The following is a 72,089-nucleotide window of genomic DNA, read 5'->3' as shown; positions in this document are numbered from 1 at the left end:
TGTGGTCACATATGCATTATCATAGCAAAATCCAACAGAGAGAACACACAAGACAGACTCGCAACAAAACATCCTAGTTATTGCAATACATACAGGCTTTTCCCTATAAAGTGCTCTGATACCATAAAATGTAACACCCTGTGTTAACCCGGTTTGTTAACATATCATCGTTTTAAGCCACACTTAATTAAAATATATAGAATAAATTTTTACTTTTCAATTATGACATCATTAACTTAGCCAAGTTAATTACTTAATCAATTTCATAAAACATCGCCTGTATGTAAATTGCAAAAGACAGCTAACTGAAAATACCTCATGAATAAATAAGTGAGTATCTAACTCACGGATCTACAACACGTAGTCCGGACATAATCCTGATACAATTATACAACTCGAATCAACTAAAAACATAAAGTCAAGTCAATGTGGCATGGACAATCCCCATGCTCATCAAATAGCAACGTAATCAACAGAGTCTCAGCTCAAAATCCATAACACGAAACTAATAGCATAACAGCAACAAATATCATCCAGCATCCAAACATAAATAGCATAGGCAGAAATATCAACTAAGCCACGGCCTCCTGCCGCTAGAGGTCTCAACCCCTGGGTTATCTGAACCTGAAATAAGCGCCCCAAACGTGGGGTGAGATCTCTAAACAGAAATCTCAATAAGGCAAGGGATCCTCAAGGATCTTCCACCCTAAGCTCACTTACATGTGCAATATAAGTTCCAAAAACAGTTAAACAGCATAAGTTCCAAAATAGTGCAATGCAGCAGATAATCATGTCATGTGTGTCAATACTAATCTACTGGCCAGAGAAATGCAGGAATACGTCTATTACCCACACTAATGCAAGACGCCACTTGCACCCACCCACAGTGTCACCGTCTTGTATAACGCCACATACTCAGGCTAACCGTCAAAGTGGAACAACACACACATATTATAAGCAATTGCACATAAAGCTTAACAGCATTTTCAATTATCAAAGCATGTAAACACAACATGCATATAAACCATTCCCCCATGGGGTATGGTGGAACCACACAATGGCTAAACCGAGGACACGAAAGCTTACCTTGCAAGCTAACAATCCAAGCCAAGAGCCCAACCAATCTCAAAGCCCAAACACAGCAGAATCACAATCTGTTTTGGACCAACAATCATATCAGTAATCATACTCAACAAGTATAAGACACAAGGACAACGTCTTTCATTTACGTTTCATGTCTTAAGGCTTCTAACAAAGCCATAAGCCCTTAATCACTTGATTCTGACTTAGTTCAATTATTACAGAGGTTCAACTTAACCAATCTAGGGTCCACAAATCCCAAACATCATTCTGTATGAACAGTGCAGCTACTATTCTTCGAAAACCCAGAATATTCGGATATTTGTCGGGGTCATATCCGGATATCTCTCTTCCAATATCCGGATATCAATATCTGGATATTCAGATCCCCATATCCGGATATCCATATCCGATATCCATATCCGGATATCCATATGCGGATATCCATATGCGGATATTTCGCGACATAATGCAGTTCTGCATTTCGCGAGATATCCTTCCCAAAGGTGGTTTATTTCATGCATACAGAAGCTCAAACATGTGATTTTAAGTGTGTTTAACCTTACCCAACCCTCAATTATTTACTTTAATTCATTACATGCATCAAGGCTCCACTTTTAAGCATTAAAACTCATGATCATGGTTGGTACAACTTACCCAAGCTTCAAACAGAAACACAAGGTGCTCTTGGAGCTCACTTGAAGCTCCCAAAGTCAGACTTCACAAAGCAAACGAAATGGCACTCCCAAGGTTGGTTCTTTGCACCCAAAGATGGCTCTTTGAAGCTCAAAGAGTCATCACCAAAGGCTCTCACCACTCTAACCACCAAGTCAGAAACTTTCTCACTCACCACAACCCTCACAACTCACTAATGGCTAAGCACTTACCCACCCAAGGCTAGAGCACACTTTAATAAGCAACTTTGGTGAAGACACCAAGTGAAAAAGGTGCTCTCTTGGAGCTACAATGGAGGGGAGAAGGTGGGAGAAGGTGGCTGGTCACAAACTCAGAAATTTCCAACGATGGAGGCACAAGTATAGACCTAGGATCATGTGCCAAGGCTATATATAGTCACTTAAGTCTTAATCGCACTGTATTAGCGCTAATTGCTACGCTTAGCAATTTAATCTCAAACTTAGGATTCTGAACCTACTCATTTTTCTAAGATTTATCATATTTTTATATTATTTTTCGCAACACCATTCCAGTACGCGCTTTTCCATAGCCAGTATTAGTTCTGGCACTAATTCATATTATTTTGACTTGAAACTTTTTTTACAAGTCCTATATATTATTCTAGTAATATTCCCACACTTATTATAATTTTCTGGGACATTTCATCGGTACGCATTTATAACGAGTAGCAGAACCGGTATCAGCATTATTACTCACTTACTATAATTATCTAGGCCTCATAATAATTATTAGGGTCAATTATGGAATTATTTCCTAATTTCTCATAATTAATTAATTAATTTCTTTAATTAACGGTGTGAGTTCTTACATCATACACCTTTTAATTAACTATTATAACTAATCCACAACTTAATTTCTCAATCATACAACAATCCAATTTCACAAAATCTCAAGCTCATCATCAAAATTTCCACTAACTTACAAACTTTTTCACAAGAATTTTTATGAGTTCAATCATCATTCTAAGACACATTTATCTAATGCACAAATTCAATTTAAGATCCCTAACTACATCAATCAAGCTATATATGCTTTAGGTCTTGAAAATTGATCTCACGAATTAATCAACAATAGATGGTGAAACTTACCAAGAATCAAGGTCTAAGACCCCTAAGAACAATACCCAAGCAATGGCTCAACCAACAAGCTTCAAAGTCTCCAAAATTTCATAGCAATGGGTAGGAATTTTCTCAAAATCTAGGGGTTTTCTAGAGTAATAGAGGTGTGGGTTGGATTCAATAGGCAATTTCCTTCAAAGTTCATGTAGAATGTGAGTAATTTTGAGCAAGGATTGAAGGAGCAAACTCAAACCCCCTCTAATGGGGCCTCCACGATTTTAAAGAGAGAGAAGAGGGGAGAAGAAGATGAATAGTGGCTGATGCGGTTGTAGTCTTAGTCACTTAAGTGGGTGGGTCCCACTTGACACCTCACTCAATTCAAATTATTTCAAATCTCCCACTTAAATCACTAATTCCAATTAATTCCTAAACTATTTATAAAATTAAAATTTTAACATTCACTAAAGTCCTTTAATTGCCCTTGAACAAATGAATCTAGAGTTTTCCGGCCATTCGGTGAAATTACTTTTTTTTTGGTACATTGCCAGGAGGTATCCCCATTCAACCTTCTTCGGGCACCATGCCCTCGGGGTACGGCCCGTTTGGGCTAGCCCCTCATTGTAACAGTGGGTGCACTAAGCTTCGCAACCGGAGAAAGGACGAGACTAATCCCCCAACCGAAGATTTTTTGGCTTATCCTCTGGCCCCCAAAGATTTTCCAAGAAACTGCTTGAGGCAGGGTTTGATCCCTGCACCAAGCAATCCCTTGGGAGCTCAGCTGCCAACTGAGCTACCCTTAGGGGTTTTGAAATCACTTTTTTAACCTGATATGTGCACTGTTGGCACGTTTTCCCAAAAATCCTAAATTCCTTCAAATTTCATCAACAATTATATTTCTTAGTCCTAAGTACCTCTTCCAACTTATATTAAAACTTAGAGCTAAAATTTCAGTCGGCACATTTTTCGGTGCAATTGTATCGCTGTATTTTCATCCGATAAAAATATTATTCATCAAATTTTCAAAAACTTGCCTAACCACTCAATTTTTCATTTTGAATCCATTTCCAAGGTTATTTTTTCCATTTGAGACCTTCTACTAGCATTTTATTGTTTAAGGTTACATATTTGTCAATTTTTTGTTTTACCCTTTTTATGTATTTTGACCCAAAACTCAGGATTTTCACTAATCCTATTCTTAAATCCTTATTTTAACCATAATTATGTGTTTTAAATCTATGAGGTGTTATAATATATGGATGTGCTATTGATTACCTACATGTTCTGGCCGTATTCCTGGGTGTAGGGCATAAGGCTGCATCCCTTATGTTTTGGTAGGTTGCAGACGTGCGTAATGCCTACATTGTTCTCTGGCCAGTTGAACTGTATTTGCATATATCACATGATATATACTGCATATATGATTTTATTAGAGTTAAACTGTTTTTCCATGTTTAAACTATTTTATTATTATTATGCTGAGAAGTGAACTTGGGGCAAAGTGATCCTTAGAGAACCCTAATTTGCTGAGATTTGTCAAAATCTCACCTCGTGTGGGGCATATTTTTTAGGTACTGAGATAGTTGATGTTGATGTATCTAGTGGCAAGAGGCCGCTATTGAGATTATCGCCTAACATGAGACTTATATAGCTATCACATATCGTATTACCCTTGGCACGATTAACATGGAAGGTTACTCCATTTGTATGGACCCACGAGTGTGAAGATTGTTTTCCGGATCTAAAAAGAATGTTGACTACAGCTCCGATTTTAATTATTCCTAATTCTAAAGGTGTGTTTGAAATATATTCTGATGCCTCAAAGATGGGTTTGAGTTGTGTTTAGATGCAGAATACACAGGTGGTTGCTTATACTTTTAGACAATTGAAGCCACACGAGAAAAATTATCCTACCCACGACTTAGAGTTAGCAGCCATAGTGTTTGCCTTTAAAATATGGCAACATTTTCTATATGGCGTTAACTTTACAGTTTTCAGTGACAATATAAGAGTTTGAAGTATTTAATTGATCAAAAAGAGCTAAATATGAGGCAGAGAAGGTGAATTGAGTTTCTGAAAGATTATTATTTTGATTTGCAATACCATCTTGGTAAAGCTAATGTGATAGCCAATGCTTTGAGTAAAAAATCTGCAAGTGTGGCTACTATGATGATTTCAGAATATCAGTTGATTGAGGGTTTCAGAAATCTGAATATGGCTATTTGTATAAGTGATGGCAACCTTGAAACAAAGACTCTTGAGGAGCATAATGCATTATTTGATAGAATCAAGGAAGCTCAGTATAACAACCCAAACTTTTAAGAATTGATTTTGTATGATTATTATGTATATAATTACATAATTATAGAAAATTATGGAATTACATAGTTATATTATGTAATTTTACGGTGAATACGCTACAGAAGCTAGAATTAATCCATTAATCATCTGATTGACATGAAATAAATTATGAAAATACAATTTATGCCAAGCAAGTCAATTAAGACCCTTATAGTAATATTTAAAAAGTTTAGGGGTCAAATTTTAATTATGTGAAAGTATAGGGACCATTTTGCAATTAAGTAAAAACTAGGTCTAAACTTTAATTAAATTATATGATTAAATTTTATGGAATTTTTTAAGGGTTTTAAGTAGTCTTAAACCATGTTGATTATGTTTAAAATAATTATAAAAATTAAGACAAGGATTAATAAAATCAACCAATAGAAAATAAGATAACCTAAAGCTTTAAAAAGTCAAATTTTGTGTGCTAGATATTTCCTATACATACAAGGTCGGTTTTGGCTTCATTTAAGGACCAAAATCTGATGCTTCTTCTCCTTAAAACCGTGGAAGCCATGGGAGAAAAAGGAGAGCTCAAGAACTTGGTCATTTAGGCACCAAAATGCATAATTTCTTTGATAGAAAATCTTCCTAGTCATCTTGTGAGTAAAACCCTAGTTTCTAATCTTTAAAAGAAGCTTTGTGTGCGTTGTTTTCTCCTCCTTAAACCTTAAACCAGCAGCTGCAATTGCGGGGAAATTTATGGTTTTGAAGCTTGTTTGAAAGATAATTGAAGATATAGTCTTCTTAAAGTGATTTAAGGTATTAATCCTAACTTTTGATGGTTGTTTCCTTTAATTTTTGAATTAGGGTTTGTGAAAAGAGGGCTGACTTTGTATGATTTTAAATTATGAGTATATGTTGTGTTTTGATGAGTATGGAGTTAATTGGATTAAGTTTGAATCAATGGAAGTTGAATGAAATTCGTGGAACATGTAGACCTCAAATCTGGCCTGTTTTTCAAAAGTTCATATCTGGAGTTATAGACCTCCAAATTGAGTTTGGTTTGTTGAAAATTAAAGTTGAACATGTCTAGTATAACATACTAAAATTTTTGGGAAACAAATAAGAAATAGATTTTTGGTGAATTAAATGGTGCGGACTATCCAGGTTAGAAATTAAGCTACTAATTCGACCATATTGAGTAAAAAGGGCTTGGAAGCTTATTGGCTTATGTTTTAAGAATGTTTAGTTCTAAATGAATGTATTAGAATGAAATGAATTACTTGATTCATTAGTTGAAAGCATAGAATGGTTATTGACTGTAACATCCCGCGAATTTAGGAAATTATATAACTTTTAGTTAAGAACATAGAAGCTTACTTGGAACTCGAATATATATATTTATTTAGGGTGGACTTAATTTAAATCATGGAAATTATGTTAATTATGATTATGGGGGAGTATGTGTTTAGGAATTGAAACTCTAAGTTAAAGAGGATAGGATTAACTTAATCATACTATATAAATTCTAATTATTAATTAGAAGGAATAGGGAATAATAAAATACATGAACTAAGGTGCATTAGGTGATGAAATTGGACCCCCACCTAGCCTTTTAAATTACGGCCCAAAGCATTTGGGAGGAAGCTGAGTCAGCCCAAGTTTAGTTAATCTTTTAGACTTATCACAACGCAATCAGAATGCATGCTCATTCATTGGGTAAAAGGAAATCACACTCATCCTCACCACCGTCCCCTTGTGCGCATATAGGAGTAAAAGAAACTAATGTTTGGTCCTTTGTTCAGCATACAAGCTAGTCCACCATGCTATTATCCTCCACTTCACGTACTAAGAAAACCACCAAATACAAGACTGAAGGTTCCCCTCTTAATCCAGAATAAAACTCAACCCTCTCCCTCAAGGTCGTAGATCATCTAGAGGGAGAATCAAAGCTTGCATGTTAATTCTTATCATCTCATCTCCACCCATAAACCGTGAGCACCTAGGAAGAAAACAAAGCACTTGAACAAACCCTCTCTCCTATTTTCCTAGCTTGGTCGTGCATCTCCACCCAAAGAGGTGAGAGCCTAAGTTTACTTCTGTCCCTTCTTTTCTCATTCGGCCGAACACCACAACGAGGAGTTAGAACCCAAAATTGGAGCATAAGAGGATTTAGGAGAGTTGCTCATCACTTGGTAACTTCCTTCCGTTGGCAGATTTGGGACCGGTTGTGTGCATGCAAGAAGAGGTAAGCCAACCTCAAGCATTCCTTTCACTATCTCTGTTTCGGCATGCTTAAGTCTGTTAGGAAGAAGGTTCCTTTGTTTTGTCATGCTTTCTTCAGTTCTGCTCCTTTGAGCAGCCGTGGTCCTAATGCATGCAAGTCTGAAAACTGGTTTTTGTGAACATGGAGTATGACTCATCTTAAGTCTTGGAACTGTCCTTGAATTAAGAAAATTAATTAAGCCTTGCATGTGTTATGATAAACGAAGACAACATGCTTTTGGGTTATCCTAGCGCTCGTTAGGTCTTGTAGAAAAGGTTAGATGAATGACTAAATTATGAACTCCTAGTGGCTAGCCAAAGCCGAAATTGTATGCTTAAGAAGTGTTAATTTTTGTTAACAATTGGTAAAGCTAAACCTAAGTCAGAAATTGAATCTAAGTTAGAAACCATGAAAACCGAAGGGTGAGCTTGCAAAATAGCTCTCTTGTAAATTTGTTGGGCTGTTTTGTTGGATTATATTGTGTATCTAGCTTTGCATGTTGTAAATTCAATGGGGCAGCATGTCTAAAGACCCTCTTAGCGCAACCATAGGTTTAGAAGAAATGGTTATGTGACAAAAATATCATGAGCACCCTTTTCATCCTAAGAAGCCGAATCTGCATGTGTGGGAACTTAGGATTTTATTACTGTTAATAAGTCAGTAAGTTAATATGAAGTCAGGAATTGGTTAGTATAAGAAGCATTTAAACCAATTAAAATAAAAGAATTTGGAAGGCATGGAAATGGCATATGAATAATAGGATAGTTTGAATAAAATTCTGACTTGTGGTGCCCTTGATTAGGTGCGCATAATTCCTGAAGAGTGGGATGATTTTGATGCTGTTGGTTGATATTTGGACACGCGAGGTAAGTGTTTGGTGGTGAGACCTTTTGTGACTATTAGCTAGTGTATGGAGTTTTGAATTATTGCTCGTATGTGTCTGGTGAATTGTATTATGTTAAATATCATTGGAAATCTGCCCTTGGACTTGACATAATGGAAATTCTGATTTGGAAGTATTTGTTATTTGAGATATTGGTATTAAAAATCCATGAGATATATGGTACCCTGATTCTGATTTGGTCATGCTCATATACATCATAAATTCATCTATTTTTTTGTGCGTGCGAAACATATCATGACATACACGCATTATTTTCATGCTGCTTTGCTGAACTATGAAAAGAAACATTTGTCTAAGCATGCATCATGTAGGAATCCCTCAAGCACCAGGGAACAGAACCGTGGCTCAGTTCGCATAGGTCGCAGTTGGAATTCCCCTCTGATGGGCCAAATGGAATATCCATTGTGTTAGTTAGTAGTACGTGCACTGCAGTGCTATGAACGTACATTATTCTAGCGTTATTTACGCATTCTGATTAGTATTCTGGCGTTATATACGCATTCTGGTTAGTACTCTGGCGTTATATACGCACTCTGGCGTTATATACGCACTCTGATTATATTTTGGCATCCGTTCTGAATTTGATTGTTGATGCGACTGTTTTGGAATTCTATATCTAGTCTAATATTGTTGCATTACTGGTTTTGCTATCACACTACTGGGATTTTTCTCACCCCTCTTGGGGCTCAATTTTTATAAAAATTTCAGGAAGACGATGAAACATATGATGACTTAGTGATTTTGGATATTTGCTGTTGACTGCTGCTGTTTTGGAAATTCTGCTGTCTGTCTGCTATTTCTGTTGGATGTTGGCTGAATAATTTATTCTGTCTGCTATTCCTTGTACTAACTGTAGGTAATAGACATATTCCTGCATTTCTCTGGCCAGTAGAATAGTTTTGACACACATGGCATGAATATCTGTTGCACTGCTTAGTTTTGGAACTTATACTGTTAAATATTTTTGAACTTATATTGCACATGTCAGCGAGCTTGGGGTGGAAGATCCTTGATAACCCCTTTCCTTACTGAGATTTCTTGTTTAGAGATCTCACCCCACGTTTGGGGGCGCTTATTTCAGGTTCAGGTAACCAGGGGGTCGATACCTCTAGTGGCAGGAGGCCAGAGCTTAATTGAAGTCAAATGTAAAAGAATACATTGTGTATTGATCTGTGTCAAGGAGTTACAATATATAGAGACCCTAATGGGCTTAAGTGTAAGGCCCAAACCTAATCCAAACCTAATCCTAATACAGTCAGAATACAGTCAGACTATTTACGGATAAGACAGAATCCAATCATATCTAATCAAATCTAATCATATCATATCTAATATTCTAACACTCCCCCTCAAGCTGGTGCGTATATATTATGAGCACCAAGCTTGTTACAAATGTATTCAACCCGAGGACCTCTAAGAGCTTTAGTGAAAACATCTGCTAGTTGATTAGACGAGTTGACAAAAGCTGTTTTGATTTCTCCTGACTGAATCTTTTCCCGAATGAAGTGACAATCAATCTCTATATGTTTGGTCCTCTCATGAAAAACAAGATTAGAGGATATATGTAGCGCAGCTTGATTATCACAGATGAGTGTCATGGGTTGTTTCTGTTCACAAAGATGAAGCTCCTGAATCAACTGCTTTAACCAGATCAACTCACAGGTAGTATTTGCCATTGCACGATACTCAGCTTCTGCACTAGATCGGGAAACAACAGGTTGTTTCTTACTTTTTCATGAGATTAAGTTTCCTCCGAAGAAGACACAATAACCAGAAGTAGAGCGTCTGTCCGAGGGTGATCCTGCCCAATCAGCATCTGAGTAACCACAAATTTCTGTATTTCCCTGATCCGAATACAACAAACCTTTTCCTGGTGCTCCTTTGATGTATCGGAGGATCCTCACAGCAGCATCCCAATGTGAATCACAAGGGGAATCAAGGAACTGACTGGGCATACTGACAGCGAAAGAAATATCTGGCCTAGTCACAGTAAGATAATTGAGCTTCCCAATTAGCCTCCGATAACGTCCAGGATCATATAACGGCTCCCCCTGTCCGGGTAATAACTTGACATTAGGATCCATAGGTGTATCAACTGGTTTACTCCCCAACATACCAGTTTCTTCTAGGATATCCAAGGCATATTTCCTTTGACAGATAGAAATGCCCTATCTTGATTGCGCCACCTCAATTCCCAAGAAGTAACGCAGCTTCCCAAGGTCCTTTGTTTGAAATGTACTAAACAAATGCTGTTTTAATTGACGAATTCCGTCTTGATCACTTCCGGTGAGAATGATGTTGTCAACATAGACTAACAAATAGATACACTTATCAGGAGATGTAATCCTATAAAACACAGAATGGTCAACTTTACTGCGGATTAAGCCAAACGCCTGAACAGCAGAACTGAAACGACTCAACAGCAGAACTGAAACGACTGAACCATGCTCGAGGAGACTGCTTGAGACCATATAAGGATTTCCGAAGACGACACACCTTTCCAGACTCCCCCTGAGCAACAAAACCAGGTGGTTGCTCCATGTAAACTTCTTCTTGTAAATCACCATGAAGAAAGGCATTTTTGATGTCAAGTTGAAGGAGTGGCCAGTGACGAACAGCAGCAAGGGCAAGAAAGAGGCGGACTGACGCCATCTTAGCGACCGGAGAAAATGTATCGCTATAATCAAGGCCAAAGATTTGAGTAAAACCCTTGGCAACTAAACGTGCCTTGAGACGATCAATATGGCCATCAGGTCCAACTTTCACAGTAAAAACCCAGCGACAACCAACTATAGACTTCTCTGGAGGAGCATAAACAAGGTCCCAAGTGCCATTGGAATGAAGTGCAGTCATCTCATCAAGCATTGCTTGGCGCCACCCTGGATGGGAAAGTGCTTCACCTGTGGTCTTAGGAATAGAAATAGAAGAAAGACTAGAAATAAAGGTGAAATGAGGTGAAGAAAGACGGCCATAACTCAAAAAGGTATAAAGAGGATAAGGGTTACGAGTAGTACGTGTACCTTTTCTTTGAGCAATGGGAAGAGTCTCTGATGAAGGATCCGGAGGGGAAGAAGCAACAACAGTGGGCGATGAGTCAGCAAGAGTCGAGTCGATAGGAGGCACAGTTTTGCGACGCTGATAGGTGAGAAGTGGACGGTCCTCAGGTATAGAAGCAATAGGTTGCTCATATGGAATAGAAGCACCTGCAGCTGGCAAAGACAAGTCAAGAAAAGGGACAGGAAGTACATGATCAACCTGTGACATCTGAGATGGGATAAAATTAAAGGGTTGTTGATCAAGAAAAGTGACATCAGCGGAAACTAAGTAACGCTTAAGGTCGGGAGAATAACAACGATAACCCTTTTGAAGACGAGAATAATCAAGAAAGATACACTGAAAGGCTTTGGATGTTAACTTATCCTTACCAGGAGTGAGATCATGAACAAAACAAGTACAACCAAAGACATGTGGAGTTAGAGGATAAAGAGGAACATCTGGAAGCAATAGATTATGAGGAATGTCATTGTGGAGCACAGATGAAGGCATGCGATTGATGAGAAAACAAGAGATGAGTACAACATCTGCCCAGAAGTGAAGAGGAACCTGCATATGAATAAGAAGGGTATGGGCAGTTTCAATGAGATGTCTGTTTTTACGTTCAGCCACCCCATTTTGTTGTGGAGTGTGAGGACAAGTAGTTTGATGTAAAGTACCTTGTGTGGCTAAGAAATTAGAAAAATCAATAGAAACATATTCCTTAGCATTATCACTACGTAGAATACGAATAGAAACACCAAATTGAGTATGGACCTCAGTAGAAAACTTTTTATAAATGGAAAATAACTCAGAACGATTTTTCATTAAATAGGTCCAAGTGCAACGGGAAAAATCATCAATAAAGGTAACGAAATACCGAAAACCTAAGACAGACAAGGTACGACTTGGACCCCATATCTGAATGAACAAGAGAGAAAGGGGCATCAGCTCGTTTATTGACTCGACTGGCAAAAGAGGAGCGTGTATGCTTCCCTTGTTGACATGACACACAATCTAAAGACTGAAGACCGGACAAAAGAGGAACCATTTTCTGCAACTTTGAAAGACTTGGATGACCAAGGCGACTGTGGATAAGTTGTGGAGATTCTGTGAGAGAGCATGCTACTGAAGGACGAGGCACATCCAGATAATAAAGCCCCCGTGACTCACGACCCACTCCAATCATTTTCCCCGTACCCGGATCCTGCACAGAAATAGAATGGTTAGAGAAAGTAATGGTGCAAGTGAGGGAGTGGATCAACTTACTAATAGAAATTAAGTTATAAGGGATGCCAGGAATGTAATAGACAGATGTCAGGGCCAAGGTAAAGGTCGGAAGAGCTTGTCCAATCCCACAAACTGGGGCTTTGGATCCATCCGCAAGGGTAAAAGACGGTAAATGATCAGAATAAGTAAGAGATGTAAAGAGTTCCATATTACCACAGAGATGATCGGTAGCACCGGAGTCAAATATCCAAGTGCCAAGTGATGTAGAATGAGAAACACAAGCAACGGGATTACCAGTATAAGGCTGAGACTGAGGAGAAGCCTTCCTGAGAGGGGTTTGGAGTGCAGCACAGTCCGAACCTGAACCAAATGATGCTTTGTCTGGCTGAGCTATATTTGCAACAATAGAAGGAGAGTTAACCTCCGAGAGATCAGGAGATGCTGCTGCCATTTAAAGATAAAATATAAAAGCCGTAAACGAAGACAAACGATATCCAATCAAGAAGAACCACGCGTCTAAGGTCAGACCCACAGAGAAACAATCACAGATCCAGAAAGGGGAGGAGAAGGCGAGCTTCTCTGTCCAAGACCGGCCGGAAAAAGCCGCCGGAATAGTGCTCACGCGCCGGCAGAAGGTGGCGCGTGAAGCCCACGCGCAGTGAAGACAGGTGGCGCGTGACGACGCGTGGGAGATGCGTTGCTGACCGGACCACCACAGACCTGGTCGCCGGGAAGAAAGGGTCCTGATCGCGTGAAGTTTGGTCGGAAAAGTCGCCGGAAAAAGTCTCCGGTTGCCTGAACAGTGATTCTGACGGCGGGCGGTGGTTCCGGTGGCCGTCGGAGGTGCTGACGCGTTTGGAAAAATCACTCAGAGGCTGTTTACAGCCCTAGAAGGCTTGCCGGAAGGACGCACGACAAGAAAGAGGACTCCTAAGCAGTGGGCTTAGGTTTTTAAAGCAAAAAACAACGTTTCTGAGCGAAAGCGAGGGTTCTTAGAACGAAAGAGCTCTGATACCAAGTCAAATGTAAAAGAATACATTGTGTATTGATCTGTGTCAATGAGTTACAATATATAGAGACCCTAATGGGCTTAAGTGTAAGGCCCAAACCTAATCCAAACCTAATCCTAATACAATCAGACTATTTACGGATAAGACAGAATCCAATCATATCTAATCAAATCTAATCATATCATATCTAATATTCTAACAGTTGATACCTATTTATGCTGCTTATGCTGATTTGCTGTTATGCATGGATGCTGGATCCTGTTTACTGCTTTGTGATTTTAGCTTCAGTTATGGATTACATTGTTGAGACTCTGTTGTTATGTTGTCTATTTGATGAGTATGGGGTTTGTCCATGCCACATTGACTTGTCTATGTTTTAGTTTGGATTAGAGTTGTAATAATGTATCAGGATTATGTCCGGACTATGTGTTGTAGATCCGTGACTTTAAATACTCACTATTATTTTATGAGGTATTTCAGTTAGTTATCCTTTGCAATTACATACAGTCAATATTTTTATGAAATTGATTAAGTAATCAACTTGGCTAAGATTAATGACGTCATAATTGAACAGAAAAAGATATTCCCCATATGTAATTAAGCGTGGCTTAATACGATGACATGTTAACAAACCGGGTATACACGGGGTGTTACAACATGCAATTAACTTGACATACAAGTAATGATTATAACTTAAAGAAGAATGAAAAAAAGTTTATTCACATTTTTACATGAGTTTAATTAGAGATTAATATGTTTAGCTTTCGCATATATTTAATATAATTAGTTGCGCTTAATACCATTCTGATATTAACAAATCAGGTATACACGGGGCGTTACAACAACCTTCATCACACAGCCTAACATTTAACTTTACTAGATACATTCACACTTGAAGTAGTTAATGCGTTCTCTTAATTAAAAAAAAAAAAAACACTCCCTATTAAACCCGAATAGCGAGTGTGGGGTTGAGGAAATCTTTGTACGCAACCTTACCCTTGCATAATTGCAAAGATGCTGTTTCTGGATCAGAACCCATGACCTTTCAGTCATGAAGGAACAATTTTACCACTGCTTCAGTTCGTCTTCTTTCTAAAAGAAACTAAATGAAAGAGCTAAATATATATAACTTTTACATGAATTACTAGTGTATTTTATTAAAAAATATTCAAACTAACTATATAATTTCAAGAATTTCAGAATTTGAGATACGAGATCATTTAAATTTTTGGTAAAATTCTTTAAATGTTTATATTTTTTCTATTTTTCAATAAAAATATGACATGTGTTTATTATTTATTTTTTTATAAGTTTTATAACTTATGAATAAAAAAGTAGCACTTTATTATGAGAAAAACTATGACATACTATTAAATAAGGGAAATATATTTATCATTTCAAAAAACATAACTTTGTGTAATTTTAAGTGAAATGATCGTGTTTTAGTATATATTTATTCATTTTTTATATTTTTTCTCCTCTACAAAATTAGAATAAGAAAGAAAGAGACAATATTATGGAAGTGAGAGAATATAAAAAAAACTAATAACTATGCACAAAAATACAATCATTTCACTTGAAATAACACAAAATTGTGTGTCAAACTGACAAACATTTTCCCTTGAAGTAAATATAATCAAATTTAATATGTTAGAATACAATTAAGCAAGTAAATATTTAACATTAAATCATTCAATACTTAAATATAAATAATGTTACTATTTTTCAAAATTTAGAAACTTAGTTAATATTCATTATTATTATTTGAAAATAATTGTAGAATATTCATGAACAGCCGAAATTATCCCCCTTCAACATGTTTATACACGCTATACATCCCTCTCATATGCATGAATTCAACTATGAAAGTATTTCCAGATCTTCTTGAAATCACACAAATAAAACAAGAACACAATACAGAAAATAAAAATAATAATTGTAAAAAAAAAAATGATAACTAAACAGTAATACATGTAAAAAATCCTTTCTAATATCTCCTGTGACTTATAAGAATTAATCAATATTTTTGTTTTTATTTTTTTGATAAATATAACCGGTGTCCGAAGTTTTCGGATTTTTGCTTCTTCACCCTCCCTAATAACCCTTCTAAAACTTAATTATATGTCCATAAATGAAATCAAAAGAAAAACATAGGAGTAATTTTAAAAAAAAAATTACAGCTGTACCTTATAAAGCGAAAATTCAATCTTTATAGAGAATTTAAAGGATTAGTTAAGAGGACGACTATAGAAAATTTTGAAAAAATTGGTGATGTTTTTATGGTGTTAATTTTTTAATAAAAATGTGAAATGTGTATGATTTTCTAAGTTTTTTTATTTAGTTAAAATTTTATGATTGAATTTTTTTAAAATAATATATTGTTTGAGAAAATTATGATAATATTTTGATATACTATGAAATAAATAGAGTTAAATGGAATAGAATATACTCAAATATAATAAGTAAAAAACTGAGCCAATCAATTAAACATTTACAAATAAATCTTTCCAAAATCTAAGTACACGCACAAAAATGCTGCTTCTTTAGAAAATTCAGAAACTTAGTTAATATTTATTATTATTATTTTAAAAGGAATAATAAAATATTAATGATTAATCCTCACAAGCAGCACATCCCCACCACGTTCATCACGGTAAATAGAATCAAATTTAATAGAGGAAAACAAAACTAATTAAGTAAATATTTATGATTAAATCTTTTCAAAATTATATACAAAATGCTGGTCCTATTCAAAATTTAGAAGTTCAGTTAATATTACTATTATTATAATTTTAAAAATGAAATAAAATATTCATGGTTAATCCTCCCAAATAGCCCACCTTGATCACGTTCATTCATATATGCAAATACATTTTCAGTACACGTGAGTCCAATTTTGAAACTACCCTCTGAACCTTCCTAAATTACGGAATGAAATAAGAACCCATGAAAAAAATAGAAAAAAAAAATAGTTATTATAAAAAGAGAATATGCAAACAGAAATTCACATACAAAATAAATAAAACATTTTAACTTATGTTTTAATACGAATTCAGTTAAAACTTTCTCTTAAAAGAATATTCCCCATCATTTCAAAACTCAATCACGTAACCAACAACAAAGCCAAAAAAATAAAATAAAAATAAATCAAAATGAGCTGAACATAACTTTTACATGTATTATAATTGTATTTCACAAAAGAAAAATTCAAACTACATAAATCATTTAAGATTTTTTTAAAAATGTATATGTTATTAGACAATCTAAAATTTTGGTAAAGTTACTTAATTGTTTTTGGTTTTATTTTGTGATAACAATGTGATATGTATATATTTTTTTTTAAGTTTTTTGTAAATTTGTATTGAGGAAATAAATTGATATATATTATTTGAAGATTTTTTTTTTTGGTAAATTTTACTACAATATTTTAATATACAATAAAGTAAAGATATTAAATAGAATAGATAAGAACAGACCTAATAAAGTAAATATTTATGCTGAGATCTTTGAAAAATCTAACATTACAAAAATGCAGATCCTTTACAAAATATAGAAACTTAATATTATTATAATTTAAACAGAAAAACTGAAATATTCATGATAAATCCTCACAAGTAGCACACCTCCGTCACGTTTATGCACGCATACGCATGCACCCCCTCATTCGCGTGAATCCAAATATTAAATTACCCTCCACACCTTCCCGAAATTACAATGTAATCTTTTCTTCCCATAAAAACACAAATACCTTTTAAATATTATTCTTTTTCTCTTCCTCTTCGTGTTTCTTTTCGGAGAAGAGCGAGACAGAATAGCTATGCACAGAATAGAACTTCTAGAGAGAGAGAGAGAGAGAGAGAGAGAGAGGCACACACAGAGATTGAAACCCTATGTTTTCTCCTTCACAACTAGGTCTCGAAGTCGATAAATAAAGAGAAGAAAACTCTTTTTTTCTTGTTTCTGTTTTTGTTTTCCTTTATAATTTTCAATGTTTTGGGTTCACTGGTGGGGTTTGAATTAGGGTTTTGAGGGATTGGTTAGTCGGGGTTTGTTTTAGATTTTGAGTTCCTGATTGTGTTTAGGGATAATTGGGGCACCTTATGACTTTTCAACCATCGTATTTTGAATCTTTGTGATGTGAGTGGACTGGGTGCTTTCTAGGGTTTGTTTTTTGTGTCTGGTTTCAATGGGGAGTATGGGTGAGTCGGACAGAAAACGGCGTCACTTTAGCTCCTTGTCCCCTACCCCTGCTACTGCTACTGCCAAGAAGCTACCCTTCTTACCCATTTCTGAAGACAAAAAGGTACCGCCTTTTTTTTTATTTCATTATTTTTTTAATTTTTTGTTTCTGAAGCTTGTGTTTCAAATGTTTAATTCAAAAATTTAGATGGGGTTAACTCTTGCCCTTCATGTTTTAGTTCTTGTTTGTTGCTTGATTTGTAGTGGCTAGACATAGTATTACGAATAATGGTATTTGTATGAGTGAAATCTTATTCTGATTTTTTTTTTGCTGCTCTTTTTTATTACTTTAACAAGATAGCTATTTGTTAATTCTTTGATGAACTCAAAGGTTTTTTAATCAATTTTATTGTGAAACTGGGCCAAATTAGTTTCATGCTTTGATTGAAATTATATAATACCGAAAGGTAAAGGGTTAATTTGAATTGGTCTGGACCTCTGATCTGTTAGGACCAATGTCGTCTATTGATCTATGTACCTGATCCCACCTAGTGGGGTAAGGCTTGGTTGGTGTTGCTGTTGATCTAAACCTCGTTATAAATTTACCAAACACCCTCTATAATTTGCTTAGTTGACCTATATTAATAGGTTTCTTTTACTGTTTTGTGTATTTTGTATAGTGGATGGTATGCTAGTTTGTTGGTGCAAGTGCATTAGTTATAACTTGTAAAGAATCACTTCAACTCAAAATCTTAAGGTGTTGGATGATGGTCTTTTTAATGGTTTATATTATTCTCTAACACATCCCCTCACGCAAGAGTCCTTTGGGTTCGAAGCGTGGATATTGCATGGGCCCAATTTTTTTTTGTTGGTTTACCTTATGTTTATTTAATTCCACAAGTGGGGGTGATGGGGATCGAACTTGTGACATTATGGTCACGGAAGCTCTGATACCATGTAAAGAACCAATTCAACCCAAAATCTTAAGGTGTCGAGTGAGGGCCTTTTTAATGGTTTATATTATTCTCTGACACACCCCCTCACGCAAGAGCCCTTTGGGCTTGAAGCGTGGAAATGTTAGAGAATAATATAAACCATTAAAAAGGCCCTCACCAAACACCTTAAGGTTTTGGATTGAAGTGGTTCTTTACATGATATCAGAGTTTCGGTGACTACAAGGTCATGAGTTTGATTCTCACCTCCCCTACTTTCTAGTAGAATTAAATAAGCACAAGGTAAACCAAAAAATTGGGTCTATGCAATATCCACGCTTCAAGTCCAAATACCTCTTGCGTGAGGGGGTGTGTTAGAGAATAATATAAACCATTAAAAAGGCTCTCACCCAACACCTTAAGGTTTTGGGTTGAAGTGGTTCTTTACATAACTCCATGCATCTTTTTTTTTTTTTGAACTTTTTGTGTGCTTGATTGTTTTTGGATTAATAATATAACTGTACTATGTACATCGCTAATGTATTGCTCTAATCAGTTGCAATGTACTTTATCTGGCTTCTGGTTTCTTGGGCTATAATATATATTTTTAATGACTGCCTTTCCTTTTGCTCCTACCAATCCCTTTTCTAACTAACTTTGGGTTGAGGATGATAATGATATTGTTGTACTGGAAGTGAAGATTTATCTGTTACTCTTAATTTGGGAGGTAGTACTTACACTATTCTAAACACTGCAAATTCTTTAACTTTCTTAATTCATTTGATTCCTTGATTATCAGCAATGCACACTGCTGAGTAATTATGAATAGAGAAAGTTATTTCTATGCAGGCAAATGCTGATTTAGATTCGTTTCTTCATAAATTAATGCTTACCTATAATGATCCAAATCCCGAAAAAGATTATTACCCCATGTTGCCTCATGGTGGGACTTCATTCGAATGGCCATGTAGGTTGTGTATGTAGTAGATCATATTTACTGATCCAGCATATGGGAAGAAGTGAGCAAAGAAGCAGTGTTACTGTTACTAATTAAACTTATGCATTCTCTTCTTATCTTGCAGCTTGATATTGCTGTACTTCAGTATCAAAATCAAAAGCTTACACAGAAATTAGAAACTCAGAAGTTAGAGTATGCAGCACTTGAGAATAAATTTTCTCAACTGAAGGAGAGGCAACAGTCATATGGTTCCACTATAGCAGTGGTCAAGAACTCTTGGGAGGAGGTAATTTGGTTCCCATTTAATTTTTTCTTCCTTCAGTAAGATTATATGATGATTTAATCATTTTATTTAATTATTCATATCACAATGACATTCTGGGTATTTTCCATCTTCTGTGCCTAGATGGTTAATGATTTGGAGTCATGTTCTGAACACACGAGAGAGTCCAGCAGCAAATCGGTTTCAAGATTTGCATCAATGATGGAAGGTGAGGATCATTTGCTCATGGCCATTAAATTCTTTTCGTTATCTTGTTGCAAGATTGTGATTTAATTCTTCTTTAATTGCATTTTTTTCATTCCGTATTTTTTTCCTGTTCCATTATCATCTAAGCCTTAATTTCTCTTTTTGGTAGAAAGGGTTGAAAAATTAAATTCAAAGCTGTCAGTTTATACAATTTGAGGGACATTAGCTTCTAGTAAGTTCATTCTTTGTATATTATATAAAAGTAACCATTTCATGAAGGGCTGGATCATTTTACAGAAGACATTACTTTCTGTGTTGGGTGTAGATTATTAGTGCAAACATTAGTTGTATACTTCTCTTTTGGGGTCTTAATTGTGGTCCTTCATAAGTATGACCAACAAGTATTTTTTGTGTGCCTTATTGATGTGAATTTTTGTCGATAGATAGGCAACATGGATCTCTTATGCATGCATTAGTTTTGTTTAAGCATCAAAAGTCCACTAGAGTGATGGATGATAGATCCGATGCTAACTTCCCAGAAAACCAACCACTTTTTGACCATTCTTGTAAGAGCATTTAAAGACCTAGTTCATGTTTGGATTAGAATTTTTTGCACTCAATTTCAGCCAAAAGTTCGTTCTTAGCATTTTGAAAAAAAGTTTTTCTAGGAGCAAATCAAGCTAATCCAATGACAACGCTATTATAGCTGCGCTAAATCTAATTCTAGCTCTCAATTGTTTGCATGTCTTATAGTAGAGATCCTGTTAAAACCTTAATGGGGTCAATAACTTAGGTTTTTTAATGTTTTGGAGGCCAGGATGCTTCATTTTCATTTTAAGAAATTTTTGCTGTCCTTATTTTCTGCTATTTAGGTCTTATCAGGTCATTGTTTTATGTTTCAATGTTTCTTCTTTGGTGTTACTGTATCATCCTTGGTTTGGTTTTGGTACTAGTGGGGAGCCTAATTCCTTTTAGTATTAGAGCTCTAGTCATGGCCTTTCTAGGATAAATTTGGATGAGTGATCATGGTATTTAATTTATCCACCAAGAAATGTCTTAACTGTGCTAAAACACAGACCTATGCCTAGGTTTAATTCTTCTTTCTATGACTACTAATTTTTTCCTTCAACTTATTTGCAAGGCCCAATCTGTTTCCTTTTCATTTGCTAGATTCCTTAATCTATCTTGGATGTACCATATAACACATACCAAGAAATCAGATTTTACAGGACTATTTACATCACACGTCTGGTCATCAATTCAGTCTTTCATGTCACTGCTGCTTGCATTGCAACCTACTCTTGTCGTAACCTCTCAGCTAAGTTTCTTGATTTATTGTCTTTATTCTATCCTATAAAACTTACCATAAATGAAAAACGCGGCGCTATACAGCATCAATAGCGGGTAGCGGCACTCAGCTGCAAAAAACAGCAAGCGATGCTACAATTTACAGTGGCGGTTGTAGCGACCGCAATTTGAAGTAGCGTTTTGCAGCTGTTGTGGAGCAATTTCCACACTACAAGGGAGGGAGAGAGATTTTTTAATGTTAAGGGTATTATTGACTAAGAATTTAATTTTAATGGTACACTGGATTTTTATCCTTTTATATATTCGAACCCTATCTCCCTTACAATCTATTTAGTTCAAATCTCCATCTGCAACGGTGGCTCTGTTTCATCTCTATTTTTCACTCATTTTCCGATTTTGAACCCTCTTTCTCACCCATTTTCTGGCAAGCCTACAGCAGCATAATCTCTCTAACTCCGGCACAATCTTGACATCTCACTGATTCTGTTTTGATCTATGGCAGATTCCTTCATTCTCTCTTTCTATGTTTCTGTGAAGAAGGAATGGTTCCATCTGTCTCTCTCATTCATTTTGTTGCAAGTCAAGCCCAAAAACCATCTGCATCTATTTCCTTCTCCAATAGTCCAATGTGTATTATTTATATTTTAATATTAATATGATTAATCTGTTTTGATTTCTCTCTCTGCTAATTTTTGTGAATGTTAAATTAATAATTAATGTATTATTATTTGAAATGAATAATTATGTATTTTAAATTTTTATATCACATAATTGAACTTCATTGTAGCGGCTATATTACTACCTGCTTTACCGCTATAGCATTTTTAGGGTTGGCCGCTACCCGCAATTGATAATTATGAAACTTACCCTAGGTTGTCAATTCTTAAATCCTATGCTTATCTTAAGTTTTAAGGTCACATTGGTGCAAAGAATGCATTTCCTTTGAGTAAGAATCGGAGTTAATAAACTGGAATGAGAATCCTATTCTGATTTCTCAGTTTGGTAGTATTAGAAATAAAATGACTTGGAAAGCAATTCGTAGTTAGGTGAATGGCATACAATATGGAATGGAATCCATTTGATGTAAATGACATAAATGCTCTTAATTAGAGAAATTTAAAGCTTGACAATTTTTCTTCCATATCTTAATATTTATAATATAAACGTTAATATTTTATAACAGTATTCAAGATTATAGAAGGGTAATTTGTGTCATTTTATTAATTTAGAATGGCATATTAGGAAAAATAAATAGAATCTCAATTCAATATTGTTTGGAGGAATGAGATTTCAGAATAGGAAGAGACACACACAGAGAGAGAGAGAGAGAGAGAGAGAGAGAGAGAGAGAGAGAGAGAGAGAGAGTGGCCTTATGCGATTGCATTACTCGCTATTTTTATTTCTGTATTTCTGCTTTATCCACTTGCCAGTCTGGTTGGTTCTTTGTGCCTGATTTTGGTGTATTCTTGATTAGGAATCAGAACACCAATATCATAAAAAAAAATAATATCATAAAAAAAATAAAAGTAATAAAAGGAAATTATCAAGAGAAAATCATGTCCTTTTTTTACAATAATCCTTACACTGTATGCACCCGCGCGCGAAGACATACGTGCACACACACAAACATATATATATATATATATTAATATCATGAAGATTATTATATAGATCTTTGCAATCAAACATCGGAGTCCTTTGATTACATGATTAAATCTGAAATAGCATTCCATTCCTTCATACTAAACATTTGTATGGCAGGCATCCATTCGTCTCTTAAGTTATTAGGTTTGTACTTTTAGTTGGTTGTTTACTGGCTATGAAACTAATTAGCTAGTGGGTGGTCCTGCCAAAGGAAGGAAGAAGGGTGGGAGCCAAAAGTGAGTGAAGGCTGGAAACCAACTGGGCTGTTGGAAGGAAAGTTGTCTTTCCTTACAGTGTCTTGATTTCTTGAAATTGGTAGTTATTTTCTACGTACAATGAGCTTGTCACTAACTTATTTTCTTTCTAAATACTGGAAATCATTTAGCCAGTGTGTTATTGTTTCTGATTGAAATATTTATAACTTATTAGTGTTGTTATCGAAATTTAAGGAGCTTTTGGGCCTTATTCTTAAATATGCTAGAGCCTGATTTACTTGATTATTCTGACATTTATGATCAGCAATGTGATTACATATTAATGAGAGTCCTGGTTCACATATTTATTGATGTAGATACTAGGATGACCCCTGGTTAGCAAATTTATTCTCTTTACAGTGAGTATTTTGGGCAAACCTTAACATTCAGTAGTGTTAGTAATGAAAAGGTGCACAAGTAACTGTATTCCATCCTATGACATTGTATATTTTTTGGTTTTTATGCATGTTTATTATAAATGAAGATGTGAAGACAAAGTGATAAACTTTCTTGAGGTTATGCGTATGAGCTTTAAGAGTTATTTTATTCTCGAAGGGAGAACCCTGTTGCTACTTCTCGTTTACTGTTTTGATAAGTTGAACAGAAGAAAACTATTAACATTTCCCTTCATTCAAAATGAGGGGAAGTTTTTAATTTTTAAAATTTTCCTTCATTTGAGGACGAGCTTTAGAGCAGCAGTAAGGGTGTTCCTTGTGACTGTAAGGTCATAGCTTTGGGTTTGGGAACTAGCCTCTTTGCAAAAAATGCAAAGGTAAGGCTGCGTACAATCGACCTTCATCCCTACCCTCACAAGTCGGAGAGCTTTATGCACTGGGGTTTGTACTTTAAATTATCCTTCGTTTATATTTTCTTTTTCTCAATCCAAGTATAGTATCATCATTTTAAATTAGTTTTATATGTAGCAGAAAATATTGCATATTTGCTTCTTATTCTAAACATGCTTACTCAATCAGTTTGGAATTCTTCTTTGATACTAAGGTCAGGGAATGATATTTGGAATTTTCCTGCTTCTGGTTTTTAATGTATTTGTCACTTAACCCAGCAGTAATGTCTCTAGTTTTCTTCAATGTGCTTCTTGAAGTTTGAATTGTTTTCAATGTGTTGTGTTTTGCCACCTGCGTTTCTGGGGACTACTGAATCTATTTTTCAATTACTTGATGTTTTGATATTTCATAGGAAACTTTATTAAATGTCTGTTTGTTTGGGAAGTGTATTAGCTAATGAGGATCCTTTGATCTGTTTGCCAGATGGTAGTTCATCAACTGTTCAGGATGTTTTTCTCAGCCGACTTTTGCAAACTGGTGCTACTGAAAGTTCTTCCACTTGTAACTTTGCAAACCAGATGGAACAACATAGAGAAAATACTACCGAAAAAGCTAAATGCGTTTTAAAAAATATAGTGACTGCTATTAATGACTTTTGGTGTCTGAAGGATGCATTGCATACTGCAGTACTGAAAAAGCTTCCTGATGATGGTAAGATATGAGTACTTGTTGTCTATGATTATCAAATGTTGGGGTTATTCTCTCAGACCAGTCACTCAGCATTCTTGGTTACACTGCCTGTTTATAGTTTCATGTAGGCCGAAGTTGTCCATTGATCTAGAGGTGGAAGTTAAAAACCTGAGATTGGCACTCAGTGAACTTCATTTAAAACACAAATCTTTAGCAAGTGATTTCCAAATTCAGAGAGATCTTGATGCCAAAAATAAAGCTGACCTTAAAAGATTAAGAGGTAAATTTTCTCTACCGTGTTCTTAAGCATTTTAATATTGTAAGATATACTGTGAAATCTTTAAGTTCCTTGTTTCAAGTACAAAATTAAAATATGTTGAAGCTTTATAGAAATTCCAATGCCTGTAAAGTATGGAAATGCCTATGTTTGTCTGTGTGCATACCCGAGTTTTGTTATTTTCCTAAATTTTTTTTGTTGTGAAAAAAAAAAAACCAACACAAAGAAAGGAAGAAGAATACAACTAGGGGGATGATAAGATATTATTTGAATAGAAAAAAGCTAATACCAACACAAAGAAAGAAAAAGAAACCTTAACCTAACAATGCATCTGTCATTCTGTCTTTATTGATGGAAATAACAGCCCCCCAGGAACAGCCTTGAGCCGAACACTGGAGATAACACTTGAGAAACAGCCCACTACCATAACAGATGATTAGAGTAGTTACTACAGTTACAGTAGTAACTACTCTAATATAGGTTTAGGGGCAAGGTGGCACCCTTAAAGATGCAAGCTTTGTGCTCCAATCAAATGCACCAAATGATTGAAAAGACTGCACTGCCACAAATTGTTGCCTCCTTGTTTATATCAATACCTTTATAGGGAATCCTCAAAATTTGCTGCAAAGTAGGACACACCTAGTGCTGATCAAGAACCCCAAAATGATTGTTCCAAAGGAAAGCAGCAGCCTTACACTGCAAAACCAAGTGGTTTATTGTATTTTAGCTTAAACTGCACATATTATACATATGCAGCGTCGATGAGTTTCAAAAGTTCTATTAAGATACTTTAGTCTGCCCATCTGTCTCCGGATGGCAGGCAGTGTTGAACTTCATTGTAGACCCCTGCATCCTAAATTGCTACTTCTAGAAAATACTGATAAATGTGCAGTCTCTATCACTTACAGTTGAAAAAAGAGATAATCTTATTGATAAAATTGTTTATTACATATGTACAATTGCTCTCTATTTAAAGAGACTAAATAACCTAATGGGCTAAGCCCAAAGAAGATTCTAGAATGGAAATAAATAAATAAGCAAATACAATTATTTACAATATTCCCCCTCAAGCTGAGGAATAGATATTTAACATTCCCAGCTTGCTAGCAAGCTCTTGAAACCTTTCTGAGGGAAGTCCCTTTGTCAGAATATCAGCTAATTGACGTCCAGAAAGAATGTATGGAGTGGTGGTCAACCCTCTATCAAGCTTCTTTTTGATAAAATGGCGATCGACCTCAATGTGCTTAGTCCGATCATGTTGAACTGGATTATGAGCTATACAAATGGCGGACTTATTATCACAAAACAGCTTCATAGGACTTTCACATCTTACAAGGCACGAGGAGACTGTTTCAATCATACAAGGCCTTTTTTAACCTGTAAGTTTTATTTCCTCCATCCATAGAGCCAAAGCCAGGTGGGATTTCCATGTAGACTTCTTCTTCTAACTCACCATTAAGGAAAACACTCTTCACATCAAATTGATTTATATCCCAGTTGTAATGGGCAGCAAGGGACAACAAAGCTCTCACAATATTCATCTTTGCAAATGGGGCAAAAGTTTCTTCATAATCAATGCCATAGGTCTGAGTGTAACTCTTGGCAACTAATCGAGTCTTATATCTCTCAAGAGTACCATCATAATTATATTTCAAGGCATAAATCCATCTGTACCCTACTGTTTTCGTTCCATCAGGTCTATCAACAACCTCCCATATTTTATTTTTCTCCAAGGCATTCTTTTTATCTTGCATGGCTCGAGCCCAATTCTCATCTTTTAATACTTCATGTACTGATTTTGGGATTGAGATAGAATCTAGTGCTGAAATAAAGCTTTTGTGCTGCACAGAAAGGTTAGTATAAGAGACAAAATGAGAGATAGGTGTTGGGTACAAGATCTTTTCCTTTTTCTTAGGGCAATAGGTAAGTCATCGGAGGTACTGAGTAAGCTATCAGAAGCAACAAGCAAATCATTAGAGGCAATAATATTAGGTTCAGAAACAGGAGAAATATTAGGATCAGAAACAAGAGGTTCTGGACTTATCAGTGGTTTAGACGATTGAGGTTGTTGGTGAAACAGTGTGGGCTGCTTTATCCTGTGATATACCAACTCAGGTGTCACAATCCTTCGTATTTCCGGTGTATCAGATGGGTCAGATACAAAAGAATCAGAAACAGGAGGAAGAAGTGTTGAAGACATGAAAGGTCCAGACTCAAAAATAGAAGGTGGTGAATTTATTGAAGAACTGCTCTCCCCCTGAAGATGAGGACTTGGGAAAAAGGACTCAGATTCATGAAATGTGACATCCATTGAGACAAAATTTTCGACTAGCAGGATGATAACACTTGTAGCCTTTCTTATCAGGGGTATAACCAAGGAAGGTACATTTGAGAGCCCTAGGATCCAACTTATTGCGAAGATGTTTATGAATGTGGACAAAGACAACACACTCAAACACTCGTGGCTGAAGACTCTGCATAGAGGGAACAGAGGGAAAAAATGAAGTCATTGAGTGAATAGGACTTACATTGTCAAGGACCCGAGAGGGTAAGCAATTGATTAAGAAAGCTGCAGTAAGAATGATATCTCCCCAGTAGCACTTGGGTACATGATTCTGAAAAAGTAAAGCACGAGCAACTTCAAGAAGATGACGATTCTTTCTCTCAGCAACTCCATTTTGTTGAGGGCTGTCCACACAAGTAAGTTCATGAATTATGCCCTGATCTTGGATGAATTTGGAAAGACGCTAATTGACATATTCGGTACCATTGTCAGACCTTAGTCTTTTAATTCTTTTACCAAATTGGGTCTCAATCATTTTATAAAATCGAAAGAATAACTGTGGTACTTCAGATTTTTCATGCATTAAATAAACTCAGGTTACACGAGTGCAATCATCAATAAAAGAAACAAACCATTTATTACCAGAAGCATGAGGAACTTTAGAAGGACCCCAAACATCAGAATGAATAAGATCAAAGGCTTAACACTTTTAATGGTACTAGAAGGAAAAGAGACATGATGGTGTGTTGCAAACTCACAAATATCACAATGAAAACACTCAACAGACTTGGTCAAAAATAATGTTGGAAATAAAGACTTGAGCAAACGAAATGGAGGATGCCCCAAGCGTTTATGACGGAGCCAAATCAAAAAGTCGCCAGTAAACTGAGAATGAGTCAGTAAGGTGTGATCTTTAGCATACTTTGCAGAAGATTCTGGCACCAGATAATACAACCCACCTTGCTCTTTAGCACCCCCAATCGTCTTCCCCTTGGTGAGATCTTGAAAAACACAGTGAGTAGGGAAGAAAGTTACAGTGCAATTCAAATCTTTGGTAATTTTATGGATAGAAAGATTAGTAGTGGAGAGTTTGGGAACATAAAGAACATTTTGGAGATGTAAGGAAGGCTGTAAATATATGTTACCGGAGCCCGCAATTGATGTATGTGAGCCATCAGCTACGACTATTGTATGGGTGCCAATAGTAGGGTTATAAGAAAGAAAGGAGTCAGCTCAACAAGCCATATGATCAGTAGCACCATAATCGATAATCCAAGAATGGTTAAAATCAGTACAAGAAGTAAGAAAAGAATGAGTAATGGAGCTCATACCATTCATAGCCAAAGTACTAGTACTAGATGGCTTACTCAGAGAGTCAAGCATAGTCTGAATCCGCTCGAAATCATCTTGGCGATTAGAAATAAATTCCGAAGATGCATCATTTGAACCCGCCATAATATTGAGGTGAAAATCACACAAACGCAAATCTAAATGATGTTTGACCGAAGAATAAAAAAAAACACAAATCTGGAAAGAGGAGACAAAAACTGAGCAGTTCTGTCCTGCAACAGTTTTTTTTTTTTTTTTTTTTTGCGTAAACAGTACCTGATGAACAGTACCTAGTGAACAGTGTGCGTGAACAGTACCCGATGAACAGTGAACAGTATGTGTGAACAATGCAGATGAACAGTGACGCATGAAATTTTTTATTTTTTTTTTGAAAACGTATGTGAATTGATAGATCTGGAAAAAAACGGAGTCAAACAATAGTCCTTTTGGTCCAAAAAGGTCCCTGAAAAATTTCCAGTAGCGGTTAGTGGTGGTGAGAGGCAAACAAATAAGATTCCGCTCTAAAGGTGGTAGTTGCGGAAGCAGAGCCCTCAAGATCGAGAGCTCTAATATCAAGTTGAAAAAAGAGATATTATTATTGATAAAATTGTTTATTACATTTGTACTATTGCTCTCTATTTAAAGAGACTAAATAACCTAATGGGCTATGCCCAAAGAAGATTCTAGGATGGAAATAAATAAATAAACAAATACAATATTATTTACAACACTGACAAATGATAGAGAAACACTGTGCAACCTAACCACTTCTCTAACAAAAATTCCACCTATATTTCTGGCAGAATTTGAGTTTTTAACCATCATAAAATGTCCATACTCACTCAACTGATCCACTACAACCAGGATTGCATCATGTCCCCTAATTATTGCAACCTCAAAATGAAGTCCATAGTGAGCTCCTTCCAGATAGCATTTGGAATGGGCAAAGGTGGGAGCAGACCTGCTGGTGATGTGGCTTCTTGATACTTGCTGTGCTAGCATACCGGGCATTCTGCCACATAGGAAGCTCTTTTCATACCTACCATAAAACAGATTGGGCCAGCCTTCAAAGAGTTCTAAAATGCCAGCATGGCTGACAGGTTGGGACGAATGGTACTTTTGCAAGAGTTTGGGAATCAATACATTTAGAAGTGGATGAGATGGCCAACCTGACCATTACTAGTATAGTGTTTGGTTCTTCCATGAATTGTTCCCATTTTTTCATTGGGATTAGGACAGAATGGACTCATAGATATAAGTAAATGATGATAAATTAGAAAACTGCACAAGTAAATCTACTATCACCACTTTAGGAAAGAATTGCGGAATTTAGGGTTTGAATGGAACCATTGATCCGTTTCTTCTCCATCCCAACCGTAGGAATTCACATTCTTTTGGAATTGAACTGGGAATGGAGCATAAGATGTTGGTGTTAATAGAATTGAATTGTTCTCTTGAGAAATGGAAGAGTTCCTTAATGTTCATGATTCTTGATGCATGGACTAGGCATATCAATTCACTCTTTGTTTACAACTTAACATCGAATATGTTGGTATGGATAGGCATGACTTGAGTTGTTGATATTTTTTATTATTATATTATTCTCTATATATTTTGGCTGTTTTGTACTTATCATTTCATAAGGTTTATTTTGTGTTGATGTTATGGTATTAATGTAATATATTGCTTTTGTATCTCCTCAATTATGCAGTTTCCTCTGTGAGGTTGGTCTACATTTCTGTTCTTTGTTCTCTTCATCTCTCAAGACTCTTTATACATGTTTTTTGCCTTATTTTTTGGCAAACAACGGAAATGTATATAATTTAATTGTTTTTGACGTACACATTTTTGCTCCATATTTATTCCATTGCTTTCCCTCCAAAGCGCTGAGGAAAAGAGAAAAGAAAAATAGATCTGATTCTACTAGTCATCTATTTTAAGCTTTAGTTTTGCATGTGATATTCAATTTATTTGTCTTGTCATCCAATTATTTAGGAGACCTAGAAAGCACTATTGCCGAGTTAGAAGAAAGCAATCACAAACTTGCAACTCTTAAAGCAGAGAGAGATGCAGCAAATGGGGCAGTTCTCCCAGTCATAAATGTTGGAAGTACACACGTTACTAGTGATAAGATCAGAGACAAGCAAAAGGATTTGCAAGATATGGAATCTACTCTGAAGGAGTTATTGGTATTGTTGTTGGATTCTTTGATTTAATTTTAGAATTCCTATTATATTTTACCTTAGTTGTTTAGTCTATCAGGACCAAGGTTCATCTCGATTAGTGGAACTGAAAAGTCTTCATGAGGAAAGAATAAGAATATTGCAGCAGTTGTGTGATCTACAGGTTTATTTTCCTTAGTATTCGCGCTCTTTTCCTGTATTTTTACTAGTGTTTATGTTCTACAATGCATGTGTTTGTGTGTGTGTCCATATATATATATATATATAAATTATTTTTCTCTATATAGTTTTTGATTTGGAATGATTGCATCAGAACACATTGAAGAATTTGAAGTGTATTACTTCTTCCCATGCATTCCAATTGGTTAGAGATCAGATAGAAAAGTCAAAATCAGAAGTTCTGGAGTATCAGGCCTTATACGAGAAACTACAGGTTGTAACTGGTCGGTAGTTTCATTTATGCCTTTTAATTGTTGTCTTATTTGCTAGGATGTGTTTCTGATGATGACTTTCCCCCCTATTTTTGTTATATACTTGTAGGTTGAGAAGGATAATCTTGCTTGGAGGGAGAGGGAGTGGTATGTTAAGAGTGATTTAGCAGATATTTTTCAAAGATCTGTGGCAGTCTCAGATATTAGAGCGGCTGATATATGCACTGAGATACAGAAAAAAATAGAGGAAAGAAATGTGATTGAAAATAAGCTGAAAGAGGAAGCAAGAGAACCTGGTTAGGATTCCCCCCCACCCTCCTTTTTCATAAAGAATGCTATCTTATTGCTGTGTGGTTTATTATTGGTGATGCATTCACTTTTCCTTCAGGAAGGAAACAGATTATTGCAGAATTTAGATCTCTCGTTTCTTCATTTCCTGAGGAAATGGGATCTATGCAAAGTCAACTAACTAAGTATAAAGAATCAGCTTCGGATATCCATTCTCTGCGTGCAGATGTGCAGTCTATTTCTAGTATTCTTGACAGGAAGGTTGGTGTATTTTTTTTTTTCATGAACTGTATATTTTGGCAGCATAAAATCACAGGTCCTGAAGAAGTTTTTGTTTTTGTAAATAACAGGTAAAAGAATGTGACGTTTTATCTGTTAGGTCTGCTGGTCAACTTGCTGAGATAAAAAAGCTTCTTGGTGTGGTATGTTACTTGCGTTTGACTTTTAAGAAACATCAGCTGCAGTGGGTTTAAGTGGTTCTTTAAACTTGTCTTCCTTCTGTGATCTATTATAAATGAATATCTGACATATATTTGACTAGTTTTTGGAAGTTACTCTGGTATCTAGATGCCAGATTTTTGTACTAGGCAGAACAGAAAAAAATTATGTAAACCCCGCCCCCCCCCCTTAAAAAAAAACAACAACAACAACACACGCACCAAACAAAACAAACCCAAGTGAACTCGTTAGGTGGGAATTTTAAAAGTAACACAAGTCGCTTTAAAATTGGGAGATATACAATGGGGACTGGGAAGAAAGGTTAAACTCATTTATCTTTTAGGTGTACTTAGTTATTGGGTTGGATTGCACGTGGACTAGTTTGGCTTTCTGATAGGATCTGGTTTTACTGATAAGAAAATTGGAAATTTGCTCCTTCTACCAGAAAATCAATTCTGGTTTCTGGAACTCTTGGAAAACGAAAATGAGGAGCAGGAAAAGGAGTCGGAGCCTGAGCCTGAGCAGCAGTGAAGGCGGGATCAAACAGGTGTAAGCATTTTTTGGCACCGTGTCCGTGTTTGTCAAAGTTGAAGAAGCTCCGATAGCCACCACAACCACCTCTATGGAGTGGCCCCCACTGCCATGGTGACCACCACAAATAGGCTGAAACCCACAGGAATTGAAAGGTGAGCCGCACTGAAGATGTTGGGGATGCCGAGACATAGAAATTGGAGCTCCAGAGCCAAAACCAGTATGAAAATGTACTAGAGGTTGCATGGAGGATGCGTAACACTCCTTCTCCGCTTTTAAACTTTTTCTCTTACTGAGTTCACAGTTGACTAACTCCTCTCCCCTGCTGCCACATGTTTAGGAAGTTACAAGAAATTCCTCCATACAATTCACGTTTGCCTCACCTCTTCAAAGAAATTAGAGAGAAGAGAGAGAGAGAGAGAGTAAACAGAGGAGAGAGAATGAATAATATTTTTCTTATTGAACAAGTGTTACACGATAGTCTATATAGACTTCAACAACTATGCCACGTCATCTAGTTCAGTTACAACAATAATCAGTTTTCTAAAGCTGAAATGGTTAGCTAATTACAATATTGACCTTTGTGTACAGCTGTATAGGTGTACACCTTTATCTACTCTAATAGGCCCCCTCAAACTCAGGGTGGATGAAGATAGTGAAATGAGTCAACCACCATGAGTTTGTCCCTCAACACAGCAAACCGTACGGCAGGAAGATCCTTGGTAAGAGTATCAGCAATTTGATCCAAAGCTGGAATGTGGCAGACCTTGATATCTTTGGAAAGAACACGTTCTCTGACAAAAAAGATGTCCAATTCCATATGCTTAGTTCGGGCATGAAGAACAGGATTATGGGAAAGAGAGACAGTACTCTGGTTATCACAAAGTATGAGAGGAGTAGTAAATGGAACTTGAAGTTCAGTGAGAAGGGACTTGAGCCATAGAACCTCTGCTGTAGCTAGAGCAAGGCTGCGATATTCTGCTTCGGTGCTAGAACGAGCAACCAGATTTTGTTTCTTGGACCACCAGGATACCAAGTTAGAACCAAAGAAGACACATGCACCTGAAGTAGACCTTCTGTCATCAGGGTCACTAGCCCAATCTGCATCACAAAAGGCAGTAATGGAGAACAAGTGACTGGGATTGCATGGCTGTAACAGCATGGCATGATGTAAGGTTCCATTTAAGTAACATAGTATTCTTTTGACTGCAGCCCAATGGTCTTCAAGAGGCTGAGCCATAAACTGACAGGCTTTGTTGACTGAGTAGCTGATTTCAGGCCTAGTGAGTGTAGCATACTGGAGAGAAGGTCTCTGTGTAATCAAAGCCAGCCTTCTGATGAAATCCCTTTGCTACCAACCTGGCTTTATATCTGTTAAGAGTGCCATCTGGGTTTTCTTTAACTCTAAAAACCCATTTGCAACCAATAGCTGTTCGGTTGGGAGGAAGAGGGACCAAGGACCAAGTGGAGTTAGCATGTAGTGCATTCATCTCAGATTGCATAGCAGATAGCCAGTTAGGATTAGCCAAGGCTTGTTTGATTGTAACAGGTTCAAGGGAAGTTGAAAAAATTTGTGGGTTGTGGGTAGTCTTTGACCGGGTAGTGATAGAGTGAGTAGGTGAGTTGGTGAGAGGTCTAGAAGGGATGTATTCAGAACCAGAAGTAGAAGAAGAAGAAGAAGAAGAAGAAGAAGAAGGACTAATAGAGATGGAGGTAGGAGAAAAACCTGGACTTAAGGACAAAGGCAAGGCTGACTGAGGAGTGGGGATGGTGCTGTTTGAGTGTTGCATTGCTAGAGATGAGACAGGACTCGAGCATGAGGAGGAGTATACTGGTTGGTCTGATGTACATGTTGGTGTGGAGGTGGTGCTGCTGGACTCTTGAGACCTTGGAATAGGTGAACATTGCTGCATAGGTGAGGAGGTGTTGCTGCTGGATGCTTGAGACCTTGGGATAGATGAACCAATAGATGAACACTGCTGCACAGAAGTATCAAACTGACTTGGTGTTACTAAAGGTATCAAGTTGAGTACAGGTGGAGGAGAAGGTGTGGTGGCAGTGATGGGAGAAGGACCAAACCAAAGTGGATAGGGAAATTTGGACTCATATCCTTAGAAACAAATAATCGGCCGGATGAGTTCAGGCACTTATATCCTTTGTGTGTGGGAGAATAACCAAGGAAGATACATTCACTGCTCCTAAAATCTAGCTTGTGGTTGTTGTATGGTCTTAGGAAAGGAAAGCAAGCACATCCGAAGACTTCGAGTGATTTGTAGTCAGGTACTGTTTTGTGTAATTTCATAAATGGAACCTCAAAGTTCAGGGCAGCAGTAGGTAGAGAATTGATGAGGTAAACAACCGAAATAAAGGCATGATCCCAAAATTTCATGGGTAAGGATGCATGAGCAAGTAAGGTAAGGCCAGTCTCAACTATATGACGATGTTTCCTTTCCACAACACCATTCTGATGATGAGTGTGGGGACATGCAATTCTGTGAACTATACCCAAATTTTTAAGATGTTGATGAAATGGTGTAAACTCACCACCCCAATCAGTTTGAAGAGCTTTAATGGTTGATTGGAAATTATTGGATACAAGGGCGTGGAATTGATTAAAGACAGTCAATGCTTCTGATTTTTGTTTAAGAGGATAAACCCATGTATATCTAGAGTGAGCATCTACAAAAGATATGTAATAGGTAAAACCCATTGTAGATTTGACAAGTGCTGGACCCCATAAATCACTAAAGACAAGATCAAAAGGTTTTTCATATATCTTGGTTGATGGACCGGAATGTAATCTAGTATTTTTCCCAAACAACAAGCAGAACAAAAGGTAATGTCTGTTTTACTAGGAATTGGAATATTACATGACTTGAGAATAGAATTTAGGGCCTCAGTATGAGGATGTCCCAACCTACAATGCCAAAGAGAGTACATAAAGTTTGATTCTACTGAATTTGTAGAGCTATTAGCTTTATTGGCTGTGTTTTGTGTGAGTACATCAGTGGATACAGGACTAGTACAAACTGAATTACTATAACTAGTAGACAAGATTTTTGAACCACTGGAGACAGGATTGAGATGAGCAACATGAGCACATGGTTGATTTGATGGCAGATTAGAGTTGGAGGAAAGATTAACTCCTTGAAAGCAGTACAGTCCATCAGTTCCCAAAGCACCTTCCAACAACACCTCATGAGATGCCTGAGATTTTACACAACAAGTGAAAGGGTGAAATTCAAAAAATACATTGTTATCTCTAGCAAATTGACTCACACTGATGAGATTTTTAGTTATAGAGGGAACAAGAAGCAAGTTATTTAGGTGAAGAAAGGTGTGTGGTTGGAGTGGAGAAGAGAAAGAGGAATGACCCATAGCATTCACTTGCAAACCTTGGCCGTTTCCTATGTACACCTGATCTGCACCTGATAGTTGCGTGCTTTGTATCAGGTTTTGAGAGTTGGCAGTGACATGATGAGAGGCACCAGAATCTGGATACCATTCTATGGTCTGGACATTTGACGGAGTAGGTAAGAGGCCTTGTCCTTGTGACTGTAAAGTGACATTGCAATGCTGTGGAGTTGCATGAGAAGTGGCATGTGAGGTTGATTTGTAGTCAGTAGTGCTTGAGGCTGATTTGAGTTAGTTGCTCTATTATACTGAAAGGACCTTTGATACGAGTGCTGTGACGGAAGGAATTGAGGAGAATCATGTGAGGTGAATTCAGGCACAAAATTTTCATCAAACCTATACCAGCAACTTTGAACTCCATGCCCAAATTTGTAGCATAGCTGACATTGAATATTATTGCGGCCGCGACCTCTTCCTCCTCTATTGTTTCTACCATAGAATCTTCCTCTGCCTCTTTCATAACTGGAATTATAGGATCTTTGATTCTGACTTGTGTGCATAGGCTCAAGTGGAGGTCTCATAGCCGGTGATTCAGACCTTGAAGATTCCTTTGGATCAGTAGGTAGCTTTTGAACCACATTCACAGCCATACCACATTCACAACCATGGAATCTGAAAGTGAAGTCTCATTTTGCCTTGCAAGCATCATTTCATATGACATCAACTCAACTCGTAGGTCAGTGAGGGAATAAGGATTCTCACGAGCTCTTACAGAAGTAACAAAAGAATTGAACTCAGGAGGAAGGCCAGCTAAGATCAGTTCAGTTTGTTCCTCAACTGAGATAGGACTTTTGATAGCTTTCAACTCATCACAGAGATTTCACTCTTTTGAGATATTCAGCAACAGATCTGCCACCTTTCTTGATGGTACGAAGTTCAGATCTGAGTTGATGAGATTTAGATCTCATCATACCTTGAGAAAAAATTCGTGGATCTGCTCCTAGGCCTCATATGCATGGCTGACACCGAGTATCTCGTTCAGAATTTCTTCAGAAACAGTAGAGAGGATCCATGACAGGAGCATTTGGTCTTGACGTAACCAGTCAGTATACAATGGATTTACAGCTCCATCAACACGAGCTTGCTCATACTCGAACTGAAGAGGTATCTTCGGGTTAACAAGATAGTGATGAAGTTGATGAGAAGTGATTACAGGTTCTACAACCTGATTCCAGATGAGGAAGTTACTTTCGATTAATTTGACGGAGATCTGATGAGTGAACAGTGACGGAGAAGATGACCGAGTCTCTGTCGCTCCACTTCCGGTGGTTGCTTCGGTAGCTGAAGACGACGGAGATGGTGGTTGCGAAGCGGAAGACATCGTGTGGATCGATCTATATCAGGCTCTCAGAGAGAGGGCTCTGATACCATCAAAGAAATCAGAGAGAGAGAGAGAAGAGAGAGTAAACAGAGGAGAGATAGAATCAATAGTATTTTTCTTATTGAACAAGTGTTACACGATAGTCTATATAGACTTCAACAACTATGCCACGTCATCTAGTTCAGTTACAACAATAATCAGTTTTCTAAAACTGAAATGGTTAGCTAATTACAATATTGACCTTTGTGTACAGCTGTATAGCTGTACACCTTTATCTACTCTAATACCTCTCTGGTTCACGTGAGTCATTAGCCCACTTGAGAATTTTGTATTTAGTGTTCTCTCTATGATTTTAAATATTTTCTCTAACAGAGTTAACAGCTTACTCGTCTCCCCTGCTGCAATGTGTCTAGGCAGTTACAAGAAAATGCTCCATGCATTCACGTTTGCCTCACCCCTCTGGCTTGCGTGAGTCATTAACGCACTTGAGAATTGCTATGTATTTAGTGTTCTCACTTCTCTCCTCTATGCTTCACCATAGACTTCTGCTATAGATAGTTTCAGGGCTTATATAAAATGAGGTGATAAAGTAGTTCGGTTTATGAAAGGGGTTGAAAAGTGTACTTATTAGCTCTTGCTTTTGTAATAAAGCTTAAAAAGTTATTTGTACTCATCAGCTAATGTATAAAATTGCATACTAAGATGCATAATGGGGGAGGTTGATATATTGACTAAAGTATGCTAATTCTTGTTATGTCCTCTATGCATTATTGGCATTTTAATTTACTTTGATAATAAATAGGGATTATTAATTTGAATTCCTGTGCAAGATGTCTTAAATTGTCAGTTCTGCCTCGGGAAGAATAAGTTTGATAGCTATAAACTATCTCTGCAAAGTCATATAAATGCTTGCAGTCAGGTTTGACTGTGTATGAAGGCAGACATTTGATTTTCTATTCTGTTATTTCCCTTTCATGTTAAAATCTTTCCTTTGGTTTTGATGCAGGTTCAAGATTTGAGAGAAAGTGAGACAGACTTGAAGTTGATACTGGAAATGTATAGACATGAGTCTATTGATTCAAGGTTCGAGTTTCGATTCTCAACTTGAATTCATTGATCTTCTGAGTTGTTCTGGTTTATATATATATGTTTTTTCTATATGGGCTTCAACATTGCAAGGAGCGTTCTCGACATATGTTTATGTTTAGAAAGAAATGAATCATGGAAATAAACTAAATATGATTTTTCTGTTAGACGTGGGAAGATGTTTAGAAAGAAATGAATCATGGAAATAAACTAAATATGACTTTTCTGTTAGACGTGGGAAGAAATTTTAATGGAGGAAAGAAAGCATAAAAGTAAGCACTAGGTTATTATATCTTAAACAATGGTAATAAAAATCTTTACTATGCTTAAACATGCACCCCGAATTTGATTAATGGGAATGACCATGGTTATTTAATCACGTGAGAGCTTTTATCAGGCCAAATTTCAAATTGAGGATTTGGATCATTTCTAGTATTTCTTAACGAGTAAACTGAGTAGGAGGCACATGTAGTGCAGATGGACACCCCAAATGCAAACTAAAACGGTGCTCCACACGTTGCTATGTGCAGCGGAATAGAGGTTGGGCCGGAAACCTTTGTGGGTAGGCCGAGTTGGACAAGTTGTCAGTGTCTGCAGAAGGTGACTGGAAAGCACTAGCTTTGTTTCTGAAAGCTTTTGGGCGGATTTAGATTGCCCATTGAATTGGGTACTCGCTTGGACAACAATGATTTAGGGTTAATGGGTGTCCTAGGATTTGTATTTGCTCTTATATAGAAGAGAGATTTCTGAATTGATCGGGGAAATTGTTAGCACATCTTATATTTAAGCATGATTTACAATCTCATAATATGACACTAGGAATTTACTATCTCTAGTATTAGGAAACTAAAAAGATAAGAAAACTAGGTGTTGGATAACAGGAAAACAAGAGGCATCTGGTGTAATTCGTGTCTCAATAGTAAAACGGAATCTCTATTATTTCTAGACTGTAATAGTTACACTGTAAAAAGTATACAATGTGGGACTTCATCCCTCATGCTAAGTAGCCTATTACAATAATTTTATGCTTCTCAACAATCCCCCTCAAGCTGATATAGCTTATTCGAGGACCCCTCAATGACATAGTGAAGATATCTAACTAGTTGGTTATTTGAATTGATGAAGCGAGTGACAATATCTCCTGATATGATCTTCTCTTTGATGAAATGACAGTCTATTTTGATATGCTTGGTCCTTTTATTAAATATTGGATTTGATACAATTAGTGCAACTTGATTATAAAAAATGAGTGTTGCTGAACCCATGCATCCAAATCAGAGTTCTTATAGTTGTTTGAGTCAAATGAGCTCTTAAGTATCTAATGCCATTGTTCGATATTCTGCTTTAGCATTTGATCTTGCAACCAAATTTTGTTTTTTACTTTTCCATGAAATCAATTTATTCCAATGAATGAAGAATACCTCTGTTGGAATCCAAGTGAGTTGTGAAGTCCCATATTGGTTAAAAATAGACTAAGTAAGAACCATACAAGTGGAAGAACTCACAAACCTAATGCCTTAAGGTTTTTGGTTGGGATGTGGTGTTGAGTCCACGTATTGTGGTGGATTGTCGCTTAACCCACTTGATGGTAGTTTTCCCTTGTAATAGGCTCCCCTCTGTGCCCAGCAATGTTATCAGAGCCAATGATTGATTGGTCTGTGTGAACTGAGTATTTGGATATGGTGGTTAGTGTTTGGGTTTGATGTGCCAGTCAAACCCATGATGTGGAGTCAAGAACTTGATGAGTGTAGTCAAATCTTGATGTAAACCCATGCCATGTTAGCCAAGGACTTGATGAGTATAGCCAAGCCTTAATGTAACCCCGTGAATACTTGAAGAAACTTCCGCTTGAGGGGGAGCGAATGTGGGCATGGATCTCACACTTGAGGGGGAGTTGACTGTTGTAAGACCCACACTTGAGGGAGAGATTGTTGAGAATTTAAGTGTGAATAATAAAATTTTGCATCGGGAAGGAATGAGCTAAGCATGTAACATATAAGTGAAATGACCCATAAACTTGATGCGTTGAGTTTTTGGATTGAATTGGTTCTTTACATACTATTAGAGCCTTTGTGACGAAGCGGTCACGAGTTTTATCCTTACTGCCCTCATTCTATTAATAAATAATTTAAATATTGTGGAGTTTTAGCACAGGTAAGTGGACTTGTGTATTGTCTACTCTTCAAAATGGGCTATCTTGTGAGGAGGTATATTAGAAAAATATAAAACATAAGAACATTAATTTGCCTTGACCTAACATCTTAAGTTTTGGGTTAAATTGGTTCTTTACAACCTACACAATACTTATAGGTGAATCTCCTATCGTTGGGGCAACCTGCTTAATGAGCATCTGACTTACAACACTACAAATGAGATGTTTGCATTCCAATATTCTATATTTGAGGATACGAATCACAACATTCCAATGTTTTGTACAAGGAGAGTTTAAGAACTAACTTATCACACTAAAATTGAGATGTTTGGATGAATGATTGTAAGGCAACTTAGTTCTGAACTAGTGTAATGTATCTCTCTGGATTTGAGAGAACTCCCTTGACTTGGTGGAATCTTGACATTTGGATCTATATAGGAGTATTTGCAGTCTTTGCATTCAAGAGATGTTTCCTCAATGATTTCAATAGCATACTTCCTCGTGGATATTACAATACCATCTTTGGATTGGGCTATCTCCATCCCTACGAAGTATCGGAAATTTTCAAGACCCTAATGGGCTTAAGTGTAAGGCCCAAACCTAATCCAAACCTAATCCTAATACAGTCAGAATACAGTCAGACTATTTACGGATAAGACAAAATCCAATCATATCTAATCAAATCTAATCATATCATATCTAATATTCTAACACTCCCCCTCAAGCTGGTGCGTATATATTATGAGCACCAAGCTTGTTACAAATGTATTCAACCCGAGGACCTCTAAGAGCTTTAGTGAAAACATCTGCTAGTTGATTAGACGAGTTGACAAAAGCTGTCTTGATTTCTCCTGACTGAATCTTTTCCCGAATGAAGTGACAATCAATCTCTATATGTTTGGTCCTCTCATGAAAAACAGGATTAGAGGATATATGTAGCGCAGCTTGATTATCACAGATGAGTGTCATGGGTTGTTTCTGTTCACAAAGATGAAGCTCCTGAATCAACTGCTTTAACCAGATCAACTCACATGTAGTATTTGCCATTGCACGATACTCAGCTTCTGCACTAGATCGGGAAACAACAGGTTGTTTCTTGCTTTTCCATGAGATTAAGTTTCCTCCGAAGAAGACACAATAACCAGAAGTAGAGCGTCTGTCCGAGGGTGATCCTGCCCAATCGGCATCTGAGTAACCACAAATTTCTGTATTTCCCTGATCCGAATACAACAAACCTTTTCCTGGTGCTCCTTTGATGTATCGGAGGATCCTCACAGCATCATCCCAATGTGAATCACAAGGGGAATCAAGGAACTGACTGGCCGTACTGACAGCGAAAGAAATATCTGGCCTAGTCACAGTAAGATAATTGAGCTTCCCAATTAGCCTCCGATAACGTCCAGGATCAGAGAACGGCTCCCCCTGTCCAGGTAATAACTTGACATTAGGATCCATAGGTGTATCAACTGGTTTACTCCCCAACATACCAGTTTCTTCTAGGATATCCAAGGCATATTTCCTTTGACAGATAGAAATGCCCTGTCTTGATTGCGTGAAGTTTGGTCGGAAAAGTCGCCGGAAAAAGTCTCCGGTTGCCTGAACAGTGATTCTGACGGCGGGCGGTGGTTCCGGTGGCCATCGGAGGTGCTGACGCGTTTGGAAAAATCACTCAGAGGCTGTTTACAGCCCTAGAAGGCTTGCAAGAAGGACGCACGGCAAGAAAGAGGACTCCTAAGCAGTGGGCTTAGGTTTTTAAAGCGAAAAACAAGGTTTCTGAGCGGAAGCGAGGGTTCCTAGAACGAAAGAGCTCTGATACCAAGTTAAATGTAAAAGAATACGTTGTGTATTGATCTGTGTCAGGGAGTTATAATATATAGAGACCCTAATGGGCTTAAGTGTAAGGCCCAAACCTAATCCAAACCTAATCCTAATACAGTCAGACTATTTATGGATAAGACAGAATCCAATCATATCTAATCAAATCTAATCATATCATATCTAATATTCTAACAGTTTTAAAGTGAAAACAAAGGTGCTATTTTACTTGAGTGATGCCATGATAATCGTTACCTGAAATGACTTTGTCATTGACATATAGCACCAATAGATACACCTTTCAACTGAGTTGGCGATAGAAGAATGAGTGTGGTTTACCTCACTCCGAATCAAACCAAACTATTGACGTTCTTGGAGATTGCTTGTGTAAATTTAGGGACTTATAAAGAAGAAAAATTAGGGTGGAAGAGTCCAGGAGCAACGGATCTTGGAGGTTTCTCCATACATAGCACTCTTGATATCTAGTTGATAAAGTGGCTAGTGACGAATAATGACACATATAAAGGAGGCAAACAAATGCATTTTCGCCATTAGGAAGAAGGTGCTCCATGATCGAGTCGAAAGACTTGGATATAACCTTTCGCCACCATATGAGCCTTGAAATAATCCACTTGACCATCAGGACCAACCTTAATAGTGAGTACCTATCGATAGCCATCAATAGACTTCCTATGGAGAAGAGGAACAGAATCGCAAGTGCCAGTCCTATGAAGTGAACATATTTCATCAATCATAGCCTGATGCCACTTTGAATAGGATAAAACCTCACTTGCAGTCCTAGGAATAGGCACAAAAGATAAACAAGAAATACAAGCAACATGTGAGAGGGAGAGGCACTGATATCTCAAAACAACATAGTGAGTTGAGGGATTATGAGAAGTACGAATTTCATTGTGGAGAGAATTGAGCAGCTGAATGTTTGGAGGAGGCGAGAGAAGGGGCCGAAATGATGTGCGCAGGATCCTCATTGGCAATAGTTATTGAGGGCAATATCCATCGGATGTAGCTGGAAGAGTAAACTTTGGTGGATATGTGAACTTAACCGAAAAGAGTAAACTGTGGTGGAGATGTGAACTTAACCGAAACTGGAGGAGGTAAAGCAATAGAGGTGAATGAAGAAGACCCAAAGAACAGAATTGACTCAAAGAATGTAACATCGAGTGTAGATAGCATCAAAGTGTTGCGTGACATCTATAACCCATTTGAGACCAGGTGTAGCCAAGAATGATACACTTATGGGACTTAGCCGATAACTTATCCAAACCGAGACTAAAGTTTATGAACAAAACAGGTAGAGCCAAAACATGTGGGCTAGTAAGCGGAAAGGCTGATGGGCAAATAGTACAAAATGAGTTACTTTATCAAGGATAGAGGAGCGCACTCGATTAAATGACATATAACATATAGTCCCCAAGAGGAGTTGTTTCAATGTTTTCTTTTTTACCTTCTTTTAGCATCCCCAATTTGTTGGGGTTGGGTAGATGTGTATGAACATGTCATGTTTGATGAAGAATGCCGCGAGGGGCCTTAAATGCTTGAAATGGATGAGACAAATACTCATGGGCATTATCACTACGTAAAGTGCGGATAGGAACAAATTGAGTATGAATTTCATGATAAATTTTCTGAAATATGTAAAATAATTTAGACCGATCTTTCATTAAAAAATTAATTAATGCACCAAGAATAATTACCTATAAATGTAACAAAAGTATCTAGACCACAATGGATTTTCCATGAGTTGGACCCCAAATATTAGAGTGAACTACTTAAACCCCGAACAATATAGTGGACCAAACTAAAGGGAGATAAAGTAAGAGAAAAAGGAACTTCAAATGTTATCCGAATTTATATGACTCACATTGCAAAATAGACGAATTTGATTGATGTGACACCACTTTTGGGGCTTCGCGAGACTAGGATGATGCAATTGAGTGTGGACTTTGAGTAGAGAGTCTAGGATATAAAAAGCATGAGTAGTGCTAGAAAGTTGGTAAAGGCTATTGAACTCAAATTTGATCCCAATCAGGCCCTTTGAGCGATGGTTCGACGAGGTTAATGAGATGAGACAATTAGGAGAACAACTAGTGGAAAGGAGATTAAAGAGAGAATTAGGGACATAAGGAACATTAACAATAGAATGAGAGGGAAAAAGATAGATGGTTCGAAGCCCATGAGATTATTCTTGGGAACCATTAGCCACTAATACATTAGGCAAGTAACCAGAGGTAGTGAGAGAGAGAAAGAGGAGAATTGGAACATATTATCAGTGATGTGGTCAATGGCACCAGAATCAAGAACCCAATGTCCAAAGGTTGAAGTTCCAGTTAAACTAGCAAAATTATTACCGTTGTGCGCAATAGAAGCAGTATAATCAAAAGCTGCGAGCTTCGAGACATTCTTGGACTGAAAGAGGGAGCAAACAAAATGAACTCTGAAGGGAACAAAACTCACGGTACTGGACAAATCTAAGACTGATAGAGAACTATGAATAAGGGCAAAGAAGTTGTGGTACGCGCTTCTGCGCATGTTGCTGGAGGTGTGTGATGCCGAGGCAAATGGCACACGCGTGAGAGTGCATCTTTGAAGATCATGGGTTGGGTCTAGCACTATTGTGCCAGGCTTGATGGGCGCTTTGGATCGGCAGGTCACCTATTAGAAACTTGATGTAAAATTTTCCAACATGGTGATAGGCAATAGACAATGACCATAGATGTGAAAGAAGATTGCGGTTACTGTTGTTGGAGGCTCGAACATTTTTAGGTTAGGATTGTTGTCGGAGGGACATCATGAAAATAGAGACCCAAAACTAGATGGGCGACACGATTTTGGGAAAAATTTTCTTGCCGACAGGCAGTGAGTTCACTAGGTAGGCACGAATTTAGGGTTGCCTCTTGTCAGGCTCTCAATATGATGTGATCTGTGTCTCGATAGCACAACTAAGGCTCTATTGTGAATAGTCTATACCAGTTTCACGGTAAAATATTCAATGTGGGACTCCATCCCCCGTGGTCACTATTACATTATTTTCATGGTTTTAAACATTGTGCAATAAATGAAAATACAAAGCAAATCCTTATTACATTTATAGTATATATGCTCCCTAAATAGGAGATATAGGTAGCATTTCCCAATATATAAAGGATTCTTTCTAGCAAAGCTCAAGTGTAACAATCATGCTGCAAGTCACATTTGCTGTGAATACTCGATGAGAAGACAAAAATACATAGTAGCTGATTTTCACTTTTATTCGCGAATGGATTAAGCATGGTTGTTTTGCTGCAAGTCACATCGAACCGTTGGGCGTGATAATGATCTATGCTCCAACTTAAGGGGGATTGTTAAGAGGGTATTTTAGTCTTTTATGATTTTTTTGTACTGTTACTATTTGTACTACATTGTTCAGTAACTACATTAGCAGTATATAAATATACAGTCGTGCGCACAATTTATGCATGTTTTCCAAGACTACTTGACATCTTTCCAATGAAATTATTTTAAAAAAATTCGCATGTACATGTCAAATAATTAATTCAACGCGAAAACTTAAGTTGTTAGGTGTAGTTAGATGAATGGTTTTATATTTATATTATATTTATAACATGCCCATTCATATTAGCTCATTGGGCTTGAAGGGTGAATAAAACACTGACCCACCTACTTATACCAAGAAATTCACAATATTTATTATAAGAATGGGGACAGTAAGGGTTGAACTTTGGACCACATGGTCACATAGTTTCTAATATCACGTCAAACAACCATTTCAATCCAAAAATTTAAACTATTAGGTGAACATAGATGGAAGATTTATATATATATATATTATTTCTAACCGGACACTTTAACTATGGTAAACATTTTGGCTGAGCCAGTAACATGGGGAAGTTGTGTGTCATGTAGTCTTTTTTTGTGTTGATTGCCATGCTAGGTCCCATAATTGCATGAAACACAATATGTAGAACTCTAACATGGATCTGTGTCTGTAGGGATGTCATGGAAGCACGTGATGCAGAATACAGAGCATGGGCACATGTTCAAAGTTTGAAATCATCTCTTGATGAGCACAACTTAGAATTTCGAGTTAAGATGGCAAATGAAGCAGAGGCCAGATCTCAACAAAAGCTGGCTGCTGCTGAAGCTGAGATAGCAGACATGAGACAGAAATTAGAAGCTTCTAAAAGGTTAGCCTCTGAATCTTTTGTTGCTAATTGAAAGTATGCTCCAACCTAGTCTTATGCATGTTAGCCTTAAGACACAAGCTATCTATTTTATTTAGTCTCTGACTGCATTTTTGCTAGCTTATTGAATGGTGTGGTGTTCTTTTGATTTTCTTTTTTTTTGGTTATTTGGTTTTTTCTATAAAATATAAAGGTGATTGACTAAGGTTGGTACATAAATGGTCTTTATTTTTTCCTACCTCCCTCGTCGCAGGTTCTTTCAGATGCTCTTTTTTTGCTTTTGTCTTAATATCTACTTTTGAGATATATAAAACCATTAATATAGCCTCACCCAACAGTTTAAGCTTTTGGGTTGAATTGATTCTTTACATGGTATCAGCGCCTCGGTGTACCGGGTTCGATCCTCACCGCTCCTCACTTTCTTTCTAGTGGAATTTCTTTCTTTGCACAGGTAGGTGGGCCTGTGCATTGTCCACCCTTCAAGCCCAGTGGGCTCTCGTGTGAGGGGGTGTGTTGAGATATATAAAACCATTAATATAGTCTCACCCAACAAGTTAAGCTTTTGGGTTGAATTGGTTTTTTACATCTACTAATTATGGTTTCTTTAATTCTTATTTGTACTCATTTTTCATTGATCTTTTTCGGTATGAGCTTGTCTGTGCATTTCTGTATGAGCTTCCAATTACTGAAAGTTACTTTGTCATTAGTCTGTAAATACTCCAATCTGATGTTGCATTTATTAATTCTCTCGATATTTTTGAAAATGTAGAGCTGTTGTGCCGTTATACCTACAGATGTTTGTATCCTTGGAGTTCGAAACTTGATGCTTTTGTTTTTCTTTCAGTTGGTGGATGAGTTTGCTTATTCTTTATGTCAGTAAATTGGAAGTCAATACATGCTTTATGTGAATGCAGCTGAGATCATCTCATAAAACCTTGTTTCAATCTCATTTGTTTGCAATTGTAGCCCTTAATTATATGCTATGTTATTTTAGTGATGGTTAACTTAATTAATCCATAATGTTTTACCATTTCAGGGACATGTGTAAGTTGTCTGATGTCTTGAGATCTAAAAACGAGGAAAATGAGGCCTACTTATCTGAAATAGAGGTTGGATTTCTTATCTTGGTGGAATGGAATTCCTCTTTGCAGCATATGACAATTTTTACTGATTATTCAGCTTGAAACTTTTTCTAGCTTTTACAACTTTAATGTTGGTCTATTGCTCTCGGGATGATTTTCCTGCAGACTATTGGACAGGCATATGATGACATGCAAACTCAAAATCAACAGCTGTTGCAGCAGATTACCGAGAGAGATGATTACAATATTAAGGTGACTTGTCTTGAAATTGGTTGCACCTTTGGTTATCATCATCATCGTCAATATCACTTGTATCCCAAAGCAATTGGGGTTGGCGATTGATGATCCCATAGAATAGATTAAGGAAAAATAAATAATAAATTAGAATATATAGGGTTTAATGTTTTTCATGTTACAGGAGACTGCACACATAAAAGTATGTGGAGGCTATATTTTCTTTTTTTCTCTATTCTCTTCATATGACCCCCTATGGGTCCCACATACTTTTATGTGTCTGTAGGAGATAATTTTATCTCCTACAACATGAGAAACATCAAACCCATATATATATATATATAATTATATATATATATAAAATAAAAAACAAAAAAATAAATAAAAATATAGAAAAATCTAGTACTAATAGCTTTCCTTCACTTTGTCCTAACACAAACTACATGCGAATTCATTTCCCTCTAAATTAAAACTTGTTTTATTACTTATCCTCAAGTTAGTTTTGGCCAACCTCTTTCTTTGAAATTGATTGCACCTTTGTATAAGTTTAATTTAAAGATCATGACAATATGTTCTTAAATAATTCAGATTACACAAGTCATGGTCCATGGGTTAAACCCTAGAGAATAATTAAGATTTAGTAAGACTAAATAACATAAACGAAACCAAATTTAAATTCTAAAGTGTGATTAAAGACTGCAATGTTTGAAAGTTTTCTTAAATGCCTTCATATGCTACCTAGTGGTACTATTCGTAAGAGAATAGTTACTCCTGGGTTTGATTGGGATTAGGTCAAATAGGCGGGTTGATTAATTGGGTCAATTGTAAAATGGATTGATTTAATGTCAGTAAAGTGATATTGTAAACTGTTGAAATTAGACACTGGAAAAGTAAAGGAGAGAGAAGAAAAATACTTTGGCTCTGCACCAGTTGTTCTCGGGAATGTGGAGTCAATCCTTTGAGATATGTTACATCTTTGTTTCATTAAAAATAGGCTTTAAATTAGGTTTATTGATTACTGATGAAATCGTGGTTTGATAACAAAATAGGCCAAATCATAAGGTTTTAGTGTATATGTGATCACTAATAAAAAAAATTAAGAAGAAACATAGCTGAATCAGTTATCAGACAAAGGCAAAACCCAAATAACTGAAGCTCTTGTATTGATGTAACCAGATGCTCCGTTACACGGACACGTTTTTTTTTTTTGAAATTTACGCGTCCGACACGCGGTCAACATTTGAGGACACGCGGTCAACTCTCCGACACGCGGTCAATATTTGGGGACACGCGGTCAACATTTGGGGACACGCTTGGACACGTTTTTTTTAATTTTTTTTATTTTTTTATTTTTTTTAAATCTTAATTTTTTTTTGTTAACTAAATATAAAAGAAATAATTCATAAATAATTTTTTTCTGTTATAAAATTTGACTTTAAAAATTAACAAACTACGAAAAATTATATATATTTATATTTATGTTATGAAATTTAAATATTTAATTGGTTATATGACTTATTATGGACTCTTATATGTATTAAATATAAATCATATTATATATATTAAAAATTTTATTTATATCAAAACGTGTCCCAACATGTCCAAATATGACATTTTTTAGAATTTACGTGTCGGCATGTCGTGTCGTGTCCCGTGTCTGTGCATCATAGGATGCCTGTCTATAGGGACCAAATAAGCTGACTACTAGAATGGCAAAATTAGAAAAAATTACATCTTCTTAGGCATGCTTATTCTGCCAAAAATCCCTTGCATTTCATCCGGGAATCTTCAAGGGTCCATGGGTTGGTGTCTGACTATATAATCAAAGAAATAAGGATTGCTTATTTTTAAATTTGAGTTCACATCGAAAGAAAATAATTGGTTTGAGTTTGGTACATGTCATCATCTCTAAAGAATTAAATGTTCCTTGCAGAACAAAAAATTTGAATCTGTTGTCTATTATAATTTTTGTCAGTTACACGTAAAAGTGTGTGGGGCCCATGTGAGGAGAAAAAAGAGAAAGAAAAAACATGGGTTCCACACACTTTAATGTGTGTAGGAGATAAATTTATCTCCTACAACATGAGAAATAATAAACACTTATTTATATAATGATATTTGTTTTTCTTTTTTGGGGTTATATATTGATGTTACTGCGTTGGTGCACAGCTTGTTCTAGAGGGTGTGAGGGCAAGACAAAAGCAGGATTCGTTGGTCATGGAGAAGCGGGTAATGGAACAAGAGATCCAGCAAGCAAGTGTATCCCTGAATTTATATGACATCAAAGCTGCAAGAATTGAAGACCAGGTAGCTGGGTCTTAATTTAAATCACACTTCAGATATGAATTTGGAATTGACTTCTATTTACTTGATATGCAGTTTAAGCTTTGTTCAGATCAGATTCAAAGACTTGCAGAGGATAAACTTCAAAGTTCTGTCAATTTGGAAAATACACAAAGAAGGTTGTCGGATATTAGAAGATCATCTCAACAGGTTAGGGATACAGTGGTGGAAGTGCAATCTAAAATTACTAGTAGTCGAGTGACTCGTATGGAGTTAGAAGTAGAACTCGAGAAAGAAAGGTATTTAGTCTGTATGTATTGTTTGGAATTTGTTTTCTTCTAATGTTTTTAGCACAAAGCAGTTGTGGATCATTTGTCCTTTTGCTACCAGGTTTGCGAAGAAAAGAATAGAGGAGGAGCTGGAGGTTGCTCGGAGAAAGTTTTCCTGCCTTAAAGCACAGAATGAGGGCTGCTCAGTAACTGAGAAGCTTCAACAAGAGCTGGGAGAGTACAGGGAAATTGTGAAGTGCAGTATCTGCCAAGACAGGACAAAGGAGGTATTTTTTTTTTAATGTGCTGTGAACTGTTAAATGGGTTTCAAAAAGGAAGTTTGTAAAGGTGCAATTGAATGCTGGAAAGCATCAACCATTAGGTGTGGAACTGAGCTCCATGCGGGTGGACTTTACCCAGTATTTTTAAAAAGCTGCCATGGCAGTGCTATGGCAGAATGGCATGGTGGAAATCCAATAAAACGCCATCAGGAAATAAATCATGGCGTTTTGGATTTCACTTGGTGGAAAATGGCAACCTCAATATACATTGTGGAAATGGCTGTCTGCAGGGAATTTGTTATTTGAAAAAATGGGTTTGTGATTTTTATGTGATCTCCATCACTTGAGAATACCTAGTTTGTTCAGGTGCCTCATCTCTGTTTTCTTGATATATCTGTCTGGCCATTTCTTCTTTTCATCTTCAATTTGTGTATCTTTTTTCTCTGATCCTCTCAGGTGATTCCTCTCCCCACTGTCAGAATTTATCCTGACAAAATTTGGTTCTGTATCTCCAGTGAACTCATGTATGGCTGTAAAACCAACTGTCTCGTGTCTCTTTTCTCTCTTGTCCCAGCCTCTTTTTTTACCTTTTTTTTTTCTCTTAGAGATAAGTCAGCTCCAGTGTAAAGATCCGTATTATACCACCACTGATAAACACCTAAATAGGCGATTTTCACCAGGCCAAGAAATTACTGCTGTATTTTCAGAAGTGATTTTATACTGTCATTTCTGATTTACCTTATTGTTCTATGGTTTTTGTTTGATATAAAAACAAAATTGATTGGATAGAAAGGGGAAAACACATCTAAGGGGGAGGTTCACTTGGCCTTTGAAAAAGAATAGACTATATATGACATAAAAAAGAAAAGGAATGAAGAATGCAGTAGGGGCTTCCCAGTCTCTATATCAGAGGTGAAAGCTTCTTTGAAACCGCGATGAAATGGTACACCAAAGGGAAGCTATGAGTTAGTCTATCCCATATAAGGTTTAGGGGCAAACTAGCACCGGTATAGATGCAAGCAAGCATTCCGCTCCAACCAAATGCACTAAAAACTGAATACTTCACACTTCTACAAGATTTAGGCTGTCATATTTTCACCCAAACTTTTTTATATCCTCATTTTTACTTGAAACCTTTATAACGAACCTCCAGAAACTATTCGGTCATAAAAGAACATATCCATTGCACACCAAGAACCCCAAAAAGATTGTTCCATAAAAATTTAGCCACTTAAGAAGTTTAGGGGCAAACTGTCACCCTAAAAGATGCTGGCATTCGTCTTCCCCCAAATACATTAAGTGCACACTGCCGCTACATCTTAGACAATCAGCCCCCTCATTGCGACCAAAGTCCATATAATGGAACTTCAGTATCTGCTCCACAGTGAAAGGAGTCACCGTCAGTGTTCATCAAGAACCCCATGAAGATTATTCCATAATGAAGTACCTGCTTTACAAAGAAAAAACAAATCCCTACTGTTTCTGAAGTAGAAATTATTCAACTAGGGGTGTGCACACGTTTTTGTACACTTGGTAGTCTATTTTCAAATTAAAATGTGAAAAAATAACAAATTTTGCTTCTTTTTTTCCCGGATGAAACACTCATATGTTTCTATTTTTTGTCAGGTGGTAATTACAAAATGCTACCACTTGTTCTGCAATTCCTGCATCCAGAAAGTTGCTGGGAGTAGGCACCGTAAATGTCCACAGTGTGGTACAAGTTTTGGGGCTAATGATGTTAAGCCGGTTTATTTGTAACTAGAAACTCGGTCCTCTTCTGCTTGTTGAGAAGATCCTGGTGATCTTTTAAAAAAGATCTGGTGTATGGAAACCTAACAGGTTCAATTGTATGCTTATGCCAATTGTTGAGACAAGGAAAATAGGCAGCGATCATTGAGTGCCTGTCCCCTTTCATTTGGACCAAAAATGATTATTTTTGCTGGTACTTGTTCTTAGTACCACCTGTACTCTTTCTTGAATCTGGGATGTTGTTTAGTTTTACTTTTTTTAGTAGAAAGAACTTGGAGCCATGGGCAACGTGATATTTGTTCTTTGCAGATTTATCATAATACATCTTCCAATGCGATTTGGAGAAGTCATGAAGGTTGGTCTTTGACCGTGCAATTAATAAATCAAATTATTCTAAGCCTGAATTGGCCATCATGGCAAATTGCCTCAGAAGTTGACTTTAGAGTGAAATGACAATGTCTTACATCAATAGTTCTGTTTCCTGCTGAAATGGCAGGAGAAACACAAATTTTGGCTTAAGAGGCTTTTGTATATATGTTAGATCCAGTAAGTGGTCGTTCAATTTTGTTTATCACAGCCTGTAATCTGTGTAATCGTAGATGTTTTGCTAAGATATTGTAATTGATGTTGTATAAAGATAAGAAAGCTCAATTTTATCATTTATTGTACTTATTCAATCTTCCTAAATTGCTGCTTCGTCCCGCGTTGCTTTTGTTTGGGTCTACATTTCTGTAATACTATCTTAGTGAAACTTTCGCTATTTATTTGGTTGTATTTGAGATTGATATAAAATTGTTTTAAGTAAGATTTGGTTATTTTAATTTGCATGGATGCAGCCACTTGCATTTGTCCTCAGGCTTGTGATGATTACGTAAGAACCATATTCGTTCTAACTTTTGTAGGTAAAATGTTAGCCTTTATGGAGAGGAAAGCTCTCTTCGTCTGCTTCATGGATGTCTCTCAACAGCACATATGGCCTACCATTGTCTTGAAAATTTAGACATGCCTCATCGGCAACCTTTCTTCAGCATAAAAAGCCCCCTCTTCCATCAACAAGCCACCCAGCAAAAGGTCATTTATTATTACAGTAAAACGGGAATAGTGTTTCCCTTTTAATAATTAAAAAACCTGCAAAATCGCTTAGACGGTAAATTCAAAAAATGTGAACCACTCAACTCATAAAAAATGAGCATCAAACGAAAAAAGTTCGTGTTAGGACCTTGCATGTAAAGAAAATAAACCACTTCTATAACGCAAATGGCCTCTAATAGTATCCTATGGAGCGGAAAGATTAACTGTGTTTATTTTAAATTTTAGATGGATTAATTTTTTTAAAAAAAATTAAAATGAGTCTCATGATTCTTGTTGAGAATCTAAAAAGTACTTTACTTTAAAAATTATTATGAGATGCGATTTTCACACACCGAACTCAATGAAGAGCTACGATATAAGTTGGGTTTATGGCACTATTTTCCATGACTGATGTGGACTTGAGATGGCATACCCAAAGGTATAATTGCATTTGAACTTACTTTTTCCTCTTTCCTTCGTACATTTGTTTATGGACTTCCAGATTAAAAACGTATCATGTGACGTGACACTAAATCTTGTGAATCTTGTACCAGGTACGGGATGTGTTTTGTATCAATTAATTGACATTTGACTGTATTAATTTGAAAAAACAGACCGGTCTTGTATCAATTAACTGCACATTTGATTGTATTAATTTAAATTTTTTTATCCAATGTGTATTAATTGAGCAATTCTTGTGCGTTCTCCAAGATTGACCTTCGGTCCTAATACCATCAGATCCGGGTTAAGCCGAAGAATTTTCCAAAATTGCATTCCGGTCCATATATGGACATTATGAGTACCAAGTCATTTCATTTGGACTGACTAATGCTCCCGCCATTTTCATGGATTACATGAATCGGGTTTTTCAACCGTACTTAGGTCAGTTCGTGATTGTCTTCATAGATGAGATTATGATCTATTCCAAAAATAAGGAGGAGCACGCAGATCACTTGAGAATATTTCTGCAAATCTTGAAAGAGAAGCAGCTATATGCAAAACCCTCTAAACGTGAATTCTGGGTTTCAGAAGTGAAATTCCTTGGTCATGTCATCATCTCCATTGAGGGAGCGGCATTGGACCCTAATAAGATTGAGGCAGTGATGAATTGGGAGAAACTCAAAATTGTTACTGAAGTTAGGAGTTTCTTGGGATTGACATGTTACTACAGGAGATTCATTGAAGGATTCTCTAAGATGATGTGGCCATTTACCCATTTTATCAGAAAAGAGACTCCATTAGTGTGAACCCATGAGTGTGAGGAATATTTTCAGGAGTTGAAGGAGAGCTTAACGACTGCGCCAGCGTTGACCTTTCCTAATCCTGAAGAGGAGTTTGAGTTGTACTGTGATGCCTCTAAGAAGGGGCTAGATTGTGTGTTGATGCAGAAAAGAAGAATTGTCGCTTATTCATCGAGGCAATTAATGTAAAAGTCTGTTGTACACCGGTATGGTTAACATTGATTATGATATTAAGCGCAGTTACAATCACAACAATTCTTTTATAAAAAGCGAGTAAACTTTCTCCTTTTTATTACGCGAGCATGTAAAGCAATAATAAGGCGTAATAAATAAAAGCTGTGACCGTAACTGAAAACTCATTGCGGAATAATTATATAAAATGCCTAGATATCATATAACACTCCTCTCAAGTCACTAAGGGGTTCTCATAAATCCATTTAGCTTAAATCTCACTTTTACGGTTTCTAACTATCCGAACATGGTTTGGTATTCTGGTTACTGAGGAAAATTCGCATGCCGCGAATCTCTTATATTTTATTATGTTATTCTAGACTCAATTATCTTTCTAACAAGCTATCACACGAGTCATAAAGTTCTCGTTTGCTCCGAATATCATCGTTTGAAGTTGGACAAGCAAATTTGCCCGCCAATCTCAAACAGGGCTCCAAACAGCCCTCACTCTCACAACGATTCTGGAAAATCCACTCTAACAATTGTTCTCAAACTTTTATACGGTAAAATAGACACCTTAAGCTTCAATTTGACATATCATGCATCTAATTTGACCAAGAAACGAAGCAGAAATAATTTTCTCAAAAACGCATGGTGACACAGCCCCCAAGTGCAGGGGATTTTGGGCAGTCTGTGTTCAATGACCTCTAAAGGGAAGCGTACTACTCCTATGGCTCTCAAATTTTGACACAAAGTATTTGACATCTCAAGCTTTATAATGGTGTATGACACATTCCTATTGGACCTTTATGGAGGGATATATGCTCTTCCAAAGTTCACTCAAAATCTGTCAATTTAGAGAAATTTTGCCTGAGTCTCCTTTGTTTTTCCAACATATCCCACTTTTAAAAGTGTGTTATCTAACCTCAAATGGTACCTAATAAACATGGGTGGCACTCAAGGACCAGCAATGCTTTGGTGCTCTTACAACCCCTCACAATTCATATCAATTAGCTTACTTTACAATTATAATTGCATTATCAAATCTTAAACCATTTCAATCAAATTAATTCCTATGCATGCATTTCTTTGACATAAAACATAAATCAAATCCTAGAATAGACCTATTGCCCTTTCATCATATACATGCTTCAATATTACACAAAGTCTCAAGATTACAATTACATCTTCTCAAATGGAACATAATACAAATAAATCTCCAAATGAAAACATGGTGAAACATAAGCTAAGCTTAGCCAAAAAGTGACATGAACAAATATGACAATATGAATAGTCCTAGCTTAATACAATGTTCAGGTCCTAAGACTAGCCTAGGCCAAAGGACCACATAATGAAAAATACACACTACGTCCATAAGCTCATCCTACGGGCCTCTTGCTCGCCGCTGCAACGCCACTGCCACTACCTTAAATAAAGTCCCCAAAATGGGGTGAGACATACGAATATATCTCAGTAACCCAGAGGTTCTGGAGATTACACCGCCCAATGGCTCACTTTGATGCATATCAATAATATAATACAACATTCCAAAATAAGATAAAACAAGGGATTTAGTGAAGTAGGAAAGCATAGGGAATAAAATACGATGAAGCTGGAATGGTCGATGCCAATACCACGCAACATCTGGCCTATTGGCCTCGGCATATAGCCTACGGGTTCCAATCCAAGGTAGTGTTCCCAGAACATCAACCAAGGCACCCTCTATCCATATACACCCGAGACTTCCTAGTGTGCTCCTCTACGGATGACACACCACGACCTCAGGTTAACTGGAACTCCCTCATGGAGACCTATCTAGTGGAAGTCCGTAACGCCTGAAGGCAAACTGTATACTGGTCAGAGACACGGTACATCCTATGTACCACTATACATACAATATGCATGATCATGTTATACTATACTACCAACATACACCTCCAACCACTACCTTCAAGAGGCATGGTGGAACACACACAGGGATCAAACCCCAGTACCAAGGGATTACCTGATTAATCCTTCTTGCTTGATAGCTCCAATTCAATATGTCCCTGAGCTTGGTACTTTAAGAAATGCCAAAATCCCTTTGGTCCAGGACCAAAAGCAACTCACCAAGCTCAAAGCTCCAAGTTCACTTTCGTGGGAGGCAACCTACAGTGATCACACGAGGATCATCAACACATGGTGCAATTAACAAAAATTACAAAGCACCAAAGCACCCCTCCCACATGCATAGCTTCGGCCATTAAGGCCAAAATTACCAAATAATTTTCTTAATTTTATTTTAATTTACCATTAGAATTCTAAGGTTACCACAACATCATTTCAAGTCCCATTTTTCATCCGACTCCATCCCAACACTACTTTTGCAATTATCCTCTTTTAGGCCAATTCTTACGCTTATGCCTATCCAATGGTTCCTCCCCCAATCCTCATGCATCCAACCAACATCCAATTCATTTAAATACCATACACAACCACACAACAACAATTATACAATTTTTACAACATCAAGTCCCACAAGCCCTCACATGGTCGAACTCATCATGTCCCTACACCTAGGGGTATTCAATCCAATTTCATACTTACACACACCTTACAATCCTATAATTAACTCGTACAAAAACTCCACAACTCAATTACATAATCATTGAACATATCAATTTCACAAAGTGTTAACATCCCAACTCAAAATTTTCCTAAGTTATTAACCAAATTCATCAATATTTTTTACGGTTTCTATCACTCTAAAATATTATTCTAAGCCACTTTTATCTAATACACAATTTCAATTTGAGCTCTCTAACTACATCAATCAAGCATGCAAGCTCTAGGGTTCATGAATTTGGATCCATCAATTCAACCAATCAAAAGTGTGGAAACTTACTTACAAGCAAGGCCTAGGACTCCTCCACAACATACTAAAGCATTGGAGGATCAATCAACTCCAAGAGCACCAAAAACCTTCACTTGGTCGCTGTTGTATATGGGAGATTTCTCCAAATTTAGTGAGTTTCAAGGCTTGTGGATGGTATGGTTGTGTTCGAATGATCGTTTACTTAAAGTTTGATGACAAACTTTGTTGGATTTGAGTGAGTTAGGAGAGAAAGAAAATTTGAACCAAACTTGTCCATGGAAGGGGAAGGAGCACAGTTTTGATGAGAGAGAAAGGAGAAAAAGATGATGAATAGTGACACAATGCCATGTGTTTAAAGGTCACTTAAGTGGGGTGGGTCCCACCGCCACCTCACGCGATTCAAATAAATTCAAATCTCCCGCTTATTCCACTAAACGTCCATAATTTCATAAATTATTCAGAAACTATAATTTTTAACATTAACCATTGTCCTTGATCAGATGGATCCGGAGTATTCCGGTCGTTCGGAGAAATCGCAGTTTTAAGCTGTTATGCACGCAGTGGGCATGCATCCCCAAACAATCTAATTTCCATCAATTTTCACCAGAAATCATATTTCCTAGTCCTATGTACCATTTATAACTTATATCCAATCATAGAGCTCAAAATTCATTCGGCCCGCTTTATGGTGTAGTTGTACCGCATTATTTTTAACCGGTAAAAACACTATTCACAAGATTTTCAGAAACTTGCCTGACCACTTAATTTTTCGTTCTGAATCCATTTCTAGGGTTTGTTTTCTCATTTGAGACCTCCTACTCAATTTCACTTTCCTAGGATTACGTGTTTGGCTAATTACTGTTTTACCCTTCCTTTTTATTTTAACCCTAATTTCAGGATTTTCACTAATCCTGTCCTTTAATCCATATAACATATATAAATATATGTTTTAGAAATACGAGGTGTTATATTCACCCCTCATTTTAGAAATTTTGTCCGCAAAATTAATCATACCTGTCCGTTAACTCAGGTTACAGCCGAAGAATTTCATCATCTCGTTTCCAAGTAGTCTCCTCAGGTGTACGTTCTTCCCATTGAATATTTTTTCTTCTCAGCCTTTTTTCACTGCGATGAAGGATATCAATAGTACCTATAGGAGTCTTCAAGTTCTCCCGAATTTCAATGTCATTCGGTATCACCACATATGATTCATCCGAAACATAACGTTGCAGCTGCGATACATGGAAAACGTCGTGTAGATTCGACAACTGTGGAGGAAAGGCAAGATGATAGGCCACTAATCTCACTATTTTCAAAATCTGATACGACCCAATGAACCGAGGACTCAGCTTCCTTACGCCCAATGCTCAGCCAACACCCGTGATAGGAGATAATCGCATAAATACATAGTCACCTTCTTCAAATTCCAGCGGTCTGTGTCTATTATCATAGTAACTTTTCTGCCAATTCTGTGCCTGTTTAAGTTTTTCTCTGATCATTTCAATCTGCACTGAAGTCTCCTGCACAAAATCCACACCAAATCTCTCTTTGCCACCCACTTCAGTCCAACAAGTAGGAGTACGACATCTCCGTGCATACAATGCCTCATACGGTGACATGCCCAGAATGGAATGAAAACTGTTATTATACGAGAATTCCACCAATGACAAGTACCTGTCCCAAGCAGTACCCTGCTCCAGTGTGCAAGCTCTCAGCATATCCTCAAGTATCTGCATGGTCCTCTCAGTCTGACCATCAGTCTGCGGGTGATACGTAATGCTCAGTCTAAGCTGAGTGCCAAAAGCCTGCTGCAAGGCTCCCCAAAAGTGTGAAGTAAACTTTGGGTCCCAATCACTTACAATACTAACTGAAATCCCGTGGAGGCTTACAATCTCATTCATATATAATTTTGCTAATTTCTCCGTAGAGAAATCCACCCGCACTGGCAGAAAATGTGCAGACTTCGTAAGTCTGTCCACTATAACCCAAATTGAATCATAATTAGCATGAGTCCGAGGCAAACCTACAACAAAATCCATAGAGATGTTCTTCCATTTCCACTCTGGTATATCCTGTAGCTGAAGTAAACCAGCAGGTTTCTAATGTTTTATTTTCACTTTCTGACAAATTAAGCACCTTGATACATAATCTGTCACATCCTTTTTCATCCCAGGCCACCAGAAATTAACTTTCAGATCTTGATACATTTTTGTAGTACCTAGGTGAATAGCATACTGACCCTTATGGGCCTCAACCATGACCTCCTCTGCTAACTCCTTGGGCACCACAATCCTTCCCTGATATAATAACACTCCCTGTTCATTCACAGATACACCGCTCTGGCCTTTTAAGTATTTCACACTATCATTTCGTATTTGAGTCTCTTTAATCTTCCCAAGCAGTTCATTCTCAATTCTTGTCAACTCAGTAATACAAATCCTACCTGGGACGAACAGTTCATTATCCCACATCATCATATGAGACAAACTGACAAACTTCCTACTCAAGGCATCTGCCACCACATTAGCTTTACCCGAATGGTATTTCAGTTCAAAATCATAGTCCTTTAGGAATTCAACCCATCTCCGTTGTCTCATGTTCAGTTCTTTCTGATCAAACAAATATTTCAAACTTTTGTGAGCACTGAACACATCAAACTTCATCCCGTTTAGAAAATGCCTCCAGATTTTGAAGGCAAACACAATAGCAACAAGCTCCAAGTCGTGCGTCAGATAGTTCTCTTCATGAGGCTTCAACTGCCTAGAAGCATAAGCAACCACTCTCCTTTCTTGCATCAATGCACTCCCCAAACTTTTCTCGGAAGTATCACATTATAATTCAAACTCACTTTTCGGATCGGGAAGAGTCAACACAGGAGCAGTAGTCAATTTCTCTTTAAGAGTTAGAAAATAGTCTTCACATTCCTGGGTCCACACAAAAGGAGTATCCTTTCGTGTCAATCGGGTCAACGACAATACCATAGCGAAAAACCCTTCCATAAACCTGCGATAATAACCAGCAAGACCCAGAAAGCTCCTGATCTCAGTCACAGTCTTAGGTCGTTCCCAATCACTTACCGCTTCAATCTTACTTGGATCCACCGCAACACCATTAGTAGAAATAACATGACCCAGAAATTGCACCTTTGATAGCCAGAATTCACACTTCGATGGCTTGGCATACAAATTTTTATCCTTCAACACCTGCAACACAGTCCTCAGATGCTCCGTATGATCCTCTTTACTTTTGGAATAAATTAGGATATCATCAATGAATACTATCACGAACTGGTCCAAATATAGTTTAAAAATGCGATTCATATAATCCACGAACACCGCAGGGGCATTGATAAGCCCAAAAGGAATCACTTGATACTCAAAGTGTCCGTATCTGGATCGAAAAGCCATCTTAGGCACATCCTCCGGCTTAATCCGGATCTGGTGGTATCCGAACCAGAGATCAATCTTAGAGAATACACAGGCACCCCTCAATTGATCCAGCAAATCATCAATACGTGGCAACGGGTACCTGTTCTTAGTCGGAACTTTATTCAGCTGCCAGTAGTCAGTACAGAATCTCATGCTACCATCCTTCTTTTTTACGAATATTATCGGTGCTCCCCATGGAGACACACTCTGTCTGATAAAGTTCTTCGTAGATAGCTCTACAATATGCTTCCTCAACTCAGCCAGCTCCAGTGGCGACATCCGGTATGGAGCCAAAGAGATAGACCCTACACCAGGCAACAAATCAATAAAGAACTCAATCTCTCTCTCAGGTGAAAATTACGGTATCTCGTCAGGAAATACATTCGCAAATTCATTAACCACCGGAATACTTGAAATTTCTAACTCCATGTCACCCACCAATCCACCCAAGAAGACATAACCCAGATCACCAGCCTTCAAGGCTTTAATAGTTTGACAGACAGACAAATAAGGAGACGGACAAACAGAGGGCCTCTCGTGAGATAGTATCAACCTCTTTTCGCAGCAATCAATCATTACGCAGTTTTGAGACAACTGGTTCCTACCCAAAATCAAATTAACAGAGGCCAGGGGCAAGATAATCAAATCAATAGTCTAATCCCTGCCTTCATAGACAAACCCGACTTCTTTACAAATAAAGGAGGAATCACTAACCTCTCCTGTAGCAGTAGTAATACGCATAGGGGGAATCATTCGTGTTACCCTTAAGTTCAACCCCTAAGCAACATATTCCGCCACGAACGAATGCGTCGCTCCCGAATCAAACAACACAAATAAATCATTATTAGAGATGAAAATTATACCTTTCACAAGATTCAGTGCCTTCTCTGTCTGCTGCACATTGGTAGTGTACACACGTCCCACAGTAGGAACAGGTGGCAAGGCCTGCAGATTCACAGCCTGCCCAATATTGCTATAACATTCCCTGGCAAAATGCCCAACCTTACCACATTTAAAGCATGAATTAGGAGCCGCAGTACAAGGACCCTGATGATACCTCTTACACTTATCACATTGAGGAGCGGGATTCCTGTCATTATAACCACCCCTCTAACCACCACCTCTTTTAAATTGACCAGGAGGCTGCCTTACCTGCAACCCCCTACCTCTGTTATTATTGTGATGGTAGCCACCTCTATAATTAAAACCAGAAGGACCAGATGTCCTCTTAACTTCTTGATCTTTTGCAGTATTGGATTTTGGATATCTGCCATAAACAGTCTTGACCCTCTTACACTGGGTCACCAGATCAGCAAAATTTCTCACAACAGTATTCGACATTATCTTTGCAATCTTTTCACTTAGTTCTCTTTGGAATTTAGCAGATAAAAATTCAGGAGTAGGCATAATACCCCCATAATTGGCAAACTTGACCAATTCATTGAATTTGGCCAAGTAAGCATCAATTGTCATGGAACCCTGCACTAGCTTGTCAAATTCTCCCTGTTTAGCTTCCCGGACATCGCTGGGAAAATATTCTTCATGAAATAAACCTTCAAATAAATCCCACGTCAGCTCCTCCCCCTGAATAACAAACGGGCGAGATGCATTGCACCACCATTCGTGGGCATCACCCTCTAGCATATATACAGAGTACATCAATTTCTGGGGATCCTGGTACCTCATTACCTGAAATATCTTGTCCATCCCCAACAGCCATGTAGTAACTACCTTCGGGTCCTTTGACCCTTGAAATGCTGGCAGTTTGTGTTTTCTGAAGGATATGAGCCTCCGCTCATCAGCAGCACCAGCATCCAACTACTCAACAACCCCAGAGGACTGAGCAACATGAGTAGGATCAATAGAAGGCTGAGCAATATATGTAGGATCCACAGTGGGATGACTAGCCTCACCAAAATGGTGACTAGCCCCACTCCCCTCTTGCTGGGGTGTAACAGATGGCGTAGGTGTAGGAGTCACCGTAGCCGTATGCGGAGTAAAATCATCCCTCCTATGCTGAGCTCTCTCAGCCCTCATCTCAGTCATGAAGGCCTGCAGCATATCCTGATTATTCTTCATCAGGTTTCTGTCATGGTTCTATTAGCAGCCGTCTTCGCCTGCAGAGCATTCAGAACTGCAGTCACCGGATCAGGCGCTTAAGGATCTACACCTCGTGTTCCACGGCGACCACGAGCCCTCTTCATGATAACTGACATGCAACACAAAGGAATGAGCTGATCAGACCCACATTGAGGAATCACATATACATTAATCATAAAGAGTTCACAGATAGCTATGCAACATAAAATACAGTCATACATAATCAGAGTTCCCCAGTAAACTGCTCTGATACCATAAAATGTAACAGCCCGTTGTACACCAGCATTGTTAACATTGATTATGATATTAAGCGCAGTTATAATCACAACAATTCATTTATAAAAATGTGAGTAAACTTTTTTCTTTTTATTACGCGAGCATGTAAAGCAATAATAAAGCGTAATAAATAAAGCTGTGACCGTAACTGAAAACTTATTGCGGAATAATTATATAAAATTCTTAGATATCATATAACACTCCTCTCAAGTCACTAAGGGGTTCCCATAAACCCACTTAGCTTAAATCTCACTTTTACGGTTTTTACCTATCCGAACATGATTTGGTATTCTGGTTACTGCAGAAAATCCGCATGCCGCAAACCTCTCATATTTTAGTATATTATTCTAGTCTCAATTATCTTTCTAACAAGATATCACACAAGTCATAAAGTTCTCGTTTGCTCCGGTTATCATCGTTTGAAGTTGGACAAGCAAATCTGCCAGAGAATGCAAAATACACACTACGTCCATAAGCTCATCCTACGGGCTTCTTTCCCGCCACTGCAACACCACTGTCATTACCTGAAATAAAGTCTCTAAAACGGGGTGAGATATATGAATATATCTTAGTAACCCAGAGGTTCTGGAGATTACTCCGCCCAATGGCTCACTTCGATGCACATCAATAATATAATACAACATTACAAAACGGGATAAAACAAGGGATTTAGTGCAGTAGGGAAGCATAGGGAATATAATATGATGAAGCTGGAATGGTCGATGTCAATATCATGCAACATCCGGCTTATTGGCCTCGGGATATAGCCTACGGGTTCCAATCCAAGGAAGTGTTCCCAGAACATCAGCGAAGGCGCCCTCCATTCATATACACCCGAGACTTCCTAGTATGCTCCTCTACGGATGACACACCATGACCCCAGGTCAAATGGAACTCCCTCATAGAGACCTATCCAGTGGAAGTCCGTAACGCCTGAAGACAAACTGTCTACTGGCCAGAGATATGATACATCCTATGTACCACTATATATACAATAGTGGTATATCCAAGCAAATTGGATTTAGGAATTTCACTTGGCAATACATACATATACATAAGGAAAATAGTTTTTAAGACGTTAAGAATAACGTAAGATAAAAGTTCATGATAAAGGAAAATGTTTATCCGTCTTTTTACATTAAGAATAACGTAAATGCAATAATTAGATAAGTATTCCGCTTAAATCATAGTTTTATGATGCGTTTTTGTACCATATGCATGTTAATTAACCGGCTGCAGACGAGGTGTTACAACATACTTAATTTCTTAAATCCTTACTTAATTCCTTTGCTTAACCTAACTTGATGATGAGGGTTGTTACATATAGGACTTATATAAATTCCATTTTGATGATATAAATGTAATTTGAGAACATGTAAATGTGTAATGAAGTTATGAAAAATTGATGTTCCAAGAATGTATTTAAAGATATTGTATGATGAGATTATATATGAGATGTATTAAGCTGAGAAAGGAATATATGAAGGAGGGCTTATGCGATTATATTGTTTGATGAGCCATTGAGGCAAATTGCATATGTTGCAAAATATGATAAAGTTCATGTTAATTAGATATTAATGAAAAAGAGAGCATGTCATTTTGGCAACCATGAGTGTTGTATGCCATGAGGCATAATCAAAAGGGTTGAGATTTAAGAGATGAGAACATGTATGTAAGGCAACGAGCCATAGCTTGGCACACAAGTCACATGTATGTATGATGCAATTCAATGAGTTGTAGCCTAAGAAATTGATAGGGCATGAAGAAGCCCAAAGAAATGGAGTGTGTCTATTATAAATGTAACTGAGTTGCAAATGAGGTGAATTAGGTACTCAAAGTGAGGTTGAGATATCCAAAAATTTCAATTAACCCGAAATGATCACATTTGTGTTCTTTAACGCTCTCCTATTTTAGAAAAGAGGCTCAAAGAGAGCGCTAAAGTGCGAGGAAGCGCGCTTAGGAATTAGGACATTCGGGTGCAGTGTGCTAACGTGAAGAAAAACACCTAAAGAGAGCGCACAGAATAGAGGAAGTTCTGCATGCAGCAACGCGCTAAAGCGGGCTGTCCAGAAATGAAAATATAAGCTTTTACACCATTATGGCTTATGGGGTCTACATGGTTAATGATGTTAAGCTAATGTAAGATGTTTTTGCACTATGTATGAGTTGCAATTAAGTTTGAATTATGCAAGTAAGGAATCAATGTTTATGCAATAAAGTAAAAAGACAAATTTATCCGTAATTTAATTCAATAAATATGATTGTAACTGGACTTAATATCATATGCAATGTCAATAAATCAATTCTAGAACAAGGTGTTACAATTTTCATCCTTGATATTTGTCCGTATCTTATATTGAGAGATTAACTTTAGCTTACTAAGTAAAGAATACTATCAAAAAATCTCCAATAGATCTATTTTAATATAAATTGTTATTTTAATTACAAGAAAAGTGGTGATGTATCTGCGGGTTAGGTTAATTAGCTAACTTGTTTGTATTTGCAAAAACTTCTTCTTCTTTTTTGGTAAAAGTATTTGCAAAAACTTACACGTGGAAGAAGTGGCAATAATCATTGTACTTTGTATACTAAGCCGATGGTGACGTAGAAAAGATAATTGGCCAATTGCAAAATAAATCGTGTACAATTATCTATTAGTGTCAAAGGAGATATAGTATGTGATTGTGTTTTTTTTTTTTTTTTTGGTGAAAAGTATGTGATTGTTTTAATTTCGCTTTCCCTTTTTCTCTTTTTTCTGCCGAAGGTGAGTCATTTAGCACATTTTGTTGAGATATATAGTTCTACATTGATTGTGTAGGCAATTAATGTGGCCTTTATAAGGCCTTGGGCACTATCACCTTTTGAACTAGCTTTTGGGTAGTATATTCTAAGGTTCTTTATATGGTATCAGATTGGTCACAAGTTAGATCCTCACTGCCTCCCACTTTAAAGTAAAATTAAAATTAAAGCACAAAAAGGTAAACCAAAAATTGAGCCTGTGCAATATCCACACTTCTAGCCCAAAGGGTTCTCGTGTGAGGAGACGTGTTGAGATATATAGTCCCACGTTGATTGTGTGGACAATTAATGTAGCTTTTATAAGGCCTTGGACAGTCCCACTCTTTGAGCTAGCTTTTGAGGTGGTGTATCCGAAGATTCTTTACAGGTGGCTTTTGAAAATTCTAATTGGAAAACAAGGCCCGTTGCGATGCAAATTTAACTATTTCCCTATATATATATATTTTCTTTTGTTAGAAGATGCATGTTATCAACTTCTTTGGGTACCATCATGTGGGGTATAAAGAAACCACGAATCAGACAAAATTTCTTATGCTTAATCATGAAGCAAAAAGTGATGGTGGGGGAAATATAATTATTTCATCTGGGTCCTTCTGGTTATTTATATGAGCACAACTTGTTATCTGATAGTATATTTTATAAGCCAATTGGTAAAGTAATTATTACTACATGATGCATTTTGCCTCATGGGGTATCTTTCCAACAAAAAGATAAAGAAAAGCAAGAATGTGTTCAGGTTGCCTTGCTTTAGAGTCAACTGCATCAAACCTTCATCTAAATGTTGAGAACAAAATAAAGAAAGCATAATGCTCTTTTAAAACAAGATCTTTTCCTCAAATAAGCAAATATGCCATTCAGTGTGTAAAAAAGGATAGGCACCAATTCTCTATAATCTAGTCAGTACCATTTATAGTATCACGAACTTTGGATTAACTATCACGAAATAATTTCGGTTTAATCAGACGTCTCAAGTAAGTTAACGCAACTTTGGTAAATAAAATTTTGCCGTCCTTATAGTCTGTCCAACTTGAACCAAATTAATCCGTAATCGATGAATCGGAGAAGAAATTACAAAAAACAAAAAAGTAAATACCATTGATAGCGAGACTTAGAAAAATGAAATTTCCAATCTGATGTATGTTTCCAAAAAATATACCATTGTACAGTGCCTCACATTTGTCATCATTTTTTTTTTCCATTTATTTTTAATCTAATCACTGCAGAACTAAGCTGAACAAAAATAGCAATAGACAACACCCATCATTTACAGATTCAAATGTAAAATTTTTCCTCAAGTGGTAATCTGATATCAGAATGCAATGACTAAACAGGAAGATAAACTCAAAATTTTATTGTCTTTTTACACTTTTATTTTATTTTTTTAAATGAAACACTCTCTACAAGCACTATTTCTCCCACAAAAGTTGCTCCTCAAGCCTGAACCCAGTATCAACTGCACATAAATGCCAAGAAGAAGAAGAAGAAGAATAGGAGAAAAGTCCATTTTTTCCATCTGGGAAAAGATCTGGTAGGTCAAACAGTGTGTCATCATCATTACTAGAGGGAGAACTTGATGACTCTTGAGTACTCTCCAATGATAGATTTGAACATGAACCTTGTTCTGCTTTGGTATGTTCAGCTTCAACTTGACAATGCTTAGTCTCCTCAAAGAAATTGGTTGCTGCTTTTGCAGCTGCAATCTGAATGTCCTTGGGAGATGCGGTGAGAGGCCTTGGAAGATGTTGAGCCAAATTAGGAAAATTGAGGTAAGCTGAATGGCCTTTGATAGCTAAAGCTGCTACATCATGTGCTCTAGCTGCCATATCTGCTGTAGGGTATGTTCCAAGCCATATTCTTGACTTCTTTCTTGGCTCACGAATCTCAGACACCCATTTACCCCAAGCTCTCATTCTTACACCTCTGTAAGTGGAGTGTTTTCCCTCATTCTCACTTCTCTGCCTTTTTTTGTCATTTTGTGAGTTTTGAGCTCTTCTTGTTGAGTCACTTGGAGGGCTTTTTATGGAGGCTTGTTTGATGCATGAATTTGAGTTTGAGGTAGAAGATGTTGGTGCTGTTGTTGTTGTTGATGATGTTGAAGAGGAAGGGGAGGAGGATGTGAATGTGGTGGTTGTTTTAGTATTGGTGGTAGATGTGCTAAAGAAGTTTTCCCTAGCATCACTTTCCATGATTGTACGTTTTCCCAAGGTAAGGGGTTTGATGAGTGGAGGGGCATTAAAATAGAGCTGTTTGTCTTTTATTATTCTCCATAAAAGAATTGGATTTATTTAAAGATAAAGAAAAAAGAAGAAAGAAATTAAAAGAAAAGAAAAAGAAGCCAAAGGAGAAAAAAGGAAAAAAAGTAAGAAGGGAATATAAACCAGCATGGACTTTAGAAGGATACAGTTCAGCTAATTTCTTTCCCGTGTTGAAATTGAATAACATGCCATTTGATATAATTGTAATTTTACACCTAAATATTACTAACTAACCAGCTGTTTTTTCTGGTGGCTTTAGTCTATTTATACCTATCTCTTCTGTTTCTTACGTGTTTACAGTGTTTGTCCTTCTTTTCAGAGCAGCTTCTCCTTAGGTTCCTCTGAGTGGCAACACTTGCTTTCACAACCACGATTTTCACATGATTTCTCTACAAGATTGATTCTGATTTACCATTGATTTGTGGGGTGCCAGCTGGGTCCACAGATTGCGGGGCCCAAACTTTTTTTTTTTTTTTTTTAGTATAAACCAAAGCCTCTTAACTCTGTCTCAATTTTAAATATAATTTATACACGAGACTTTTCTTTTTTCTTGGTCACAATATAAACTTTATAAGTTAGCTTAGCATAAAGTATAAATGCCATCTGAAAATCATGTTTTTATATTATCAGCTTGTTGGTCTGTCATCATCAACTTGACCCAATTATATGTCTTAATCCTCCAAGAGAATTTTCCAATTCTAATATTTGTTATTTACCGGTAAACTATTTTTCTCCAGTTATGATCTAATGCCACAACCAATAGAATCCGGACTATTGTGTCATAATCGTTGGCAGAATTTCTATCAAAGAGGTTGAATGCCAATTTTTGCTTAATTTAATAGTGGAGACTCCCCACGTGGATTCTGGTATTAACTCAAGCAACTGGCACAAGACTATTCTATCTCTCTGCCAATTAAACCCATCTAATGTGCTAATCACAAAATCATATTTTCTACTCGGTGTTAGTTCGAGCTGAGAAATTAAATGATTGTGGGTAGCTTAGTGTATAATACAACTACAGGACTTGGAGTTTTGAGTTTTTTTTAATGGAGAGTTGAGTAATATGTTATTTAATGATCATGTTATTTTGGAAGATCCTTACACTATAAACATGAATTAATAGTGATAAAGGAAGAGAGAGAAAAAATATTAAGAAAGAAAGTTATAAAATCATCACCATTGATTTGTTAATTGATGGTTAAAGTTCTCTCACATGATATGGTCATACTAAATAATACATAAGAGCAGTGGCGGAGCCAGCTTCTTAATCCAGCAAGGGCTAAGGAAAATTTAGCTGGTGCTAAACACTAAAATGTTAAAGATTATTTAGCCACGGTTAATTAACCACGTTTAAAATGTGACTAATTTTTGAAATTTAGTTGGGGCCAAGGCCCCTCCCACGCATAACGTGACTCCGCCACTGCATAAGAGAATCCATTTTCTCTACCTTTACGAATTGTCTCTGCTTTCTTGTGAATCACTTGTTTTCTCCAATCGAAGGGACTTTTAAGGCTTGTAACGGGGCTTGAGTTTGGGTGGTCATATTTGAGAATTAGGTATTTTAGAGCAATGAACGATTGATCTTTTCTTCTTTTTCACAAGAACATCTTTTTTAAATTTTCTTAAGAACGCCTTTGTTTTTGACTGCTTTCTTATTTTCCTTTTTGGGGAAACATGTTTCTTTTTCTATATTTGGCAGCAGTTTATTCTTTCTTTCTTGATTTGGGCGTTCCTCAAAAGTCCTTGGACTTTCTTTGCTGATGTTCCTGGTTTGTTCGATATTTGTCGTTCCTTGCTCCGGTGGATGGAATTCATGATGATGGAGTGTGGTTTTGAATAAAATGGTCGTTTTGGCTTGGATATGGGTGACTATAGAATGATGTAAAGGTTGGCTATTTGGCTCAAGCTTAGTTGAACGATGGCCCTTGTCCTCTCGAAGCTTCCAAGTGATGTTGCAGTACTAACAATGTTAACGCAAGTTTAGGAACGAGTGATAAAAATTCTCCGGAACACTCTCTTAAGGAATTAAGTGTTTGACTTTTCATTCCTTACTTTGAAAACGCACTAGGATCAAAACCTTAGCAATCCTAAAGATCAAGCTGTAGCTTTTCCCTTTTTTTACATTTCAAAAGTTCTATTGCTAACTTAAAATTGCTACTTAACCTTGAAATATTTTGTTTTTCTTTTTCCAAACAGACAGACAATCTAAACAAAAGAATCGTGCAAAGAGTAAAAACTGAAGTGATATGTGTTAAAATGCAAGTAAAAACTCTCCTCAGTAAAAAACGGTAAAAACTCCGTGTAAAAACGCAAGTTTCTACGTTTTTACTTTAATGAAAAAATCGAACCAGGTCTTTTTCCCAAAAAAAAATTGAATTGGGTCAACTTTTAACCCCCTTTTTTTATAATAAAAAACCCTTTCCATTTCCCTGAAATCAAAATGCATAGTATCTTCTTCTAGTTATTTTAAAAAATAACCTCGCGTGAGGTCGCTGTTGCAAAGAAAGAAGAAGATGAAGCCACTAGTGAAAAGGTGAGTACCACGTTGATATAGATTTTGAATCAAGAGAAGCGGACATTGAGGACATGCAACTGATGCAAAATGATGTGCTTGATTTGAATCAATTGATATAATTTAGAAGTTATTAAACTTTATTCTTTTGATGTTTTGAAACTTGGTTGTAGGAGTTGTTAAACTCTTTTTTTTAAGTTTTTGAACATAACTTATATAATTATTTGACTTGTCTCTTTTAAATATGAAATAGTTCATTGAATTTTAAGTAGTGACTTATGTGATATTTCTTTATATATATAGGGTTTATATTTCTGCAGCTGCTATACGCGCAACAGTCAAATACTAGCCATATATATACATGAAAACTTAGTGGGTATTTCTCCGGTTAGAGTTAAAAATTGGACATTTTTGTCAAATTATCATTTTACCCCTAATGGGTATTTTAACTCGAAATTCAGGATTTTCACTAATTAAACCCTCTAAATCATGATTTTAATTCTTAATGTCATTTTTCAATTATTTGATGTGTTATATAGACACCATTGATGGACTTTGGAAGCTTAGTTCATCCATCAAAAGGCATTTTTAGGTTAAGAACCTTTCACAAAAATTAATCCTAGCAACTTGAAGAACAAAACCCTTGGTGTTAGTTGTCTTGGAAAAACTCTCTATTGGAAGAAATCTCTTCTTCTCATCTTCGACCCTTCGCTGTTCATGGAGGCTAGAAGATGTTTATTCTATGGTTGAAGCTTGTAGAAGAATCTCTTGTTGATTTAGAGAGTTTTTAAGGTAAGAAATTCCCACTTCAATGGTTAAAAATAAAAGATTAATTTTAGGTTTTCTTGATATTTTGATGATGAATTATCATGATTGGATGTTGGATATAAGTGTGGGATTTTGTTTATATATTGATTGGTAGATGAATTGTGCACAAATTAAGCAAAGAAAAAG

General features: G+C 36.9%; 3 protein-coding genes across 3 annotated transcripts in view; 1 reads left to right on the top strand and 2 right to left on the bottom strand.

Annotated features, from left to right (window-relative positions):
• The first annotated feature begins 17,355 nt into the window (after nucleotides 1–17,355).
• Nucleotides 17,356–53,093, top strand: LOC133300436 (E3 ubiquitin-protein ligase BRE1-like 1). The gene is made up of 19 exons (XM_061499981.1): nucleotides 17,356–17,863; nucleotides 19,754–19,915; nucleotides 20,036–20,120; nucleotides 24,573–24,800; nucleotides 24,898–25,059; nucleotides 30,665–30,858; nucleotides 30,932–31,015; nucleotides 31,166–31,285; nucleotides 31,393–31,579; nucleotides 31,672–31,832; nucleotides 31,922–31,993; nucleotides 38,282–38,358; nucleotides 46,339–46,533; nucleotides 47,567–47,639; nucleotides 47,778–47,864; nucleotides 50,016–50,153; nucleotides 50,226–50,428; nucleotides 50,520–50,685; nucleotides 52,306–53,093. The coding sequence occupies exons 1-19, from the start codon at nucleotides 17,747–17,749 to the stop codon at nucleotides 52,435–52,437; spliced, it is 2,643 nt and encodes an 880-aa protein (XP_061355965.1). The 5' UTR covers nucleotides 17,356–17,746; the 3' UTR covers nucleotides 52,438–53,093.
• An 8,877-nt stretch (nucleotides 53,094–61,970) lies between these two features.
• LOC133300443 (uncharacterized) lies at nucleotides 61,971–62,900 on the bottom strand. The gene is made up of 2 exons (XM_061499988.1): nucleotides 62,427–62,900; nucleotides 61,971–62,195 (listed from the first exon to the last, which is right to left on the bottom strand). The coding sequence occupies exons 1-2, from the start codon at nucleotides 62,898–62,900 to the stop codon at nucleotides 61,971–61,973; spliced, it is 699 nt and encodes a 232-aa protein (XP_061355972.1).
• Nucleotides 62,901–67,774: 4,874 nt separating this feature from the next.
• LOC133300442 (ethylene-responsive transcription factor ERF038-like) overlaps nucleotides 67,775–72,089 on the bottom strand; it is a 9,656-nt gene continuing 5,341 nt past the window's right edge. The window contains exon 3 of the mRNA XM_061499987.1: nucleotides 67,775–68,592. Within this exon, the coding sequence (XP_061355971.1) occupies nucleotides 67,775–68,592 (818 nt within the window). The remainder of the gene's footprint in view (nucleotides 68,593–72,089) is intronic.

The sequence above is a fragment of the Gastrolobium bilobum genome, unplaced genomic scaffold, assembly GCF_033153095.1.
Source record: "Gastrolobium bilobum isolate Gb01-03AN ecotype WA unplaced genomic scaffold, APGP_CSIRO_Gbil_v1 utg3598, whole genome shotgun sequence".
In the NCBI taxonomy this organism is placed as follows: Eukaryota; Viridiplantae; Streptophyta; class Magnoliopsida; order Fabales; family Fabaceae; genus Gastrolobium; species Gastrolobium bilobum.
Note: the sequence above shows the minus strand (reverse complement) of the source record. Positions and strands in the feature narration are given on the sequence as shown.

Coding starts and splice junctions, on each gene's coding strand:
- LOC133300436 (XM_061499981.1), top strand. CDS start 17,747: ATGGGGAGTATGGGTGAGTCGGACAGAAAACGGCGTCACTTTAGCTCC. Junction 20,121..24,572: donor ATTTGCATCAATGATGGAAG/GTGAGGATCATT, acceptor TCTGTTTGCCAG/ATGGTAGTTCATCAACTGTT. Junction 38,359..46,338: donor CATGAGTCTATTGATTCAAG/GTTCGAGTTTCG, acceptor CTGTGTCTGTAG/GGATGTCATGGAAGCACGTG.
- LOC133300443 (XM_061499988.1), bottom strand. CDS start 62,900: ATGGACAAGATATTTCAGGTAATGAGGTACCAGGATCCCCAGAAATTG. Junction 62,196..62,426: donor ATACTGCAAAAGATCAAGAA/GTTAAGAGGACA, acceptor AAATGTGGTAAG/GTTGGGCATTTTGCCAGGGA.